At 37.5% G+C, this 72089-nt stretch overlaps 5 protein-coding genes across 7 annotated transcripts; 3 read left to right on the plus strand and 2 right to left on the minus strand.

Moving 5' to 3' along the window:
- The first annotated feature begins 13107 nt into the window (after positions 1–13107).
- On the plus strand, positions 13108–16207 carry LOC107763760 (uncharacterized). Its single transcript, XM_016582257.2, has 4 exons — positions 13108–13955; positions 15452–15541; positions 15646–15713; positions 15909–16207. The coding sequence occupies exons 1-4, from the start codon at positions 13254–13256 to the stop codon at positions 16072–16074; spliced, it is 1026 nt and encodes a 341-aa protein (XP_016437743.2). The 5' UTR covers positions 13108–13253; the 3' UTR covers positions 16075–16207.
- A 146-nt stretch (positions 16208–16353) lies between these two features.
- Positions 16354–22310, minus strand: LOC107763759 (sugar transporter ERD6-like 6). The gene is made up of 18 exons (XM_016582256.2): positions 22051–22310; positions 21815–21877; positions 21130–21219; positions 20796–20855; positions 20631–20696; positions 20476–20541; positions 20300–20375; positions 19854–19918; positions 19682–19774; positions 19469–19549; positions 19259–19343; positions 17753–17799; positions 17616–17678; positions 17473–17532; positions 17285–17344; positions 17120–17179; positions 16581–16695; positions 16354–16497 (listed from the first exon to the last, which is right to left on the minus strand). Exons 1-18 carry the CDS (start codon positions 22240–22242, stop codon positions 16385–16387), a joined length of 1455 nt encoding a protein of 484 aa, XP_016437742.1. The 5' UTR covers positions 22243–22310; the 3' UTR covers positions 16354–16384.
- A 9710-nt stretch (positions 22311–32020) lies between these two features.
- Positions 32021–38782, plus strand: LOC107788381 (alkylbase DNA glycosidase-like protein mag2). Its single transcript, XM_016610063.1, has 2 exons — positions 32021–33301; positions 38467–38782. The coding sequence occupies exons 1-2, from the start codon at positions 32232–32234 to the stop codon at positions 38486–38488; spliced, it is 1092 nt and encodes a 363-aa protein (XP_016465549.1). The 5' UTR covers positions 32021–32231; the 3' UTR covers positions 38489–38782.
- A 14215-nt stretch (positions 38783–52997) lies between these two features.
- On the plus strand, positions 52998–54097 carry LOC107810696 (zinc-finger homeodomain protein 6-like). The gene has a single exon (XM_016635500.2). It carries the CDS (start codon positions 52998–53000, stop codon positions 53931–53933), a length of 936 nt encoding a protein of 311 aa, XP_016490986.1. The 3' UTR covers positions 53934–54097.
- Positions 54098–56975: 2878 nt separating this feature from the next.
- LOC107810697 (uncharacterized) lies at positions 56976–60031 on the minus strand. Of its 3 annotated transcripts, none has more exons than XR_001653710.2 (4): positions 59717–60031; positions 58831–58916; positions 57237–58712; positions 56976–57159 (listed from the first exon to the last, which is right to left on the minus strand). XR_001653710.2 is itself a non-coding variant. In XM_016635501.2 (3 exons), the coding sequence occupies exons 1-3, from the start codon at positions 59929–59931 to the stop codon at positions 57304–57306; spliced, it is 1710 nt and encodes a 569-aa protein (XP_016490987.1). In that variant the 5' UTR covers positions 59932–60031; the 3' UTR covers positions 56976–57303. The 3 variants fall into 3 exon arrangements, 1 of the variants encoding a protein (XP_016490987.1); XR_001653709.2 differs by having other exon boundaries at positions 56976–57164; XM_016635501.2 differs by having other exon boundaries at positions 56976–58712.
- Positions 60032–72089: the final 12058 nt, after the last annotated feature.

The raw sequence follows: 72089 nt of genomic DNA on the forward strand, positions 1-72089 counted from the left end.
ACCAACTCAATCATGTGAGCTTCGTGGTGCGCTGGCAGCGGATTTTGGTTGATGTTAGGAGCCTCTGGTGTCTGGACCTCGATCTTATTGGTGTCAATAAGATCCTGTATGGCATGCCTTAACTTCCAGCACTTCTCGGTGTCGTGCCCGAGCATCCCTGAACAGTATTCACAACTGATTGAACGATCCAAATTCTGAGGCGGGGGATTTGGTTCCCGAGTATGGACGGGACTAACCAAACCCAATTGCCGCAGCTTGTGGAACACAGCGGTGTAGGTTTCTCCCAGTTCGGTGAAGGTTCTTTGCTTCCGCAACCTGTCATTTCTGGCATCTGGATTTCCCCGGAAACCTGCCCCCGAAGGATTTCTATATGCCCTTGGTGGAGGGTAAGTGTTTTGTGGTGGTGCATATATGTTCTGGGGAGCCGGTGCGCGCCATTGTGGGCGAACCGGAGGCTGAGTGTATACCTGGGCTTGGTGTACGGAACAATGTGGTTCTCGAGGTGGATAGAAATTTTGTGGTGGGTTGTATGGGTAGTTTGACCTGTGAGGCCTGGGTTGGTTGTAGTGCGGCCTGCCAGCCCTGGACCAACTGCCTGCCTCGATCGTGGCAACCTCTTCTTTCTTTCTTCTTAGCGCACCTCCCGTGCCGCTTTGAATAGCCTGGGTTGTGGCCTTAAGTGCCGAATAGTTTAAGATCTTGTCCGACCTCAAACCTTCTTCTATCATGACCCCTATTTTGACCACCTCGTTGAAAGATTTTCCAACCGTTGTCACCAAGTGACCAAAGTAGGTTGGATCCAATGTCTGCAAAAAGTAGTCTACCATTTCTCCCTCTCTCATGGGAGGATCGACTCTAGCTGCTTGTTCTCTCCAGCGGAATCCGAACTCGCGAAAACTTTCCCCGGGTTTCTTCCCAGTTCTCAATAACGTGAGACGGTCAGGGACTATCTCTAGATTGTACTGGAAATGACCTGCAAAAGCCTGTGCCAGATCATCCCACGTGTACCACCTGCTGAAATCCTGCCTGGTATACCATTCCAGTGCAGATCCGCTCAGACTTTGGCCGAAGTAAGCTATCAAAAGCTCATCCTTGCCTCCTGCCCCTCTCATTTTGCTACAGAATCCCCGCAAATGTGCCATGGGATCCCCGTGCCCTTCATATAAATCAAACTTGGGCATCTTGAACCCAGCCGGGAGTTGGACATCTGGGAAAGGGCATAGATCTTTGTATGCCACGCTGACTTGATTGCCCAGCCCGTGCAAGTTTCTGAAGGATTGCTCCAGGCTTTTGAACTTTCTTAACACTTCATCCTGTTCAGGGGCCTTAACCGGCTTCTCAACCTCTGCCGGTACTTCCAAATGGGGATTGTAAACCTGTGGTTCCGGTGCGTGGAATGTAGGCTCAGGGGGATAGTATTGTGTATCGTGAGCCTGAAACAATGGCTCACTGGTCGTTCGCTGCAAAGGGGCTGATGCAGGTCCCACAAAAATGGGAATATTGGATGTTGGGAGAGGTTGATGGGGTGGTGGAGCTTGGGAATCATGAGGGCTTCTTTCTTGATGATAGAGGGGGTTTGGGCGGCTTGTGGAAGGGCCAGAGTGAGGGTACTCCGGCACGTGTCCCAGTGTCTCAGGGCTCTTTTGCGTTTTGGCCAGGGCTAGCTGCATTGCATGCATCTCTAGTCCCATCCTTTCAATCTTTTCCATTGCCTCTTTTAGCAACTGGCTCATCGGCCTTTCTTCCTCATTACTATTCTCAGAAGTGGTCATGCTTGTTGCTACCGGTCCTTTGGATCTGGTTTGGTATGAATGTGTTGCCAGAATTCTTTAACAACTAACTGTCTTGTATCAGACAACAACAAACTTTGTTAGTGTTAGAGCTTAACAGATTTGATCATAACACATAGAGGATGCAATGCACCTAGGCAATTAATCGTTTCTACATGCCTTGCCTCAAACAACATACGTCATCCCGGTTTGCTCATTCATCCATTTTTAAAGTACTTTGGGAAACCCTGTGTTTTATTTTGTATTTTTATTTTTATTTATTAAAAGCGGTCGAATCTTATGGGGATTGCCTACGTATCACGTCCCCGCGTGAATCAGACCAGGCGTAGTTCTGCCTTAAAGTAAAGAAACACAAAATTCTTGTGAAATCGTTAAATTCATTCTCAAAATTTTGCTATTACAAATTACTTCAAGCAAGGAATAGCAATAGTACAGACTCCACAGTTCTTAAGCCGTTTTGACTAAAAGAAAAGAAAACAACATATGGAAAAACAACAAAACCAAATAAACAAGACTCAACCAAAGATTAATTTTCCAACTTAGGGACCCGCGAGGCATCATTCGGCCTTTCCGCGGCCCTTGGTGTGAGGTCTCTCTGCAGACCTTTCAACTCATTCATGATTCGGTGGACGCAACCCATGATGGAAACAAGGAGGGTCTTCCGAGGCATTTGCTCGCATGCCAGGCATCTCATGTAGATGTAATGCCCAATCTCGTCGATCCTTCCTCGAATGTTGTCCCTTTCTGCGAACAAATGCCTTATCTGTCGGTTCTTCAACCCCAGTGTTTGCGCATTGTTGGCAAGCTGATCCTGGAATATCTCCATTCGTCTTTCCATTCTGGTCATTGCATCGTAACATCGCCTTCTGTCGGCTTGGGCATCTCGTGCTTGTTTGACGATCCGATCATGTAGAGTGGAGTTCGTCTCCCTCAATATTCCGATGCTCATCTCATAATCCCTTATGACCTGTTGCAAACGCTGCTTCCGGGCCAATGTGTGCCTTGCCCATCTGACCTTCATCCTTGCTATGCATGCTTCTGATTGTTCTAATTCTTCTTGGCTCTGGATGACCTGACTTCTCAAACTTGCTATCAATCTTTCGTCAGAGCGACGCTTCTGTCGGTCAACGTCACTCTTACTGTCTTGGTGAAGGCGGGCCTTCAAGCTTTGGTTTTCTTGGGCTAGCTTGTTTCTTTCAGCCTGCTCCGAAGCGGCTTGCACATTGTTCTCGAATGTAAGTCTTTCGACTTGTTGCTTTAGCTTCCCGATTTCAACCCGGTAACCTTCCTCCCTTTTTAACCATCCCCATTGCTCTTGCGAATCATCTGTGAAGTGTTGGACGTGTGCCCTTTTAGCAGGTCTTTGCCGAATCTGAAACCTTCCTTTGAACCAAGCATCGTACTTTGGGTCTACCTCACCTTTGGCTAGTTCTCGCACCATGGTCTTGGGCTCCAAGAATCTACATTCATGCCACAGTTTTCTAATCTTCCCCTCGGGGAATATGACTCCCGGGCTTAATTCTAAGGCATGCTTGCTCATGTCTTCGTCAGTAGGGACTACTTGAAACCTGCCCAATTGTCGTAATACCCGATGAGGGGCATATGGCTGGATGCTGCGAAGGCCTATTAAGAGAACATGACATTCTTCAGCCGACATGTAGATCACCTCAGTATCAGCCAACCAACCGAATGCCCATTCAATTTGGTCAGCTGTTGTTGACCTTAACCGTGTAAACCATGCTTCGGCGCCTTCAGGAAATCTGGCGCCTGTCATGCGCTTCTTGAATCCGCTGATACAATTCCTCTCGGTCAACCCGTGGTTCATGTATCCTATTCGGTGATGGAGATGTTCCTGCATCCATAGCTGAAGTAACAGGTTGCAACCTTGGAAGAACTTGCCTCCTTCTCGGCATATAGTCAGAGCCCGGTAGATTTCGGACAAAATCAAAGGAACCACAGTACTATTGGTTCTTTTGATTGCCACGTCGGCCATCCCTACCAGACCTATCTCTATCTTTTTATCCTTCCTTGGACAGACCATGACTCCCAAGAATGCTGTGATAAAAGCCAAAGTACGTCTTGCTTCCCATTTGTTTCTGTTCCCTCCGTGAGTTAACCCAAGGTTTGGTTCCTCAAAACCCTGCGGGGTTCCGTACCGCTGATACAAGAAATGGAGATCACAATATCCTCTCGATAAATCGTCATGTTGTACCTTCCGACTAATGCTTAGTAGATCCAGAAACGCATGCGGAGACACTGGCCTTGGCGAAAGCAAATATTGCCCTCTTAACCTCTCATTCAATCCCGCATATCCGGCGACTTCCTCAAGTGTTGGTGAAAGTTCAAAGTCAACAAAACGGAATACATTGCGGGTTGGGTCCCAAAATGGTATTAGAGCTTCAAGAATATCTGTCCTTGGCCTAACGCCCAACAAATTTACAAAACCTCCCAATATTCTTCCTACTACCTCTTTGCCATTGGCTTCCAAATCATTCCACCACATGTGGAGTTGTAGGGGGACCTCGCTGAGGGCCGAGAATGGTTCATTTTTCTCTGTGCTCATCCTGCACATTTATTAAGGTGACCTTTTAGGCCAAAACAGAAACCTTTATTTTGACTCTAAACAAAAATCTTGGAAAACAAAACAAACAGTATATGTATTTATATACATGTGTGTACATATATGCTTTATGGTATATCATTATTGGTAAAATGGAAAGGGGAGTTGGACCCGATGAGGGTTGCCTACGTATCTCACATCCGGTGAGAATCAAACCCGCGTAGTTCGGTCGAATAAACTATTTTTGAGAGGACCCTTTTCCATTTTCTATATTTTTTGTTTTTGTTATTTTTCCCACAACAATCAAATAGACTATTATTTTTCATTCATAACAAACAAACAAATTAACGAAAAACATAAAACATTCCTTCTTTTTTGAGAAGGTGGGGTTGGACCCGATGAGGGTTGCCTACGTATCTCACATCCGGTGAGAATCAAACCCGCGTAGTTCGGTCAAATAAGAATAAGTAGGCAAATAATGATAAGCAGATGAACTAACTTTTTTTTTTATTTTTCGTTTAAAAGAACTACTTTAAAAGCAGCAAGGAAATATTATTTTTTGATTGATTTTCTTTTTAAAAGAAACACTTCTAAGATATATTTTGAATTTTCATTTGGTCTTTTTCTTTATTCTAGAGAAGAAGAAGAAAATATTTTTCGGAATTTTGCTTTTAATAAAAGAAATGCTTCTCAAAATGTTTTTTTTTTGAATTTTGAATTTTCTTTTCAATTTCGAAAAAAGAATCAAAATATTTGTTTTTCTATTTTATCTTTTTGAATTTTGAACTTTCTTTTGAATTTTTTTTTGGATTATATATATACTTATTTTGGAACAAATAATAAAATCACATTCAACGCCGGACTCTTTTTATTTTTATTTCATTTTCATAGACAAACAAAATAAAATAAAATGAAACATTTTTTTTTTTAAAAAAAAACAAACTCTTTTTCATTTTCATTTAATGACAAAACAAACTATTTTCTTTAATCTTTAAAAAAAACAGACAGAACAATGATGATGATTTTTTTTTATTTTCCCTTTGCTTTCAATATAACAAACTAACAAGACATTTTTTCATTTTCAAAATTTCGGCAGAGTTTCGACTCTACTCAGACTTCTATGCTGTTATTTTCTCCTTTTTTTCACGATTTTCTTATATGTGGAAAATGATGACAACATAAAAAAATTTGGATTTTCTTGCTTTGTTTTTATTTGTAATTTTATTTTTTATATTTATTATTTCTTTCAAAAATGTGGCATGGGAGACATAACGATTTCCAAGACTTCTTGGATTCCGCAAATGCTCCCCATGCGCTTTTCCCAACATGTGAAGCGTGGGGGACATATGGGAATTCCAAGACTTCTTGGATTCCACAAATGTTCCCCATGTGTTTTCCCAAAAAGCAAGCGTGGGGGACATAGGGAATTCCAAGGCTTCTTGGATTCCACAAATGTTCCCCATGTGTTTTCCCAAAAAGCAAGCGTGGGGGACATAGGGAATTCCAAGGCTTCTTGGATTCCGCAAATGTTCCTCATGCTTTGATTAAAATAACATCATGCTGGAAATGACCAAATGACCCATTTGCCCTTGACTGAATACAACATGTAGCACATAGGATGTCATAAGATGGTCTATTATTTTCAGGTTGCTTGTCCTAGACGGACCCAACCCCTGTGTTGAGTCCCCTAAGTCAAATGCACATGATGCAAATAAACGTTCCTACTAGGGATCCGGCATGTGGCTTTGTTATACTAGGTTCAGAACCTGGGTGTTTGTTCTAGACCTGGCTTACCCGAGCGGACAGCTCGAGCCGAGGGGGGCAGCGTACCGGGAATACAGAAGCTTCACCGGCTTAGCAACTTATCCGAACCTCGTTCTAAATTGGGATTTGACACTATACAGAAAAGAAGTCGTACGAAGTACGCCCTTCTTCATGATTTAGAAGACTCAGAAAGGATATGGGTTTCGGCACAGTTTATATACAGTTCACATAATATCAAAGCGGTAAAAGCAACATTTAGCACATTAGGCTCAAAACATGTAAAAAATCAGATAAAGCCAAATAATAACAATTATTCTAAGCTCGAATTCTTAACCCTGAACTAGTGGTTCTGGGTCTAAATCCCCAGTGGAGTCGCCAGAGCTGTCACACCTCCTTTTTCCGCACCCGAGGGGCGCGAGGGGAGTTTTTTCCAATTAAAGGACAATCGAAACGGGATTGGTTTATTTATTTCAGAGTCGCCACTTGGGAGATTTAGGGTGTCCCAAGTCACCAATTTTAATCCCGAATCGAGGAAAATAATGACTCTATATTACAGTCTGCGTTCCAGAAATCTAGATAAGGAATTCTGTTAACCCGGGAGAAGGTGTTAGGCATTCCCGAGTTCCGTGGTTCTAACACGGTCGCTCAACTGTTATATTTGGCTTATTTATCTGATTTTAATACAATATGAACTTATGTGCAAATTTATCTTTTAACCGCTTTATTATTATTGTTTTTACAAGAATGTGAACATTGCTTAAAATATATCTTTGGACTGTGTCACATGAAATGCACCCACAATCCGAAACATATTTTATTTGATGTTTTAGGATTTGGATTTGGGTCGCATGAAATGCACACCCGAGCTTAAGAAAGTAAATTATTAAACACGCGCCTAAAGAGACTATCGCGTTGTTATTTTTTTCGGAGGCCGCGAAATTCGCTAAACGACCCTCCTAAATTCTAAGTAATTTTAAACAAGTATTTACTGAGGGCCCCGCAATTTGTATGTTTATTTGGCGAGGCTCATCTCATTCTTATTTTTTAAAGAATTTGCAACGTCATGGAAATGCATCTCGGGCCACGCCACAATCAATGCGCCCGTGACTAGAGACATATTTCGACTTCGTTGAGATTTGAATTTGGGTCACATAAATGTGCACCCGAGCTTAGGGAGATAACATTATTAAAGGCGCGCCTAAAACAACTAGCGCATTATTATTTTGGGGTAGGGCCGTGAAATTTGCTAAACGACCCATCCCGGAATCTAAGCATTTAATACATATACTTTGTGAGGGCCCCGCAATTTGTCCCTTTTATTTGGCGAGGCTCGTCTCATTTTATTTTTATTATTATTATTATTTATTTTTATTTTTATTTTTATTTTATTTTATTTTTATATTTTTTAAAGGGATGCCATTTTTACGCTTTTGACCATACTAAACCTTACAGCTTCTTTACAACTAAAATCTCATAACTTGTTAGAGGTTTAATAAAAGAGTTTTAGCGAATGAGTATTTCGGGATTAGTAATAACATGTACTAATAATAATTTTTTTTTTTGAATGAACTAAGCAAATTAAAGGACGAACAAATTAACGTCAAACTTGTGTCATAGAACGACTAGTCCAACTTAATTAAACGACATCAAATAAACAAGAATAACATAACATAAAAATGAACCAAAATGCAGACAATGAAACATAGGCAGAAAATTTCCAAACCAAATTCTATATTGCATTTTTTGAACATTCCGTAACATTTCCTTGTCTAATGCTTGAAGTTTACTAACCTGAACAAACAGAGACGGATAGAACCAGGGACCAAACCTCTACATTGACTTCAACGGACGGACTCGACGAACAACGACGACCTCAACGGAACCGACGACTCGAACCAAGATTGTCAATGACCTCTACACTCGTCTTCTCTCTTTCGACGACCTTGACGGACTGTGGGTTGTTTGGGCGATGCGACGCAGCAAACGCAGCCACAACTGCTGCTCGAAGGGAGGCGATGAGACTACTGTTTTTTTTCGGGTAATGGCAGTCGAAGGGCAACGACGACGAGGCTGGTGCGCTGGGGGTGGTTCGCGACTGGTTTGGGTAGTATAGATGAAGAAGAACGTGAAGCAGCAGCAATGGAGGAGTGGTCGTGGTCGACGGAGCTGGGCAGCGGTTATGGAGGTGACGGTGTTTGGAAGGCAGCGATGGTGGTGGTGAGGGTGTCGACTGGTTTTTGTTTGGAGGGGTCACGGGGCAGCCGGTGGGTTTTGAAGCTGGGGGGCAGTAGGGTTTTGGTCGACGAAGGTGGTTATGGCGTCGGGTGGTTATGGGTGCTTGGTCGACGAAGGGCTGGAGGTTGACGATGGTGGTTATGGCGTCGATGGAGGGTCTGTTGGAGCAGGTGGGTTTGGACGTCGTTTTGGCAGTGACGGGGTGCTGGTCCGGTGCTGGGGGGAAGTGACGGGGTGGTGGTGTCCGGTAGGGTTTTTCTCTTCTTCTTCTTTGTGAAGAAGAAGATGAACAGTGAGCAAAAAAATTGTTTTCCGTTTTTTTTTCTTTTTTTTTTCTCACCCAAAATCCAAAAGTCCCTGATTCCTTATTTGTCCGTGTATTTGTATAGTCTCTGCCCAGAAAATTGAGCCCCACGCGTGGTGGGGTTCGAGGCATATGTCCCCCACGCGTGGTGGGGTTCCCCACGTGTCCTGGACACGGTTTATTATGGGCTAGGTCCGAAAATTAGGCCTAAAACCGGGTAGTTTAAACCCGAATATTATTCTTTTGCCCGGACCCGAGAAATAGGAACACGTTGCTTAACTAGTCCTATGTAAGCAAAATAACTACCAAAAATAAGACTAGTATTTAAACAAAACTATATATTTTTTTTTTTTAAATATTTTTTAAAGATTTAAAATAGCTACAAAATATTAATGAAACTATTTTTTTTTTGTAATTTTCGTTTTTCTTAAATATTAAGATAAAATATGAAGTAATATTTTTTTGTATTTTTCAAAGTTAAAATGACTATAGAATATTAATAAAAACTATTTTTTGTAATTTTCGTTTTTAATAAAGACAAAATATAAAGTAATATTTTTTGTATTTTTCCAAAATTAAAATGACTACAAATCATTAATAGAATTATATTTTTTTGTAATTTTCGAATTTTATATAAAGTACCAAAATAAAGTACAATTTTTGTATTTTTCAAGTTTATGAGAAATACATAAACTAAAATTTATATATATATTTTGTGATTTTTTTTCTTTTTGCAACAAAATAAGGTAAAATAGTTAAAATAGCTATACTAGACCCAATTTCACATATTCACGCTAAAAATGTGAAAATTCTCGGGGAGGGTTAAAAATCACGTGCTTACAAGCACGACCCGTGCAGAAGAGGAGGGCACATCCGAAGTCACTACAGCGGCGCCCGAGGTCTGGTTCTCTGCCAGAACAAGGCATTGATCGCCAGTAATAGCAGGGACTTTTGGTTGAGCCATGACGGCAGCCGGAGTTTTCGATCATTGACCGTCGGTGCCAACGTCAACAATTTGCTCCGCCTCTATAGGAGACACCGCAACAACACCTTCTCCTAAGCCCGTCGAGGGAGAATCATCCAGGTGAATCACTGTCGGAGGCGCCATCTCAAACTCTACTCTCCGTCTCTTCGACGGCCCTTCCTTCTCTCCAGTTAACTGTGACTCGTTCGTAGGACGGACGGCATTGGTCGGGACCTTGTCCTTAGAAGCGGCCCTCGCTGGAGTAACCAAGGTCGCAGATTCAACCGAAGCAACCCTCGACGAAGGGCGTACAATGGGTACAACGACAAGACGAGCGGATGCGGCCGGCTGGCGAAAGACTAGATGAGGGGCCCTTGCTCTCTGCACCCTCCCTGACAACGACGAATGGTGCATAAGAGGCTGAACAAAAAAAAGGGGGGAAGACAGTAGACGATGACGTCATCTCACCTATAAGGGGCCTACGTCCAAACCTCTCGTGAAAAGTCGACCAGGTGCGAACCACCATTGTATGGGGAAGAATGACCTCCACCCATTCACGAATCCCTTCGACAGGCGGCGGGGGCGATCTCTCAGCTGCAGAAAAATAGAGCGTTTTAATATCCGAGGAAAATGGTCAAACATTCTATTAAATAAAGATGCAAACTTACGGGCAAAGTTCCATCTCTCGGGGAATCCCGTCGGGTCCGCCACAATATGCTCAGTCCGCACATAAAAATAATTTTTATAGAAATGACGATTGGTTCTGTTGTCCATCTTCACCACCAGACCTTTCGATCCCCGAGGACGCGCGTGAATCATCGTACCTAGAATCAGTTGTGGAGCAAAAATGCTCAGCATATGGCCCAAAGTGACCTCACAACCATCAAGTTCCACATACTTGAGCAGCATAAGAAACAACTTGTACAAGTAAGGCGAAAGCTGAGCAGGGCACACCTCGTAGTAACGACAGAAATCTACCACCAACATGGAAAGAGGAAGTGTGTACCCGACAATAAAGGAGTAGGCGTAGAACACACAATATCCGGGGCGATCGAAGTAAACTATGTCATCCCCCTCCGTCGGCCGTATCTCGACGAAACTGGGGATGCCCCATTGTTCCCTCAAATCTACAATTCCCCTTTCTCTCACAACGGAAGTGATGTATTCCGGCTCCGCTCCACTACCGAAGCTGAAGTCAGTCGCGTCCCTCCCGGGGCGAGGTAGAATCTCATCTACCAAGGGAATCTCCTCATTCTCCACCGCATCCATTTCTCCGGTGACCTGAACAGAACCCTCTGATATCGGATTGTCAGCAGGGAGATCATCACGAGAAGAACCACCGGACATTTTTTAACAGAAAACTCTCCAAATAAAAGTAATACAAAGAAAGAATGAAAGGTTTTAGTGAGCAGGAAGGAAGGCAAGAATTCGAGATATCTAAAAAAGCGATATCTGAAGAACTCTCTCAAACGGATGATGAAGCGAATCAATCAAATGACAAATTCCTTTTTTTATAAGAGACATAAAATTCTCCGGGCACGAAACCCAAGAGTCGCCGTTTGAATCTGATAGGGACGAAACGTTTTAGTTTCCCAGGAACGTGTGTCTTAATGGTGGCATACACGAACCAACGCTTCATTTGCCAAACCGGCGTTTCGATTCTGAAACCATCGCAGCGGTCCACGAGTGCCGAAAGAACACCTCCACCCCGCCAAAAATCCACAGAACGCGACTAAGGAACGGAAAGTTGGGGATCAGATTCCTCTCGACCATGCTGCAAACATGATCCGTCCATCGAGCCCGACAAAGGACGACCCCGACGGATGGAGGGACTAACTGTATTGGTCAAAATCTGACCACCACGACCAGATTGCCCACGGCCTCTTTTTTAGAAATCGGGTAGCGGAAGTCAATAGGGTCCATTTCATGTCTCCTCCAAGATATCCGACACATCGAAAAGAGCAATGCCTAGAGTCACGACCAGAATGCATCACCTACCCATGCGCACCAAGTCACAACGGGGATCAAGAGGTTTCGACACTATATATAGCCCAGGAAGGTTTTCAAAGGGGGGAGGGGGGGTTCTCCATCTTTCTGACAGAAAAAAAATAAGAACAAAGTTCCATTCTTGTATCCTACGAGGAAAAACAATTGTAACCCTCCTTCCTCATCCATTGATAAAGAAGGCAGTGTCGAATCTTAATAAAATTGTTGATAGTTCATTCGTCCCATATGTAATCGTTACTACCAAATCTTTCGATCTAGAATCAATTAAGTTTGATTAAGATTTACCCTTCATCTTTGATTGATTTGTTCAAAAAGGTTTTGATATCTTTTGAGTCAAACAATAATGAAAGTGAGAAGGCTCGTCATTGATCGAAATATGATGTCAATATCATATAGTATTTATTTTCTGATTAAACGTGACTTGCAGCCACAGCATTATTTCAACTTGCAAGTAATTCAACGGAATTAAATGCTATCTCATTGTAAGACAGATTTGCAATGTTCTCTGTTGACTTGTTTTCCTTCCTTTGGGTTTGTGGGGCACGATATTGCTGTTGCAAGATTTAACGCAACTTGTTTTGAATTTGTGAACTTTCACCATCTAAACTTTGCATCTTCTCTATATTTCATCTACTTAATAACATTTTAAAATAATTTGAAGATTAGCCATTGGAAATGATCAGAGATTGAAAAAACTTACTCCAGCTAACATGGAGTGTAATTATACTCGTCTATTCTTCTTCTTGACCTCTTCTACTTTCATTAATCATCGTCGTCGTCGTCATTATTATTATTATTATTATTATAATTATTATTATTATTATTATTATTCTCGTATTTAGAAACGAAACAAGCTATCAGATTTGACAGCCTTTATTAGTTTTTGTCAATCTTATGAAGATTAGAGTGGTAAATAACATACTTGACGAGAATTATCAAACCATTTACCCCCCCTCTTCCCCCCACCCCCCACCCCCACCCCCAATTTTTATAGCAGAAGTATCCTAATACATCTAATGCAACATGAACCCTGATAAAACTTGTTTAAAACCATATTTTATTTTTCGAATTATATTTAATTGATGCTTAAAAGGACAACAGAACTTATTGTTTATTTTGTAGCCTCATACAGTAGGAGCCAACTGTGCACAGACGTTAGTAGAGAATAACTTTATATATATCTAGCTGATATGTATGAGTATGACAAAAAAATTCTTCAAATTAAGAAAGGAAACCATGAGATACATACATATATACACATATATACATATATATATATATATATATGTATAGTCATTTATTGTAAGAATATACGAGTACTTCAAACAATTCAATAGTGGAAATAATGAAACTTTGGATGAACTAACAGAGATACACTAGGAATAGAATAATAGAGTAATATCCAGAAGTAGATACAACAGTACCAACTGCCCCTTTCATCACGTTGGTATTGTATAATATAAGCTCCCACATTCAATGACGAACTAGAGATAGCAACCCAACACCTAACCTCACTTCCTTAGTTCCCTTTTCTTGTTTAAAAAACCCATCTCTCTAATCTCTTTTACTTCACCTCTCTCCATCCTCCATAGCCAGAAACGTACAGCAACAAAAAAAAAGCTGAGAAAAATGGTGAACTTGGTAGAAGCACAGAAACCTTTGTTGCATGGTTTAATGAAAATGGCTGGAATCAAACCTCATAGTATAGAGATAGAACCAGGGACTATTATGAACTTTTGGGTTCCTTCTGAAACCATAAAAAACACAAAGAAAAACAAGAAAATCACCACAACTACTCCTTTCTCCAATAACCAATGTGCCACCTCCCCTGAAACCACCACAAAACCTGACCCCACCAAACCCGTTGTTGTACTAGTCCACGGCTTCGCTGGTGAAGGAATTGTCACGTGGCAATTCCAAATTGGCGCATTGACTAAGAAATACTCTGTGTACGTACCGGACCTACTTTTCTTCGGTGGCTCAGTAACTGATAGCGAAGATAGATCACCTGGTTTTCAAGCTGAGTGTTTGGCTAAAGGACTAAGAAAATTGGGAGTGGAAAAGTGCATAGTGGTTGGGTTTAGTTATGGTGGAATGGTGGCGTTTAAGATGGCTGAAATGTATCCTGATTTAGTTGAGGCCTTAGTGATCTCTGGTTCTATTTTGGCCATGACTGATTCTATTAGCTCTTCGACGCTTAATGGTTTGGGATTCTCTTCTTCGTCTGAGCTGCTGCTACCTACTTCTGTTAAGGGTCTTAAGGCGCTTCTTAAAGTAGCTGCTTATAAGAAACTTTGGTTTCCTGATCGCCTTCACAGGGACTTTCTTGAGGTTAGTAATTAAAATTTAATCTTAACTACAAGCTATTACATTGATTATGTCCCTATTTGTTTCATTTTTTCTTACTTATTTACAACTTAATTAATTCGTATATGACTTCTAATTCACTTATACCCTATTATACTTTGTAAACTTGTAAATCGTTTGGTTTATACTAAAACATGTACTCCCTTCGTTCCAATTTATGTGAATCTGTTTTACTGGGCACGAAGTTTAAGAAAAAATGAAGATTTTTGGAATTTGTGGCCTTAAACAAGTCAAAAGGGACCAGAGTATTTGTGTGGTTATAAAAGCTTCTCATTAAGGGTAGAATTGTAAGTTTAAGCTAAATTGTTTCCAAATTTAGAAAGGAGACATTCTTTTTTAAACGGACCAAAAAGAAAATAGGTTCAACTAAACTGCTGGAACGGACGGAGCAATACATTTTTTCACTTTAGATATGGTCATTTATTAGCCGTACGTACGTGTTGAACATTGGTAAACATTTACTAAATGGTGTTTGTTAATCACAAGTTCATTTTCGATTGTGTAAATTATCGTGGCTTTTATATTCTTCACCTGAATCAGCTAAGTTTAAACAAAATGTTATTTATGGAACATGTTTTCCTTTTCTTTATGGACAACAGAAGTTAAAAAGGGAAGAAAAGAAAAATAGAAAAAGAAAGACAAAGAAGATAATAGAGGAGATTGTAAGCCTATAGAGTCATTAATATAAAAAGTTCTTCGATGCATGAATAATTGACTAAATTATTTTGTGGGGTAATCAGCTAACCCTTAATCAAAGATCAGTGGGCCCAATTGTTTAGAGTCCAAATCACGTCCCTTATTATAAATGCAGAAAATCTCGCACCAGCGCATGTTTATATCAAGAGATTGACATACGTGTTATACATCTATTAGTTTTGATATGTGCAGCAATAAGTCTCCAACTTTTTCATTACTTGAAGATATGAAACGTTAATTATATATGTCAGTGCAGATTGGTCCACATTTTCCAGTCCCCACTTATTTAAAAGGAGGCACCACACCACGGTGTTCGCATAGCACCATTTCTGGCTATAATATACATAACATTAATTCTAACACGGCATCCACCCATATGTTTCATTCTTGACATCAGCGCCAGTTCGCTCAACCAACTACACCTAATAACTTTTCACATATGCCAACGACTTGAATAAGCCAAATGACTGAAAACCCATTTTAGAAGAGTAAAGATTCAGATTTTAGACCAGCTAGAGCAAGTCAAATTCCAAGTTTCTTAAAACAAAATCTTGGATGTCTCAAGTTTATTTCGAGAATACCGAAGTAATAAATTCATAATTTGGTGAAATTAGGAATAATAATCTCTAGTCGAGAAGGAATGTTTGTTTTATACAATACTATATAACGCAACACAGTTTTCATGCTTATGTAATTCATATGTAATAAAGTTCAACCCGAGCAAAGGATCTTACCCTACTTGGCAATAATGCTACTGATGTCAGGTAATGTTCACCAACAGAAAAGAAAGAGGAGAACTGCTAGAAGGCTTGGTAGTGAGCAACAAAGATACCAAAATTCCAAAATTTCCACAGGTAATTTGCATTTCATGAGTTCTACTCTGCAATATTTTACGAGGAGAACTTCTACATTAGTAACTTATCTTTCTTCACATGTATTAATGTGCCATATTTTATAGAGAATACATCTCCTCTGGGGTGAGAATGATCAAATTTTCAACTTGGAGCTTGCTCAGAACATGAAAGAGTAAGTTTACAGGCTTGACATGCTCTTATAGACAAACTCAAATATATATACAAAGAAGTTATTAAGTAGTTTCGCGATGCGCCATTTGATGTATGGTCCCCGGATTTACAATAAACTAGTTCATCAATAATTTAGTAGAAATGCCACGGAGAAGTTGACAAAACCTGATGATATTTTTGCATTACATGATGGCAGTCAACTAGGTGACAAGACTACATTTCATGGCATAGAGAAGGCAGGGCATCTGGTTCACCTAGAGCGACCTTGCGTCTACAACAGGTGTCTCAAGCAGTTTCTTACTTCCCTGCATGCAGAAAAATCCCAAATACTGAAGGACACTACCACAAATTCCACTATCTAATACCATGTACTTTTTGTCTTCTTATCAGAAGGAAAAGAACTTCGTATTTCCTCTGTAATATTAGTCATATAATTCGGGGTTCAGAATCAAAATTGATGCTTTAACACAGGATACTATAAACGTATATACATATTGCAAACTGCATTATTTTTGCTCCTCATGCATTAGCAGTCACTTGACACGAGAAACCCTTCTTGGACGTGACAATATATAATGGTACATGGTAAATGTGGAACAAAACAAGTTCTCAGTGAAGCTAGAATTTCATCACTTGTTCCGTTTAACCGTCTTACTGCAAATTTATTTGGCATCATCTGAAGGACTGCTGAATTTCTTCCAGTGTTTTCCCTTTGGTTTCTGGAACCCAAAGCCTCACGAAAATCACCGTAAAAGCTGATATCAGTGCATAAATAGTGAATGTTCCTGCCAAATACAGACGTCTTTAGATTCACTCCTAGCATTGTGCAGAGAGAGAGAGAGAGAGAGAGAGAGAGAGAGGAGAGAACCTCCTTTACTCCAAGTCAGAAGCAAATTTGCTGTCATTGTAACAAGCCATGCTGAAAACCAATTGGCCAGCGTTGCAACACTGCCACCCAGACTTTTGATACTCACTGGCAGAATCTGCACAACCAATAAAAAATCTCGATGTCTCAAAAGAAGGTAAGCAGAATACACTTCCTATAGTCATACAAACGGAGTATCTATTAGAGCAGTTGAGGCTCTTGAATCCTAAAACCTATGCTAGCATCCTTGAAGAATATCTCAAATTCAATAAGAATATTTTCAGGAAGAAAATCTGAATCAAAAGCTTGTAAGGATGGCACAGAAAGCGTGTCAATGATGCTTGATCTTCCTGTAACACTAACATCATCACCTTTAACAGGGGAGATCTTTATTGTTAGCTTTGCTTAAAATTTGTCAACTACAGTCTCCTGAGAATGTTACAGAGTGGAATAGGAATTTTTAATTTAAGCTCTATCTTCAACCGTATTTAGAAAAATATATCTTTTCTGATCTCATGAACCACAAATTAGCTTTATTATACCTCAGACATTATGATCCAAGGGATGGAGCCCAATCCTACACCAAATGCCATCACCAAGACCTGGATAGGTAAATGGTCTCAGGACTGACAGAATGTAACAACAAATAACAGATGAGAGCAGGGGATAGTAGTGTGGGCACAATAGAAGGTGAGGCAGGAACTTACCACAAGGCCCACCAGAGACAATACTGCAAGGAAGGGATGCCAATTTTCAGGCGTAAAACCCTGGGTTAAGTAGAAAAGAATAGTGGAGTGACAATAAAGAGAGTCGATCCCAACACCAATAAAGAAATCTCATTAAATTCAGATAATTGGTTGATCAATTCTTACAAATGTAAATCTAACTAACTGACCTTCAGGTAGAATGCCATTGCCACAAGGAAGCTGCTAAGGGTCATTACGGATGAGGATACCTGAAGAAAGAGTATAGAAAAGTTATAATTTGCTTTCTTTTTCAGCAAATAGAAACTTCTATGTGAAATTCTGGAAGACTCACAATAAGGAGTAGCCTGCGTCCCGCCTTGTCCACCAGTGATGCAGAGATACCAGTCACAATGACCTATAAAAGATGTATATTAAATTGGAATAATATATGCATATAAGCTAACATTAGATCCAAGGAAGGAGACTTACCTGAATAGCCCCGATACCAAATGTCGCAGCTTTATTTGATGAAATTCCTGCACATTTGAAGAGCATTACAGTTAATATCATATATTGAACCAGTTGTAAAATTCTATAACCTCTCTATGATTAGGTGATACTATGCATACAATCTAATTCTCATACACATGGAATTAATTTGGCAAATGAAAGAAAAGGCTCGTGATACTTTCTAAGAGTAGACAACTGCATACCGTGAAGATAAAGATCACAGTTCGTAGTAACTGGTCTATTCTACTTGATTCTACTACAAAAATCCATCCTGGAATGGGCCCTTAATTCTCCAATTCATCATCTCTTTTGGACAGTGTAATGAACAATTATGTTCTAGATGGACATCATGTTACAATGTGGTTGGGTTATGTATATAATCTACCTGGTATTTTGTAAAGTTTTTTGCCAAATACGCACCCAAAGGAACTGTGGTGTATGTGGATCTGGATAGTGACATATTACCTTAGGGAACTGTGGTGTATGTGAATCTGGATAATGGCATATTACCTTAGATTGAGAGATCATTACAGATGACACTTCATACTTTTTAGCTATTAAAAAGAAATAACTGAATGAGGATTGTGGGATGTATCACATAGGAAGCATTTCTCAGGAACCAATAAAGTGAATTGAAAAGTGCACAAGGCATGGCATATTTGAGTAGTTACTCATTAACTAAGAGAGTTCCCATATCGGTTCCATCAACCAGATTTGCCAGGCATACACTTAAGTAAAAAGAAAGATGCGTCTTGCTTTTAAGGTTCCTGATAAAGAGATAAATGGTATTGGATGGAATTTAAAAAAGGACATAAATATTAAAACTCCATTTTCACAAACATACAAAAAAAATTCAACACAACCAAAAAAATAAGCTGCTTATCATGTTATAGTCATCTTATTGCTTGTTTTCTAGAGTACCTAAAAAAGGTGGCTTGATTCTTATGAGTTGATTTAGGATTTCTTTGCAGTTAATAGCTTTAAAATTTCTATTATTAATAAGTTAACAGTTCAAAATTTGTCTTCTGAGATAGATTCTGGTGCTGCAAATTCTCTTCGGCTTCATTTAGCATCACATATGTAAAGTTGGTTATTGGCTCCAATTACAGTTCTCAGTAGCTGTCTAGTTTCCTTATTTCTTCCAGAGAGCTGAAACATGGCTATTAAACAAGAGGGAACAAAAACTACAAGAAAGATACACATATATTTATGTTTCATCCCCTCTCCCACAAAACGGAGTCCTCCTCATCCCATTCTATTGCAAGTGTTATCTAGGACGCAGAGGAATCGATTCATTGGTCTTTTTCTGCAAAACATGGAATTCCTTTTTCCCATTTCTGATGTCCAGATTATTACTTTCTTTCGGATTCTACCAACAGAGTAAAGAACAAAGAGAATGGCACAATAAAGCTTGTATTTGCCAGTATCTAGTCATTTGATGATCCTGGTATGCATTTCTACAGATAATGAAGGAACGGAACTGACCAGCAGATTTGAAAATGTTACTGGAATAGAATAGAACACCATTAACGCCACTGAGTTGCTGGAGTGCGAGTAGTCCAATCCCTACCTGAATAAAATCACCCCATAAAGTGAGCCTTGACAAGAGTAAGGGATTTCAAATCTTTAGCTATTCAAGGATGCCACATATAAATCAGCATATTTAGAAACTTAGAATTCAGCAGAAATGTGTACCAGCAAAGGATAGTAATATCGCCGTCTCTTAAGCTCGGAAAACCGAATGGTAACTTTTTTAGTTGATGATCTCACAGATTTCTAGACAAATGACAGGAGAAACAAATGAGCATTAACACATCGTAGTAGTTTACTTTTCAAGAAGCTTCTACAGTGCAATTTGAGGGTTCAAAATAGTTGAGAAACCAGCATTAAACATGTTCACTATATTACCTTGATCTCATTCACTTCTGAGGATATATCTGTGTCAAATCCTCGTAGAACTTGCAAAGAAGTCTCAAAATCTTCATTCAGCCCGTTTTTAGCCTACATAATACGGTGTTGCAATCAGTACAGCATAACAATGAAAATGTAGTCATGACAAACATAAGTTTGGAACTCATACCAACCAACGAGGAGATTCAGGTATAAAAAATAGACCAGGTATCAAAATCATGCATGGCAACATTCCTGCATAGTGGAATTATAAGTTGAAAAAAGTTAACTAATGTAAAGGTTAATAAATATGTTCGAATCAAGGATACGAGTGACTTCACATTAAGTTCAACAGTCCAAACAGAAGAATGGAGATTCTATTTGATACACAGAAAAGCATCAGCTCATTCAATATTTTTAAGTTGCTTCAATGAACTTGCAGTTGAAGAACAACTTCATATAGTTCTCAAAGGAGTGATTTTAGAATTTAGGAAACTTATTTCAGCAAGATGAATGTCATCAATCTAACTTGATAAACTATTTCCAACTAATTCTACCACCGTAAGAACAGAAAAATTAAATAAGACAACAATCAATTTGTCAACAACCAAATGATTAGGGACACATATTGCTCACCTAAAACTGCAAGAACTCTCCAGCTTACAAATAATCCCAACAGATATACCAGCATTATACCCACTGTTACAGAGAGCTAATTCCAAGAGATCAAATGATTAGCCATGATAAAAAAAACCATAAAACTTAGATGAAAGAATGACCAGGTATAAGTGTAAAGCCAAAACAAAACCAACCTGGTTAATGGATCCAAGAACTCCCCTCATGTTTTTAGGTGAAATCTCTGCTATATATACAGGCACCTGGAGATAGCAAGCAAGAAGATTGCAGCAAGCAGTACTATTCATAGCTTCAACAAGAACAATTACAGGAGCTAAACACTTGAGATTACCACATAGGAAATAATGCCGACACCGAAACCTTCCAACAACCTTCCCATGTATAAGAATGAGACATCCTGTTAAGAGTGAACAAAAGGCACATACTTTCAAGTTAATTACGTATAAAAGATGCAAATGCAACCAGAAGATGCACGATATAACAACGAATCACTTACAGTGGCAAATGAAACGGCGAGCCATCCGATAATATTAGGAATTGATGCAATCATTAGTGTCTGCATTTCAGAAAGAAGACTAGGTAACTGGTAAGTTACTAAAGAACCGGCAAAAGAAAAAGAAACTATTATCATAGTAGCAAACTTGTGAGTTTTAGTGCAAGGGTAGAGTTGCTCTCATGTAGCTAACGGATTCCTTGTGTGTATACAATCTATTTGCAGAAATGCAGGGGAAACTTAGTTCGCGATATACTCGCACATTGCCCTTATCAAACTTTCTTTATTGGCATGAAGAAAACAAGATTGTGTAATTGTAAGTGTTTTAAAACTATACCCCTTTTCTTCCAATGTATTCTGATATTTGACCGCTTGCAATTGCGCCAACCATTGCACCAACATTTGCTAAAGATCCAAAGACCGAAAACTGTCCATGAAAGGAAACAATATGTTTAACAAATCATCAGTAAAACGATAAATAAAACCGGCCACCTATGAACTTTTTTTAAGAAAGGACTATATCGATAGCACACCGATCCATGTACCGTATTGTATTGAATTGTTTTAATGAATACAATGTTTGAAAAGATTGTATCATAATGTCACCCAACAATTGAAGAATAAGCTTATAATATTACAAAGATATAGTATTTGGTAAAGTAATTGTTAAAAAGGTAGGGTAAAGAGTAAAATAGAATTATCGTATAAGGTAACGACCTGACCAAACCAAATAGGTCGTTACATAAAAGGGATATTTTCATCGGCATATTTAAAAATACAATACAAAAAATTTAAATAACAATCAAAATAAACATTGTATTTAAAGTAACAATATAATACAATACAACAGGTAACAACCATCCAAATGTAATTCTAATTCTTTCAGGTTAGAACTTGTAGCTTAGCTAAACGAGAAACCACCTTTTGTTGGTTTTGTACCCCCAAAAAAAACGTGAAAAAAAGTACTAATTAGTAATTAGAAAGAAAGAAAAAAATAGGCGGCAAAGAAAGAAAACCCAAACCTCTGAGATGGTAAGTCCAAGGTCGCTGGTAATTTCGGACTGCGTAGGATTAGAGTAGCCACACTGCAAAATTACAAAAGCAACCACAATAATTAATTATTAAAAGACAGAATGCAAATGCAAGATGGTCAGGGGCGGATTAATGGAAATAATTTTCCGTATATATATATATATATAAATACTTCAAGTCAAAAGCAAATTATTAATCTCGAAAGATGGTGAAGAAATTATCATACGGTAAAGCCAAGTTGAACGGGGCCTAATGCAACGATGAGGACACAGAGATAAATGGAGATGGATTCGCGGAGGATTTGGGCGGAGGAGCCCATCATACTGGATTGCCTGGAGCTCATGCGATACCAGCTTCCAGTGTGCAGTAACGGCTTCCGAAGCCCATCTTCGGCGCTGGTATCATCTCGGAAACTCATCGTTCCACCTTCCTTCTTTTCTCTTTCCCTTTCCCTTTCGGATGAAGGTGTAAGATCAAAGGGGATTCATGAAGTTGGCAATGGCGTATATATCGCAACTGACTCTAAAATAACGGTTAAGCATTCGAGCGGCAATAGAAGCGGGACGGACACCGTTCTTATTTTACTTCCTTTTTGTTTGTGGTTTGAAATCTATTCATTTGGGTGTAATTGGGTGTTACGTATGTTTGCTCACCAAGTAATTACTTTGCCATGCAATTAGGTGTAATTATATTCTATAATTATTAACGGAGAGTTAAGAATTGCGGGTAATTACATGGTGTAATTACCATGTTATTTTTGAATATCTTTTCTTTCTAATTTACTTTTTGGTTTCTATTCTTTTTTCTTTTTAATTTTTTAAAAGTTTTTAAATTCTTTTTTTCAAATATTATTTTTGTATTATTTATTTTTTATTTCCTTATTTCTCATTTCCCAATATTTACTTCACGTGTTTCTATACAATTTCTCATATTTTATTTCTTTCTTAATTACTTTTCTTTATTTTTTTTATTAGATTTAGCTATGTTATTATTCTAATTTTCCTAAAAAGTTATACCCGTAATCTTAGAAAAAATAAGTCGTCCATAAACTTGACTTATAATGAGTGATGTCATTAAAGTTAAACTTTATTATTGGATGAGGTTATATGCAAACTTAACTATGTTAAAATGATATATTACTTTTTAGTATTTAAGTAATATTTTCATTTTTCAACCTTTATTTTTTGTCATTCCATGTAGTTGCTCATACTTTTTCTTCTTCATTTAGCATAATTGTGCTATTATTCTAGTTTTGAAACTCCTCCTAATATTAGAAATAATGAATCATTAATAAACTTAGCATATAATGAGTGATGTTTATTAAAATAGGATCTCATTGTTGAATGAGGTTATAAACTTATGTTTTTCTTTTCTTTTGGATTATATTTACTTAAATTATGTTGAAACTTATTTTATGTTATGTTGTAATTTTACATAAGAGTATTACGTTGAAAAAATTAGATTTTGGATTTTATGTTATATTTTCGCTTTTATTTTATTTGCTTCAGTAGTATTCACTTAGTAATCCAGATCGCATGCCATTCATTTTTCAGTTAAAGTTGATAGATTATTTTTTGTAAAATATTTGAGTAATGTTATGACATTATATTTATAAATATTAATTATTTTATCAAGCATGCAGTACACGATGTTCTTACATTAAAGTAAAATATTATTAATTTAAAATATATCAATTATTTTTACAATATTAGTTACAGATATATGATAAGTAACAAACATATTTTCAAGAAGCAATATCTATTTTAAATGTCAAATTTAATATTATTTATAAATGCATATATTTGTTAAATCTTAACTTTTTATTTTCTGATAATTAATTTTATATTTAAAATTTAATCTACCTGTGTAACTACGCTTGTGCAACCAAACAGTACACTTGTAAACAGTTCACCTTAAGGGATGCCTCACGTTCACTGTTGCGGGCGAAGGCCTTCATAAGGTCCTCGTCTCGCTCCCTTAAATCCTCGACCTTGCACTTCAATTGATCCTCCCTTTGTTTAAGCCCTTCGCGGAACAGTTGGAAGTCAGGGTCCTGGTTGTAGATGTTGGCCATTGCACGATGCTTAGTGCGATATTCTTGATATTTGGAAGACATCTTCCCGTTCCTCTTCCTTTCCCGGCGCTTGCACTCGATTTCCTTGATAAGGGCCTGACACAACAAGAAAAAAGTTAAAATAAAAAGACAGGTCGACAATAACAATGCATACCCAACGATGAAAAGGAAAATAAAGACATCTACCCGCAAGGCCATGCCGACGAGGTTCTAAGACAACTCCATGTCGCTCATCGCTCTAAGCGCCTCGCTCTCGGGGGCAACACATAAAGGGGCAAAAGCAGACGCCACCTGATCATAGTTCGACAACAAGTTGTAGTCCCCTAGGACAACTATATGACGATCAGAACCCTCTACTCTGACCTCCACATGAGTATGGCATTCTAAAAGCTCAAGAACATCCTCCAGGTCGACGTCCGAACCCGAGCCTCCGCCTTCGACAGTAGGCCCCCTCTGACGTTAGATGATGCACCACCTTCAGCGGAGCGAACGGAACCACCTCATGGGTAAACCCCTTCCGTTTAGGGAGACCTCCCCGCCAAAATGGCGTGAGCACGTGATTTTTGCCATATGTGAGAATTACTCCCAAAAATTTAAAATAAAATAATTTTCCTTTGTGCGCAATTTTGAGGATTTTCGTGGCATTTTTGGATAATTATTTCATTGATTAGATTAATAAAAAAACACAAAATATGTCGCATTTGCATTTAGGATTTAATTCTACAATTAGGAGCAATTAAGTTTGTTTTACAAGAACAAAAATCAAAAAAATAATGTACGTCGCATTTTTAGCATTTAATGTCCAAATTGTGTGATTTTATCGTAATTGCTATTTAATTGTGTGTTAATTGTTATTAAGAGTTAATTAGCACTTTTATAAATTAATTTAGTTCTATAGGATAATTTAGGATTTTTAGAATTTAGTTTTAGTTTAAGAAAAAATAAAAGAAGAAAAAAGAAGCAATGGAAATAAGAAGAAAATCGGATTGGGCCACCTTTTAATTTAAATCAACCAGGCCCATACCAAATAACCCCCACCGGGTTGACCCGACCCAGTCCGCCCCATAACCCAAACAAATCCCAACCCCCCATTTTTATTTTTCCAACCCCAAAACCCTAAAAAAGCCACCCGCCCCCCTCTCCTCTTCATCTTCTCCAAACCACCCTCCTTTGCCCCCTCACCTCCATGGCTGCCTTCGTCGAGCTCCAACCAGTTGTTGCTGCTTCATCCATCGTCGTCAAGCTCCAGCCATCGACGACCAACACCCCAGCCAGCCCCATCGCTTCTGAGCAACCACCAAGCCGGCGACAAAACAAAACAAACGTTGCTGCTTCTTCTTCTTCGTCATGGCCGCTGCTTCACCCATCGTCTCCAGCTGACCACCAATAGCCCAACCTCCCATCCTCATCTTCTCCAAGCGACCACCCCCATGGCTGCTTCCTCCATCTTCGTCGGAACAACCAAGCGACGAACGCCATGGCCGCTGCTTCTTCTTCTTCGTGCGTCACCAGCTGCCCCCTCCTTCTTTTCCGTCGAGCAGCAATAGCTCCAAGCCACAGCTGTTTCGCCCCTCGTCCTAAACAACCCCTCCATCTCCATCTCCCATGGCTGCCCTTCTGCATCTTCTTCGTCCCCATCATCAGGGCTGCTACTGCTTCATCCGTCGTCGTCCAGCTGACGACCAACAGCTCACGACCAGTCAGTCGCAACACCAACCAGCACACACGCAAAACAGTTTTAAGCTGAGGTTGGTTTGAGGTCTTCACCGTCCGTCGAGGTTCCGTTCGAATCCGTGTCTGTTAGTCAAGCGTCGAAACAATGTTGCGAACGAAGTTGTGTTTCATCGAAAGTTCAACATTGTTCGACGTCGGATCATTAGCATAAAGGTCAACCATAATTCGTTCACAGATTTTTGTTGCTTTGTCTTTGGTTTCGCTTTAATATGTGGTTTCATTTTTGAACATTTTCGCATGATATTCCCACTGCATATTCGTTGAAATTTTGTGTGTGCGCGTTTTAGACGACTTTCCTACTGTTTTGAGTTCGATTGATGCTCAATTTAGTGATTGAAATCTACTCGCTTGTTCCGTTAAGTTTGTTCGGATATGAATCTGACTCTGTTGATTAATTCATGAACGTTGTCGATTATGAGTTTGTTTGGCGAGTTTGTTTATTCAGAGTTTGATTATTAATTGGAAATTGATTAGATGAATTGGTTATAGCTGCTAAAGTTTGGTTAATTGACTTAGGGGGATTGGATATAGTTGATGGGGTAGAATGGTAATTTCAGTATTTTCAGGGGCATTTTCGGGATTTTAAGTTTTAAAAAAAATGATTAATGAGTGCTCTGTCCACTAAGTACTAAAAAATATTAAAATAATATATTATTTAATACATAGTGGGGGACAAAACGTGATGGTGAGAATTAATACATTATTTAGTGCATAATGGGGGACAAGACGTATGGTAGTGGGCAATAATGCATTGTTTAATATAGTGGGGGACAAGACATATGGTGGTGGGAATTAATGTATTTGTTTAATATAGTGGGAGGCAAAGCATGCAGTAGTGGGGAACAAGGCATGCAAGTGTGGGGAGAATATTTCGAATTAGTTTAAGTCTTTCAAGGCAAGAGTTTTGTTATAAATAGGGTCATTTCAATACCAAAAGGGGGGGGGGGTTTGAGAGAGGATAAGAGGATTTTCTGAAAAATCTGGAGAGGATAGGTTTTACGCAGTACAGGTTTTACACAGAGGGGCTGGTTTTTGGAGGAAGAAAATTGTTTCTCTTCCAATTTTTCTTAGAGTCTAGGCTGGATTTTTAACATTTAAAAGTTCAATAATTTGAGAGTAAAAAAGAGGCTGATTATTTCTGGATTTTCATTGAGGTTTTAAGTGGTTGTTGAGTTTGTTATTTCTGGTCTGCGTTGGTTGGTGTGGGTGCAGTTTCATTGAGTGTGCTGGAATCCTGTTGGTTTTCAAATCTGTCACTAGGTTTCTGTTTACTGGTTGTTGCTGGCTATTACTGTTGTTGACCGCACCTTCATCTTCTTGTATTTCCTTTATCCAGGTACATGTTCTACAACTCTCAAATTTAAAGGAAAGGAAGTAAAGAGTTGTTGGAATGGATTTATGAAAATAACTGTTTCTTTGTGTTTAATTTGATGTATAAGCAGTAGTTCATTTGATATTTCATAGTATGTATTGGAATGATTTTGAAATGCATAAACTGGACTGATTGAATCTATTTCTACAAACATGGAATATCAATTGTAATTAATCTTAGTTGGTGATTACTAGTTATGAAATATACTGTATTTAATTCTTTTGTTCAGTAGTCGTGAAACAGTTTCAAATAGTTTTACGTCACAAAACAAGTTCAAATAGTTTATGGAAATCAGCATGTTAGTTTAATAGGTCTAATTCTGAAATCGCGAATTCACTTGAGTAAATAACATCATTTTAAATAGCAATGTAAATAAGGTTATTAACTAGTGCTAGTTCTCGAATGTTAGTGATTAATGTTAGCTTGATGTCCGTTTTAAACATTGATGCATTTTTCAACAAATCGTAAAAAGAGCTCAAAAATGGCTTTATATTCCACATAGTTGACTCCAATAATCCAATTCATATGATAAAGCTAAAGTTGAACTGGTTCGAAATGGTAGCTGGTTTGTTAATATTTACAACGGCAGGCGGCGGATCTTAAGTTAGGTAGCGGGTTCAAACTAGAAGGTGTTTCCTTTTGGACCCGGACTTGAACTTGAAGCTCGAACTTTTAATGCTAATTAAATAGGATTTTTCTTTATTCTTAGAGACCAATGAATAGAAAATCATAGTTGCTTTAGGATATACTTGAATAAAAAATGAGATGAGCCTCACCGAATAAAAAATACAAAATTGCGGGGCCCTCAATAAATATTTGTTTTAAAATACTTAGACTTAGGGACGGACCGTTTAGCCAATTCCACGGCCTTCCACAAAAGATAACAACGCGCAAGTCACTTCCGGCGCTTTAAATTATTTACTTTCTTAAACTCGGGTACACATTTATGTGACCCAAATCCAAATCTCAATGAAGTCGAAATGTGTCGTTAATCACGGGTACATTGATTGTGACGTGGTTTGAGATGTATTTCCATGACATTGCAAATTCCTTTAAAAAAATAATGAATGAGACGAGCCTCGACAAACAAGAATACACAAACTGCGGGGCCCTCAACGGACAGTTATTTCAAATGCTTAGATTTCGAGACAGGCCGCATAGCAAACTTTATGGCTTTTCTCAAAATAACAACGCGTTAGTATCTTTAGGCGCGTATTTAATAATGTTATCTTCCTAAACTCGGGTGCACATTTATGTGACCCAAATCCAAATCTCAACGAAGTTAGAACGTATCGAAAATTACGGGTACATTTATGTGGCACAATTCGAGATCCATTCTCACGACGTTGCAATTCTTTGAATAAATAATAACAAAAGCGGTAAACAGTTAAATTTGCACGTAGGTTCATAATTGTATAAAATCAGATAATCAAGCCGAATATGACAGTTGAGCGACCGTGCTAGAACCACGGAACTCGGGAATGCCTAACACCTTCTCCCGGATTAACAGAATTCCTTATCCGGATTTCTGGTGCGCAGACTGTTAAACAGAGTCATTCTTTTCCTCGATTCGGGATTCAACCGGTGACTTGGGATACCACAAATCTCCCAAGTGGCGACTCTGAATCTTTAAATAAAATTCCGTTTCGATTGTCCTTTAATTGGAAAAACTCCATTTTACGCCCCTTTGCGGGGTGTAGCTAAAAAAGGAGGTGTGACATATGGCACTGCCATAAACGTAGGCACAGGCGCCGTCTGCGATGCACCCGTCCTACTTTTACCAGTGTCCACGGCCACATCCTTCCCAAGCTCAACCCTACTCCTTTTCCTCAGTAACGACTCATCCCCATTAGAGAATTCGTCCACAAGGTGACGGGTCGGTACGAAAGAGGTCTCTTCCCTCACGACCGTATCGCGAGAAGGATTTCCCATATGTATCGGTTGAGCATGACCCTTCCGGACGGATTCACTCAAGGTAAATTGCATTCCTGCAGCAGCAACAACATGTCAAAATGCAGGGATCAGGGCCCTCCGCCTAGAAGCTTCTCGACCTGTCATCGTAAAGAGTCGTATCAATAAGACAATGGTATATAGTCAAGGAGCAACACAAGAGAAGACACTTACCAGATGAAACTCTCGGTCCAAAGCATTTCATGAAAGCGACCTAATCTCGAGTCTCCGTGGTATGGGGCATTAGACGAGCTACCTAATCCCTTATACCTATAATAGGGTGGGTGGATGCCCCATAACTGCAAACGAAAAGCGAACAAACACTATAAGGAATGAAGAAGAAAATAAAGAGTAAAATAAGTGGCGACACTTATGATTCTCGTTACACCACTCCGGGAACCTAGCAGGGTCAGACACGATGTGTTCAATTCTGACGAAGAAGTACTTATGCCAAAATTTGCGACTTGCTCGGTCGTCAGTCCCAACCACCAGCCCTTTTGTCCCATGGTGCCTCAAATGCACCATAATGCCCCTATGAAAACTGGGTGAAAACAATTGCAGAAGGTGGTGAACGGTAACCTCGCACCCCGCCAACTCTGCGTACTTTGTCAACAACAGGAGTATTTTAAGCGTGTATGGGAAAAGTTGCACCGGGAAAACCTGATAAAATCGATAGAACTCTTCCGCTAACAGGAGAAGGGGGAAGAAATGACCGATCACGAAGGGGTACTCATAAAAAGCACAATACCCAGGTCTATGAACTTCCACAAAGTCCCTTCCTGCTGGAACCATATCAACATGAGCGTGGATGCTATATTTTGTACGAAGAGCATCAATATGAACTTGTTCCGTTTCAGAGAGCACGGGGATATGAGTAGGAGGAGGATCCTTGAGAAAGTTGCTTCGAGACATGGGGTGTCTCGGCAGCAACTCCTCCACGGTGGGAAAGATGTCCCTCTCTTCCATCGTCATGTCCTCACCGCCAAAGGGGAGTGCCACGGACAACGGGGTGGCGTCAGAAACCCCCGCACGAGATCGATGTGTTCTAGGCATCTCTTCGGCAGAAAAAATGTTAAAATAACAGAGAAAGCTATGAACGAAGAATGGGAGAAGAAGAAGTAGAAAAATTGTTGGAGCAAACACGGGAGGGATGAGAAAGGATAACCAGAAATGAAATGGCCAAGAGTTTTTGTAAAAACAAACCCTCCACCTATTTATAGGATTGGGTGGCGCCAGAATCGTAGCGGAAGGCTGCAGAATGGCACCGAAATCAAAGCGACAAGCCCTCAACCACTGTCTCGAAAACACGCATAATGATGACGCACGTGGAAATGACGTCATTTACCGATAAGACACACTATCTGGTGTCTTGTTGAGCACGCTAACCTCCCATTGTTGGCTGAGCCATAACGCTTCGTAAAACCAAATTCCTCCACAAGAGTGGGTGGTGTCCGCTTATCAAGGATACACCAAGTTGCAACCTCGACAAGCAGAGGGACTAACTGTATGGATCCAAATTTGGATGACCACGACCATTGACGAATAGGACAAATGACGAGATCTTTGTAGCTCGACGTCCTGTGGAGGACGACAGACATCGAACAGAGGATGCACGACTTTTACAGTAGTGTAGGCCCAACAAGGGGCATTAGAAATATTCTTTCGAATATTCCCTATGATATGTCTTTTAGGGTTCAGAAGGGGTTTGTCCCTTATATATAGCAGGAAAACAACTTTGTAGGGGGTGCTTTTTTACCTTTTTAGTGAAGAATACTGACTGTAATACTTTTCTACAAAAAAGATTGGCATTCTTAAAGTTCGGTCACTCATTCTCGCAAGATTAAGAAATATAATTTATTGTGTTAATCTTTTATACCTTTTGTTCTAGAGTTTTATTATACTAAGCTAAGATTTACCGCTTCATTCACTTTGATTGATTTACTCAAAAAGGTTCCAATATCTTTTGAGTCAAACACCATTTTTACTCGTTACAGAGTAATAACTTTCTATAAAAGTAGTACATTTTTAAAAGAAATATGTGTTATAGCATTTCCGTGCTTTAACTTAGACAATGAAATCGTGTAGTGAATTAGTTTTGATCAATACGCTTATGTAAAAGTCACTCGAAATAATCAAAATATAAGGGTGTTTGACTTATGACTAAAAAGTCAATATTTGATTTAATATTTAATAAACTTGAGATATAAAATTTATTTAAATTTTGTATTTCTTCATTTCTTAGAAAAATTCTTAGTGAATATGTAATTATTTTGTGTTATTTTGTCTATTTTTGATACTAAGCAATAATATGTTTGGCATGATAGAAACAGAGTTGTAACTATCTTCCACATTTGAAATAATGGATTTGGAAAAATTTAATACCATATTAGGCATCAAGATTAAAATATATAGTGGGGATTATGTATTCATCAATCTTTGCTAAATAAATTAGAACTTAAACATAAAAGAAGTCGATGCTTTGCTTGACCGAAGTATCAAAGTAACTAAGAATAATCGAGGATTTGCGGCTAAATTAGATTGTGAATGCAAGCGCTATACGAAAGTCATTAGGTGAGTTCTTTATTTTTATCAAGAAAACTAAAGATTTGAATCTGCAATACTCAAAATTTCTTATATAACTCGGTATATACGTGCAACGCACGTATCGAGATACTAATATCCTTAAAATTGTATACAAATTTAATTGCTATCCGTTTTAAGGGTAAACAAGGCGAAATTTTTCTTCCACTTACAAAACTTTAAGTTTTTTTTTCAAATAAAATGCATATCGAAGCACAACTTCAACTTCCAAAAATTATTTCTCAACACAAATTCAAAAATTCTTTTTTCAAATTTCAACAAAATTTATGTCCAAACGCTAGTTTTATACTATGGTTCAAGTTGTCATTTCTTAATCACTAATCTTATATTAGGAATAAAATGTTTTGTATTGAATTCAAAGTTTTATGAAAATTGAAGTGCTTCTAAGTTCTATCATGCAATTGGCATGTTAGAAAATAGGAGTAAGTAAAATAAGAACGATTGTGCCAAATGTAAATTTGGGGGACCATTTTAATTTTAAATGACATAAGAGGCGAAGCGAAGTACCGTAAAACGATCTTAAGGAAGCCAATCGGAACCCCTTTTACTTTTTGCTCTTAAAAAACACTATTCACTGCATTGACTTCTACTTTACACCGCCGCCGTGTCCTCTCTCAATCACCACCGATTCCTCCTCCTCCGCCATCATTGGGAAAATAACACTAGCAATTGTCTGATGGGCGAGCAAACCCAAACACAAACAATAACCGAACCCCAAACTCCATCCCTATCTCAACCCAATTCTGATTCCACCACTTTATCAACAAACCCTCCCGTCGATATTCCCCCAAATCCCTCAAACCCTTCTAAAATCCCCATTCGCCCCCAGAAAATCCGTAAACTCTCTTCCACTACCTCCCCTCAATCTACCAATCCAAAACCCGCGGATTCCTCGCAATCCGTAGTCACATCAAACGGCAAAGTGACAATCACCAAAAATCGTCGGAGGAGTGCATCGCAATTAACAAGGGTTTTGCCTCAAGTAATCAAACCATTATCTGCTAATGGAGAAATCGAAAATGCCCTTCGCCATCTGCGCTTAGCGGACCCACTTCTTTGCTCCTTAATAGATACCCTTCCTTTACCTGCATTTGATTCACACCAACTTCCATTTCTAGCGCTTTGCAAGAGTATTCTCTATCAACAGTTAGCTTATAAAGCGGGCACTTCCATTTACACGCGTTTTGTCTCCCTTTGTGGCAGCGAGGATGCCGTTTGCCCTGACGTGGTTCTCTCACTATCTGCTCAGCAGCTTAAGCAGATTGGTATCTCGGGGAGAAAAGCGAGTTACCTTTATGACCTTGCGAATAAGTATAAAACCGGGATTTTAGCGGACGATACTGTTGTAAAGATGGATGACAGGTCTTTGTTTACAATGCTTTCGATGGTGAAAGGGATTGGTTCTTGGTCAGTGCATATGTTCATGATATTTTCCCTGCACAGGCCGGACGTGTTGCCTGTTAGCGACTTGGGGGTTAGGAAAGGAGTACAAATGCTGTATGGGTTGGAGGAATTGCCTAGGCCTTCGCAAATGGAGCAATTGTGTGAGAAATGGAGGCCATATCGGTCCATTGGGGCATGGTATATGTGGCGGTTTATTGAGGGAAAGGGGACCCCAGCTACTGCAGCAGCAGCTATGGAGGGTGGTAGTGTGCAGCCTTTGCAGCAAATTGAGCCTCAACAGCAGCCAGAACAACAACATCAATTGCAACTTCTGGAGCCTATTGATGGCATTGGCAGCCTCGGGTATGTTTACCAATTTTGCTTCCGAACGTTTATATGATATTCTGTGCATATGATCAGTTTGTTATTCATGGCACATTGCACAAGTAATATCTTTTTTCTTATATATATATATATATATATGCACCGGGTGTCCTAGTCTCTAAGAGCCCCCGACTAATCCCGGGGGTGCACAGGCCCCCGGCAAGGAGTTTCCCGCAAGTGCACCACGGTTAATTCAGGTTTTACCCAGTCCGATGGCCCTCAGAAATTGTTTGCACCCAGTGGGTTTCGAACTTGAGACCTTGAAAGGGAGCAAACCCCAAGGCTCAAGTCAATTGCCACCAGGCCAACCCCCGAGGGTTATATATATATATGCATGAATATTATATATTTGGTGTGATTCAAGACGACAAACTGCACTTAGAATCTTTGTAAGAGCAAAGAATTAAAGCTTTCCTTTGGTGATTTTGGCTTAAAGAGTTGTGTGCGTCTGTGTTTCTTTTTTATGGAGTAAGTAGTTTCATATATGGCATCAAGAAGATGCAGAGAGTACAAAAGAGAGTTTGTTAGGTCCATTACATGAAGTTCTATGCTAAATCTAAGGAACTAACAAAGTCCAAACTGTTTAACAGGGTATTTACAGGAGATAGATTGCACCACTAAATAGACATAAAAGACATCTTGGCTTAAGGGAGTGGTTTGGAGTTGATATTCCATAGGAACGTCTATTACTCCATTATGTCCAAACACTCCAAAAACTGCTAGCAGACATCATTTTCCAGATTTTCCTGATAGATCAACCAACTTTCCAAGAATTCTTGCATTCATAGGCATCCTTAATATTCTCTGGAATGACCCAACTGAGTCCAAACACTGAGAGGAACATGCTCTAGCTGTACGGTGTAAGAGGTGTCTATTGGTTTCTGTAATTTGGTGACATATATAACATCTATCGACAGTTTATATGGCACTTTTGCTTAGTTGTCCTGGGTCACATGCTTCATAAAGCTCTGTCAAACCAAGAAAAATTACCGTTAATGGTGACTTTGTTTTCCAGATTAGTTTCCAGGGCCGAGTGTCAACCATCTCATTTTGAGCACACAGGTGTGAGTAGCCTGCTTTAATAGAGTATGTACCATCAGTCTTATTGCCCCACCTTAGGTATCAGCCGTCTGCTCATTTACTGTGCAAATCTCCCGTCTTGCAAGTAGGTCCTCAAGCTCCCAATCATGTCCATATCTTCTGAAGTGTAGGTTTCAGGTGCTGCCTTCTCTATTATGTGAAATGGTAGAATATGAGGCACAGGAAACTGGAAAAGGTTTGGAAAGTCATTCTTTAGAGTTGAGTTATCCAGCCATTTGTCTTTCCAAATATTGATGTTTAATTGCCTACAAAGAGAAATGTTCTGAAAGAGCTCGTCCCAAAGATTTTGTATACACTTCCAGAGACCAACACCATGAGGGGCCCTTGATAGCATGGTGCACCGTTGACTTTGAACTCCATGCTTTGCAGTCACTACCTTTTTCCAAAGGTTAGGTTCCTCCTGGCCATACCTCCGTAGCCATTTCATTAACATACCTTTGCTTTGAGCAGCAAGATCTCTAATACCCAAACCACCTTGAGAGTTAGGCTGTGACTTTTGACCACTTTACCAAGTGGCACTTGTGCTCCTTGCTGTTTACCTTCTGCAGGAAGGTTCTTCTTATCTTGTCCAGTTGCTTTTGCACCTTACTTGGGATGGAAAAGAGTGACATGTAGTAGGTAAGAATGCTATCCAACATGTGTCGATAAGTGTAAGTCTGCCTCCCACTGAAAGATATAACATCTGCAAGTAGCAAGGCTTTTTTGGAACTTCTTAATTACACCATTCCTGATTTCTGTTGATCTGAATTTAGTACCAAGTTTTTGTCCTACATAAGTTGTTAGGAAAGAATCAGCGCTGCAGTATAAGTTTTCTGCCAATACTTCCAGATTAGGAACATCATTGACTGGGTAGATAGTATTTTTGAGCACAAAGCATAAAAAAATGAGGAGGGTAAGATTAAGATACAACAACTTACACACTTGGTTGGGACTCCTTTGCTCCACAAAAATCTGCGGGGAAAAGTCAATAATCATCTTCAAGATGTTGCGGTGCCTTCTGTTATATGTTGTGAAGGGGATCGATGGGCAATGTCCCTTAATAGCGAAAAAAGAAGAGACTTAATAGGGGATAAAAGAATTTGTTAAAGACAATAACCTGGAGGAGGGAGATGCTCTTGTATTTGAACTTCTTAAAAGTTCAAATAAGAGTGTCATGTTCTAGGTTCAAATTCTTAGAGGTGACTTCCCCGAGGAATTATTGAAGCAAAATGAAGAAGGTACCTTAGTCAATACTGTTGAGATTGATTAGATATCTGTGTGTAGTAATTTTCCTTTTTGTTCATGGTCAATGTCTTTTATAAATCAAAGGATCCCTTGGGGGGGGGGGGCACTATCTTTTATTAATTTCTTACGTATCCGTGTTTTTCCAGTTATGTCATTGTTGATTCTAGAATTACTTTGCAAAGACTTGGGTTTTGATGTCGGATTACTTTGCCTAATCTCACGAAGCAAAAATAAACTATGTTGCACGGACTCTCTAAAATGATGCCGCACCCATGTCGGATCCTCCAAATTACACTACTTTTGGAGGATCCGACAAGCACCCGACGACATTTTTCGGAAAGTCCGAGTAACATAGCAAGTAAATATGCATTAAATGAAAACTAAATATGATATTTATCCCGTGTTTAGAGATGAAGTGATAAATATTAAATGAAAATAAGCTCCAATAATGGCCATTGCAACTACTAAATAAGGATCCGATTAGGCATCACAATCTTATAAGAAGTAGATATGAAATTCATGATTAGATGTAGCCGTTTTTATAAATAATTTAGATGTAACATGTGGTGCATATGAGCTTATTTGAAACAAAATTTAAATGTTTTGGAGTTATGTATTTACTTTTAAAGGTGTAGCTGTTGAACTTTAACACATTCATCCATGGGGATTAATTTTCGAGTGTTGTTAAATGTCTACTATACATTTTTGAATCAACGTCTGTTTAAAACCACCCCTTTCAATTCATTCATAACTTTTCACCATCGCTTGCCATTAGCTGTCACTTCAAATAAATTATCACCCTTACACCTTTTTTTCCTCTCTATAAAACGTACCGCACCTCTCACCATCCCCTTAATGTTGTCAAAGGCTCATTTAAGGCAAGCTTAAGCCCTGAAGCTTTCGCTTTGAAAAAGCTTCAGGGAGTGCGCTTCGCCTCGTTTAAATTGCGCTTCAGCGTAGGCAAGACACTAAGGCCAGTGGCGAAGCCACATGGTGATAAGGGTGGTCAACTAACCACCCTTCGTCGAAAAATTGCACTATGTACATAGGTAAAATATTACGTTTTAGAAGTACAACAACATACTCAGTATAATTCCACAGGTGGGATCTGGGGAGGGTAGTGAGTACGCAGACCCCTACCTGGAGAGGTAGAGAGGCTGTTTCCGAAAGACCCTCGGCTCAAGAAAAGGTGGAACGTTTTAGAAGTATATAACACATATTAAACACCCTTTGTCGGAAATGTTCTCCACTTCTTTTGAATTTGAACACCCTTGGGGAAATTCCTAGCTTTGCCACTTGACTAAGGCGTGCACACTCATTGCCCGTGAGTTCTTTTTGAATCAAGCATTAACAACAAATATAATCGGCAAATAAGTGTATTAGTTGTTGAGGAAAACATTATGAATAAATTTTTACTCTTTTCTTAATTTGTACACACACACACACACACATATATATATATATATATATATAAATAGGAAAAGAGTAAAAATTTATAGCGCCTCTTTTAACTAAAGCTCACACTTAAATTGCGCTTTGTGCTTAAAGCCCCAATAGATCTGGAGCGCTTTTTAGAGCTTTTCACCTTTGGCAACAATGCTTATATTCACCGATTTCATATACTAAATTCCCTTCCAAAAAGAAAAATAAATGCCACCAAGAAGTGATATTAACGCCTCCTTTTATGGGCCAGGCCCAACAACTCCACACTATTCGGCTAATGGTAGATGAAACCATGGACCATATTCCTGAACAGTAAAACAAGAAGGATCAAGAGTTGCAATGTCATCCTCAGCATCATCAATTTTGAAACAATAAAGCTTAATATGGGACAGACATTTAATACATGGACATTTAACCATTACCAAGGACCAATTTACATATTCATAATTACAAAAAGGGACACACGACGAAAGCTAAACATAAACCCCCCCCCCCCCCCCCCCCAAAAAAAAAAAAAAAGAAAAAAGAAACAAAAGCTTAATAACATCAAGCAACCCTAATATTAGAAGCCTAAACATCTGCTTAATGGCTTGTGGGATCCAAGTGGAGTTGTGTACTCCTTCGCCTTGCATAGATGGAGAAGGATTTGACATAGCATCCTCTTGATACTTGTGCTACGAGTACCATGTACATTTTGGTAGGGATTGAGCTCTCCTTCCACCTAACATAGTGAGGAAAGACGTATATTTTTCATTGTTTTTTTGGGGAATAATCTAGAAATCTCCAAGGGCAAGTGATGTATTGTTCGAAATTCTGACAGATAATGGGCTCCCTGCCGTCCTTATCCGCGTAAATACCAGTTTTTTTCTGTAGCATTTCAAACCTGTAACGTGCACTTAATCCACACGTCATGCGTTGCACTCTTACTTCTAGAACGAAGTCCAGCAGGTTTATATTTGTCATTGTTATATTCCTACTAACTGCACCACTCAAAATGGACGCAGGCAGGAATTTATATTATTTGTTCAAAGAAGAGGAGTTTTATCCTCTCAAGGCATGAATATTATTAGCTCTGATCCTTGAATTATAGATAAATTATTTCTCTTCTTGTGGAGTTAGCCCGCCCGACTGGTCTGATGATGTGTTGCTGTTCTCTATTTTATCCGTATGGAGAAGTTATTTCTTTTAGTCTGAAAGTATGATTACCCTTCCTCCGGCATTAGAAGGAATTCTGATCTAAGGAGTGAAGTTTTGTTCCTTTCACTTTTATTTTGTTTAACTATGGCAGGTTGTTATGTTTGATTTCTGTCCATGTTTTAGTTATTTGGGGGACATACCAGGATACTGATGTTGTGTCATTAACATTTTGGTATTAGGGCTTGCATTTGGGGCCAATGATTGAAGGGCTGAGTCGGGAAACAAAGCGAGTAGAGAAGAGGTTTCTGTGGTATCTGGGTGCCAATAGTCTCTTATGTTAGTATTGAGCTTTTATGATAGAGATTCTGAAGTTACGTTGACAAGCAATTGTGCTTCAGTTTTTCAAGTTTGTCAGTAGAGTTGCAGGAAAGTAGTTACTGTAAAGGATTTGTAAATAGCAGACCCTCATGATATTTGGAGGTAACTGCATTATCACGGTAAAAAGGGTAATATAATGCTTAATATTGTTATTTTTAAAATTTTGGTTTGCTCTTATTTCTTTTGGCCAATGCAATTTAGAAGGCAGTGGAATGAATTGCTTTTAGCTGAATTGTCAGGAATTATCATCCTTACCTGTTGCAGTGAATTGTGTCTTCGTAATTTTTAGCAGTGTGAGTGATATAGCTCGTCTTCGTTTTTTCCCTTCTTAGTCTTGCTATTTGGGTATGAGACACATGTTGGTATGGGTTTTTGTGGCATGCCAATTTTGGGTTGTGTTTTAGTTGCTGCTGTATTTAAAAGGTTTCAAATTAAGCAATCAAGGGGTGTGGTCTAGTAGTCAATTAGGTGGGATGAAAAGTATAGGTTAGTTTCAGTTCCCAGCTCCGGTTGAGACAAAAGATTTTGACAATTTTTTCCCTATTCGCCTGAATTTTGATGGGCAGAGTAATTCGTTGGCTATGTTAGTAGGAGACAGCAAGTATTCAATAGAATAATCAAGAGATTAGCATCAACTCATATTTTCTTAAACTGGCTTTATTGGCATACGAGCTATTGAGGATTATCCATTTGGGTAATGTATTTTCGTAGCAAATTTGTGTAAGCAGGGTTTTCTTGCATCAACCTGAATTTTTTTACTATGAGCGATGGGAAGCTAAAACTAAAGACTAAATAAGATAATGGGGATGGGGTTGTGTCAGTGTCAGTGTCATCTCATCTTCAAAAGCTGCTAAGCTATCGGTGATAACCCTTATCTTGCAGAGGAACTTATTCCGTTGCTTTTGGCGGAGATACAGAAATCCAAACCTGATTTCATTCCTTTTAACTTTGCAATGCCCATGGAAAATTACCCACCATCCAGAAAAAGTGTTAGCAATCTTATTCCTTAAGACTACTTCAATAATTGCAATTATTGAGGATAGATTTAATGATAGAATGATAATGATCTCTGAATGACCATTCTCACGTCATGTTCTGGATTTTGGTATTACAAATGAGTCACAATCTTTGGTTGAAAGAGCTTAAGGGCCCAAGAATGTGTTGATTAAGTGGGAAAAGATCTGCATGTGATATATAAACACCAACTTTAGTTCTGTAGGGAGAATTAATTCATCCTACCCTCGAGCTATTTGGCAAAAGGTGAAAAGGGAAGCGTAGGACCTTTATGATATCATATGTGCATATATAATGTGATTGACAGTACTAAGTACGGGAGTGATGGCTTATACTTTTATTATTACCATAGTAAACGACAAAACTCTCTTCATTCTCTTACCATCTTTTACGCGAACCAAACGTCGGATATTTCAGCTTTAATAATGTCAAAGGTGACTAAAATTTTCAGCCCGGTATGAGCTTTTCCAGTATGGACCTTTGTATATATCCGGAGAATATATTATAGTACGTTATACATAAAAAAGAAAATGAAACGATTGATAGCGGCCTTCATTCAAGTGTGCCAAATTGGCTCAACAGTAATTTTTTTTTAGAGCAGTTATGATAGTAGTGTATGGGTCAAAATCAGATCTGAAAAATTTGACATGCGGAGACAATTAGCCGAGGTCAAGCAGTGATCAATAAGGTCGAGGTCGGACAGTGATCTATAAGGCCGAGGTCGAGCAGTGATCAATAAGGCCGAGGTCGAGCAGTGAAGATAGATGTAACAACTAGTTTGCTTTGGAATCCTCAAAGGGAATATTCTACTGGATATTCCCTCTAATTGTACTTTTTTAGAGTTTTCTAGTATACCCTTTATAAATAGGAAGAAAGGATTTCCCAAGGGGGCAAACTCTTTCTTTAGAAAATAGATAAACACATCTCTCTAAAGAGATTAGAGGATCTGTGATCTCATACCCTTCATCAGATCCAAAAAGGGTCCTAAGGTTCTTGTATTTGTCTATCATTCATCTTTATCAAATGAAAGAGGATCCGCTTCACTCAAGATTGGGTGAATCTTTTCCTTCATTTACATTTTATTGCCATTTAATGTTACTTAATGCACCTTTCTTCACGCTATTGAATCTGGCCATAATTACTGCCAGCATTTATACTCAGCTATGTTTTCTATTCATATTATTCATCACAGATCTAGAATTAATCATCCTTAACTAGGATTTACCCTCTATCTTCTTATTTAATTAGTTTAACAAAAAAGATCTCATACTTTTTTGGTCAAACAATTTGGTACTGTCTGTGGGGACTTTATAGTTAAAATTCTAGTTTTCTCTAGATTTCTAAAAAATATGAGGATAAGATATTCAATTCAGATGAGTGATATCTTCGGCATAATCATTCATATTTTTCAGTTCTCCTTCCTTTAATCCATGTTTGTTACTGTAAATGGAGAGAATGGAAACGTACTCATATTACAGTATTCAAATACTAGCACGACTTCTTATAACCAACCATTTCTTTCAAGTATAATATTACATTATTAAATATTATTCTCTATAAACGAGATAAAGCAAGAATCTGCTCCTGATTTTGATAGTAATATCTCGCCTTTTCCCTGTTGACTTGACTTGTCTTTTTGCTTATTTGATTTGACTTTTCTGAAATAATAAAAGTTCTTATAGCCCGTTTGGCCAAGCTGCAAAAATCAGCTTATTTTGAGAAGTGCTTTTTTCAAAAATGTTTTTCTCAAAAGTACTTTTGGTAAGAAGTAGTTTGTGTTTTGGCTAATTAGTTTGAAAAGCACTTTTGAGCAACAATTAGTGTTTGGTCAAGTTTTAAAAAACTGCTTCTAAGTGTATTTTTCTCAAAAGTGCTTTTGGAAAGAAGCTACTTATTTCTGCTTCTCCAAAACTGTTTCTGCTTCTCCTCAAAAATACTTTTTTTTTCCTTCCAAAAGCTTGGCCAAACACCTCAATTTTCGGCCAAAAGTGCTTTTGACAAAAAAAAAAAACACTTCTCGCCAAAAAGAAGCTTGGCCAAACAGGCTATTAGTTGAGGTGCCTGTCTACCTCTACAAAGTTAAGGTGTCTAACAGACACTCCGCGCCAAGTTTGAAGGGCCATTATATTTGGCCTTGAGTTTACTAAGCACATGAATAGTACACAAATGAGTTTTATATAGATTGCTAATATATCAAGTTCTCTTATGGCTCATTTAGAGTTGCATACAAGACCAACCAACCAAACAGTGACACTTTACTCAGGTAAAAGTTTATTAAAAAAGCACCAAGATTGGAGGCTTTCTCATCGGATTGTGTTGCGTTTGGTCCTGCGGCCACTCTACAACTTCGAAACAATTAAACATGGATATATTTGAGAGTGTTCGTTGTCAATCAAGTCACAGGGACTTTCCAAATCAAGGAACAAATACTGCAAGAATACCACGTGGAGATCTGCAAGCTGTTACCCGAATTCGACGAATGCCAGCTCGACCAAATCTCTTGAGCATAGAATATCGAAGCAGACAACCTTGCCAAATTGGTAGCGACCACTAAAAGCGTAACCAGAGAAGGGAACGTGGTCACTCCCCTCCATTCGTCGACCGATTAAATTCGTTACTGATTTCATTTGGTTTTAATTGACTGTTCTTCTAAGTGGAATAGAATCAGGAGCATTCTCCCAGACTGGGACTGGGACTGGACTGCCAACAAGAAAAACATGTAAATCTCTCCGATATATGTAGGCAAAGCATGAGTGCATGAAGCTCACCCGCATTTTCGCCAAAGCGACGCCGCATCAATTAAAGAGGTTATATTCAACCTCGCCCGAATCAACATTCGGCCTCCTCGCCCGAATTCACATTCTGTCTCTGCGCCCGAATTCACATTCGGTCTCCGCGCCCGAATTAATATTCGGCCTCCTCGCCCGAATCAACATTCGGCCTCCTTGCCCGAATCAACATTCGGCCTCCTCGCCCGAATCAACATTCGGCCTCCTCGCCCGAATTAACTAATATTCTATATCGCTCGAATTAACTCTCATTCGATCTCACTCGAATTAACATTCGGCCTCCTCGCCCGAACTAACATTCGACTTTACTCGAATTCAACTCTCATTCGACCTAGCTCAAACTTGATTGACACCTAGACCTCGTTCGAGTCGAATAGGGCAACGTTTGACTTCGCTCGTACCAATCAAAGACACTCGATGACGTTCGAATTAACACCTACCAACGATTCCTTTGAAACCATCAATCGAGGAAAATGTTCAAGAAAAGAAAAATAGAATCAGGAATGAGCAGCAAAAGTAGCATTCCAAATCAAAAGAAGTATCAGAAGAAGCATGTTACAAGGGCCGAATCGCCCGTCCAGATTTGAGGACGCGAATGACCTCCTCCGATGCCGCCGTCCTTGCCAAAGCCACCATCTCGGCCTCGTCGTCCTTCTCCAACTCTACCGTCTTCTCGATTAACTCATCACTCGAGTCATTGGCCCTGATCGAACTTTGCTCAAATTCAGCCCGCGGGGATACCACTTTGACTCGAAGATCGGCACCCTCAGTTGCGATCCACACTAGTCGACCTCCCCATCCGAATTTCTCGAACTACGATTAATGAAGTCCGCTCACGGAGCACGACTAAAAGACGACCTCGATAAGCGAAGGGACTAACTGTATGGGTCAAAATCAGATAAGAGAAATTCGACATGCGGAGACAACTGGCCGAGGTCGAGCAGTGATCAATAAGGTCGAGGTCGGGCAGTGATCTATAAGGCCGAGGTCGAGCAGTGATCTATAAGGCCGAGGTCGAGCAGTGATCTATAAGGCCGAGGTCGGGCAGTGATCTATAAGGCCGAGGTCGGGTAGTGATCAATAAGGCCGAGGTCGAGTAGTGATCAATAAGGTCGAGGTCAAGCAGTAAAGATATATGTAACAGCTAGTTTGCTTTGGAATCCTCAAAGGGAATATTCTACTGGATATTCCCTCTAATTGTACTTTTTAGGGTTTCTAGGGATACCCCTTATAAATAGGAAGAGAGGACTTCCCAAGGGGGGTAGACTCTCTCTTTAGAAAATAAATAAACACATCTCTATAAAGGGATTAGAGGATCTGTGATCTCATATCCTCCATCAGATCCAAAGAGGGTTCTAAGGTTCTTGTATTTGTCTATCATTCATCTTTATCGAATGAAAGAGGATCCGCCTCACTCAAGATTGGGTGAATCTTTTCCTTTATTTACATTTTATTGCCATTTAATACTCAGTTATGTTTTTCTATTCATATTATTTATCTCAAATCTAGAATTAATTATCCTTAACTAGGATTTACCCTCTATCTTCTTCTTTTTTGGTCAAACAAGTAGTCCTTTAGCACAGAAAAGGGGTTGCTGTCTTTAGATTGATTTTTCCGAGTGTTGATATCACAGTGACATATATATGCGTATTTTAGGTAAAAAGAAACAATATTACTTTGACCATAACAATATCTGTCGTCTTTAACATTTAAATAATACCAAATTAGTTTTGTTACTATCTTTCTCTAACATGAAAAATACTACTAGTAACAATCTTGAGTATTCTAACATATCTTTAACAAAACAATTCCGCAGACAAACATCAACATTACCTTATGAAACTTCCCTTTGGTTTTGTTAGCACAGTAGTTGCACCATTCCTTTTTCTTTCTTTCTTTCTTTCTTTTTCAAATCTATTTCCCCTCCTCCCCTTTATTTATAGAGAACATGGGGTTAATCGTAAATGTGATTAACAGCATACGAGGTCTGCCAAACCTCCTACGTGAGATGTTGTTGTGGAGAGTAAATAGCACATTTTCAGTTCTCTGTGTGTGTGTTTGGTTGGAACCCAGTTCTGTTCACCATAATGCAGACTCCACTAATCTCTGCTACTCATAAGTCTTTTTGCTTTTTGGGAGTAGCAGGCGTGCAGCTAGTGATGTGACTTGACCATAATCTCCATTAGATTTTGCCTGACCTCCTTTAATTTGTTTTGCCCCTCCTGGACTAGGCCTTTTTACCCTTTTTAAGATATCATCGCTTGTACTCCTTCCGTTTCATGTAATAGTACTACTATTTCCTGAGTAGTATGTTAAAAAGAGAACAATATATTTATATATTTGAGAACAACTAATTTTAATTTTTTTTTAAAGTCTTTTTATAGTCGCACAAAATTATGACATATTTAAGATAAAAAAATTCAAATTGTTTTGTAGCTATACAAATATTATGGTGTATTATAGACCACAAGTTTCACAATTTTTTTTATCTTAACTACGTATCAAGATAAACCATATCGCAAAAATGGTAAGAGATGGAGTATATAGTAGTTCACCCAAAGCGAAAGAGCTTTAAGAAATACATGTATATATACATATATGTACATATATATGTATGTATGTATCTCTCTAGCTTTTTCTGTGTTGCATTGGAGCATTAACTAGAAACTCCTCTGTTTTATCCAAAAAAATTGAACTGAGGATCTTTTTTCCTCCCATGACAACTTGATCAAATGATTGTAAGTCTTATGATGATATATACTAGTATTAATTTATCGTATTTGACAACCGAAAAGAAGACTCACAAATATGGAATCAAAGTTTTTCGTGGTAAAAATATCTGCAATTTTTCGTTTCGTCAATGTCAAACTATTCTTCATATATAGTTTTAACCCAAAACTAATTTAAGTTAGCAAAGTGCTCCAATTGATATCTAGTCTAACTGATCTGTTCTTGAAAAAAATATAACTAACTTACCCATTGTCTTAAGCTAGATCCAAATCAATATATGGACGACAATTTCTTTAGTTTATTTTGAATAGGGGTGTACATGGACCGGGTTGGTTCGGTTTTTATCAAAACCAAATCAAACCAACTATATCGATTTGGATTGGTTCGGTTTTTTTCGGGTTTTTTTTGTTACATGAATATTACTTCAATCTTACTTTGTTAAAATTATAGATAAAACTTTGATAAGTGAATATACGTTTAGTAAATATGGAAAAAATTGACAAACATATGATCTATTAAAATATTCTAATAGCAGAATTTTTTTAGTAACACATGATAGTTATTTTCTTAGTCGTCTAACAATAATTTTTCGTTAATTTATGCTTTCAGGGTTAATACATGAGAGGATCCCAAATATTTCTACATGTTCTAAAGAAAAATCACTATAAACTCTTAAACATATAAACAGAATTTATATATTTATATGTCCGTTTGGTTCGGTTTTTTTTATTCAATACCAAACCAAGTCAAACCAAACCTAGTCGGGTTTTTTAATCGGTTTGGTGCGGTTTTCCGGTTCGGTTTGAACACCCCTAATTTTGAATGTATTGGTTCTTTCTTAAAAGTTTGATACGATGGGTGTGTTTGGTACGAAAGAAAATATTCTTCAATTTTGTCATGTTTGGTTGGCTTAAATGTTTTGGAAAATATTTTTCCTCATGAACTCATTTTCCTCCAATTAGATAAAAAATATTTTCCCTATCAAGAGAAGGGAAAATATTTTCCAAAACTCTTATTCAGGCCCCACCCTATTTCCCATTCCCCCAACCCCCACACCTATCCCGCCCACCCCACTCCTACCCCACCCATGCTGCCCCAACGCTAAAAAGAAATATTATTATGAATACTTTCTTTTCATATTGTAGGTAGAGTACTTCCTATTTTTATTTTAACAAAATGAGTTTTTTTCATGATATAAAAAAAGTATTTTGTTTCATTTCAACATGTAGAAAATGTATTTTCTTTTCATGATGTAGAAAATGTATTTTCTTTCATTTCAACAAAATGATGTAGTATATATAGTAAAAAATATCTCTTTTATTTCAACAAAAAAATACTTTATGTTCATGATGTAGAAAAATATTTTCTTTCATTTCAACAAAATCAAGTAGTAAAAAGTATCTTCTATCATTTCAACAAAAAAGTACTTTTTTTAGTTATGTAGCACAAATTACAATAGTTTTTTATTGAAAAAGTAAAACAGCACATTAGTCCTTTTTGGGTTTCTGTAATTTTTTAAAAGAATAATTAAATTCTTAAAGAAAATAGAGTCCTGATAACGTTGAGTGGATGTGTGTGTGTGTGTGGGGGGGGGGGGGGTGTAAGAGGATAATGAACAAGAAACATGGAGATTTGGGGGAAGGGGGGGAGGGGTAAAGAAAGTAGCATAAAAAATTATTTTTCTAAAAAATATTTTCTACTCTCTAAAGTCTAAACACATGCTAGAAAATATTTTTCGAATTTTTTTTTTCACTCACCAACCAAATATGAAAAAATAAATGATAAAACCAGTCATTTTCCAAGAAAACATTTTTTAGAAAAACATTTTCCTTCCTACCAAACGCACTCAAAATGTCACTTCAATTTGATATGGTACGGTTGGATATCCCACATCGATACTGTAATCCTTTGGTCTATGATTTTAGGCGATGCAATCTTCTTCTTGAATTAGCATTTGTAATTGAATTAGAATTAAGATCCGTCATATTATGGGATCAGAAATAAACTCATTTCAATTCTTGATTTACCCAATATTGTACCCCATATTATGTTTTCAATCCATTTTTCTTGTTAGTACCTATGGCATTCCTTTCTCGAGTTGCTATCCAGTTTCCTCTAGTACCTGTCACGAAAGTGAAGCATTTACCTAATTAATTACAGTTTCCTCATAGGTAGTGATCCCATTTTTGTTTACACTTCGAGAGTTCGTATATTATTCTCTAGTTGCTATCTATTTTCGGACAGCTGCTTCCAACTTTTCATCAACCTAGTATCACAGAATTTGTTCGCCAACAGAACCTAAGGCTGTGCATAATTTGGTAAATATCAAATTACCGTACCGAAATAAATTTTTTTGATATTTGGTATACGGTATTTTGATATTTGATATGGTATTTAGTTTAAATAAAAATTTGGTATTAGGTATAATATTTGATATTTTAAAATAAAATACCGAAATATCGATACCGTACCGAAATATATATATTTTATTACACAAAACATATATTATCAATTATAACATAAATATAAAAATCTAAAATTTTACTTTTTTTTATTCTCTAAGTTCATCAATTAACTCTATACAAGTAACAAGACATTTCTAATGATCAAATATTCTTTTATGTACAATTTTCTCTATTTGGGTCGATTTTGCTAGTTTTGGACAAATTTTTTGTCAACAAACATTTTCAGTTTTGTATTTTTGAGTACTTTAATTAAGAATATTAGAGTCTATAGCTCTATGCACTAATTAGTATTCAAACCGAATAAACCGAAGTTACCGAATCGAATAAATCGAAACCGAAAAGAGAAAAACCGAACCATACCGAATTTAATTTGGTACGATAATGGTATAGGATTTTAACAAACCGAATACCGAAAATATCGAATCGAAATTTTTAAATACCGTACCGTACCGACCGATGAACACCCCTGACAAAACCGATACAAGTCAACCAAACACACAAACCACTACTGTACATACTATACGATATAGTATATGAAGTAAACTTCCTTAATTTGCTGTATAATGTCTTAGGAAGTGTCATTACCAACATTACATGCACCCACTCTACTTTTTTAGCTTTTCAACTTTAAGTATTATACCGGTAATACTCGGGGCGTAGGCATCTGCTTGAAGCGGTATCACCGCTTTGTCGATTTTTACCTTTTGTAATATATGTATAAATAATAAATAAAATAAAAATATTAGATATAAATATAAAAAGAGACATCACTTGTCCTTGTAAAAATTTATTTATTTGTTCACTTCTTTAAATATTAATATCACTTACCAAAAATTTTAGGTATATATAAAAATACTATAGCTCAACTCCCATTTTGAGATAAAAGAGAAAATATTCCACTCAATTAGACTAAACGATCACCATTCAAGTTTGCTTCTAATTAATTCTTTGACAGAATTTTTTTTAATGAAGAAGCTGTTGCCCCCACTTCAATACATTACAAAGAAGACATTTATACATTTGCAATAAAGGCATTTGGATTTATTTAGTTACTTTATTATAATGATCCATTATATATTTATGGGTTGGAAGGAAAGAAAACTTGATGTAATAAATTAATAGAAGAGCTTTTTCATCAAATTAAGTACTCCCTCCATTTCATATTATATGAGGTACTTTCCTTTTTAGTCTGTTCCAAAATAAATGACACATTTCTAAATTTAGAAATAATTCAACTTTAAACTTTCATATTACCCTTAATGAGAAGCTTTTATAGCCATACAAATATTATGACCCCACAAACTTTTTACCCCTTAAGCTTTTAAGACCACAAATTTTAAAAAACTTCTTTTTTTTTCTAAAATTTCGTGCCAAGTCAAATTATCTCATATAATATGAAACGAGGAGTAATTAACACAGTGCAATGTTAAAGACGGCCACAGACACCGCCACATTGACCAATCACAGGAGAACACGTTGACATGTCCTGTTGACTCTTACTCCTGAACAGGCATAAAGATCCATTTCTCATTTCGGCCAAACTTGACAGAATAATATTGAGAAACAACGGGAATACAGTATTACGAATTTATATTTAGGTGGCGTTTACTTTTCCTTTTTTTTTTTTCCTTCCTAGATTTCGTCTAGAAATTCAAAACCCGTAGTAAGTACTAGTTTTAGTTAATTTTTTGCATATTTTCCCCAAAATCTATGAATAAGTAGTTTTAGAGTGTTTTTAAAATTAAAGCTCTTAGTTTGTTAAAATAGCGATTCAAAAATCTCCATAAAAAAATTACAATTAACCAAGCAAAATTTCTACGTATTTGCATAAACTTTTTTTTTATTTTAAAAAAATACCTTTTTTCCTGAAATTGGCAGTGGGGCTAATTCCAACACAATTATGATAGAGCTTTCTCAATTTTATTAACTACCTTTTAAGTCCACAAAATTAAAAATAAAAGAAGTTAGCACCCCTTTAATTATTGTACTAGTACAAATTTACTCTTCTACTTCCGGTCTAGGAGACACGGTTGAGAAGTATCATGCAAGGAATTGAAAATTTGTCGTAAAATATCGTAGAAAAGTCGTGATAAAATGGCTAGGGTTTTGCCACGTTTATCCATAGGAACCTACTAGTTGTACTAATTAAATTAATTAATGACTAAGATCCTTATCTTAGTTTAATAATTGTAACCCTAATCCGACATTAGTTAAACAAGGAACCAGTTGGAACTTGTTCCAGCAATCAAGAGAAGAGGTGTCTTCAGAGCAATTAAACTAATCGTTTTTCTTTTCGTTTTTAGGAACAAAAGCTCCAATCATCAATGATTAAACTGGATGGACTAAAGATTACTTATTTAATTGGTTAAAACAAGAAAAAGGTACAAACAGTAATCCTGGACGCTTTATTGTTAGTATACTACTTTCAGTAAGTCTAATAATATAATCTTCCCTAAAGTTTCAATTGGACGGTGATGCAGTGATGCCAGTACAAGAGAAACCGATAAACTGCACCAACTCGATAATCCGAGTCAAATAAAAAAAAAACCTGACTACAGTTTGATTTGATTTGGTTTGATGTTGGAAAAAAAATCCGACCATAACTGATTTGGTTTGATTTTAATTAAAGAAAGTCAAATCGAAACCAAACCAACCCGACATTACATATATAGAAATTTTAGATATATTTAATATATAAATATACTTATTGTGATGTAATTTATAAATATTTCTTTAAATTTTTCATAATTTTATCTTTTAAGGTATTATTTCAAGGTTGGACTTAGAACTTTTAAATGTTCCAATAAGTTTTATAGCCATTAACATTAATAAATTAAATAATACTAACAAAAGCTCAAATCAAATCAAATCAAATCAATACTAATGCTAACAGAAGACATTCAATTCAATACTACAAACGAGAATGTATTGAATATCTATTTTTTGATTTGCAATAATTTAGATAAAAATGCATAACCTATTTTTATTTTTTCTTTAATGTTTAGTCATGTAATTAATATTCCCTTATTGGTCTACTTATTTTAGCATGACTTAGTACTTTTAGATATGTTTATTTTTATTATGACTTTTTAATTAGCAATATTTATATTACATAATTTTATTGTCTTTATTGTTGAATATTTTAGGATAATGCCATGACACATCTCACATTTTGTATTACTTTCTTGGAAAATACTTTATATAGTTGTATCTTACTAGGATTAAAGAAATATTTTGAGCACAATTTATATGTTCTGTTCTACGAAGATTTTGTCGGAAAAAACCCGAAAAACCCGAGAGTGAAAAATCCGAGTTTTATTGGTTTGGTTTGGTCTTTAGATTTAATAACCCGACACAATTGGTTTGGTTTGATAATTGTAAAATCCGATCCAACTCGACCTATGTATACCCCTACCGTGCTACAGATAATCAAAAGCAACAATTACAGAAATTATATTTTATTCTCTCTCTCCCATTTCCAGCTTCTAACTAACTATCAGCTAGGTTGAGTGTTTTATCTCTACAATGCCAGAAAATATATTGTCGCCAAATGACCAGTTGAACATTCTACAAATTCGTTTGAGGTCCAATAGAGGAAATTTTAAATGTACAGTTACCTTTTTTATTTTTTTTTTTATTTTTATCCTGAATGATAATTTTATTACCTTCTTCGATTTAGATAAGCTAGTTTGACTCAACACAAAATTTAAGAAAAAAAAGAAGACTTTTAAAACTTATAATTTTAAAAGCTTATAGGGGTAGAAGCTTTGTTGGGATATGACATTTGCGTCGTTATAAAAACTTCTCATTAATGTTAAAATGGGTAAAATGAAAACTTTAAAGTTGAATTATTTCCAATTGTAAAAAGTTTCATTCTTGCAACGGACTAATGGGGAAAATATATTATCTAAATTGAAACTGAGGGAGCATTATGTTTGCTAAAATATATGCATTAGCCGTGTTCACTAATTTTTGCTTCAGATTATCACAGTCGGACAATATTAGAAAACAAATATACTCCAGATGTTTTCTTCTCCCTCATTTTTCTTCCTTTACTAATGTTCTCACTTGGAATACCAAAACAGATGCCGCTGTGCTTGTGGAAACAGTAACATTACTATCATTCAGAAAACTAAAGGCAAATCTCTAACAGATTCTCTTGATAACAAGGTTTGGAGAGAGATTTTTTTTTTTTTTTTTGTGTGTGTGTGTAACATCTGACACACACACTAACGGGAACAAATTGCTGCTTTGCTTTACCGTGGACCATATATAATATCCCCACTTTATTTTTCCACACTTACGTACAGTACCAAAAAGACCCCAATACTATTCTCTTTTTTAACCAGCATATAATCAATGAATTGGCCGCCTAATTGTTTTGATTAACCATTTTGTCTTATCTTGTTTACGGGTGTAAGCCTCATCTAGTTTCTAGATTCTTGAAATTAAATCACGTTTTGAAAAGAATTTATACCGATCACAGGACGATTTCCAGGGACCATAGTTAAGTCACATCACCATTGTATTCATCTAGCTCTCCTCTATATTCCACGTTTTCCGGTTTTTTAAATTCTGACATACTGAAAAAAAGCTAAGCCAATAATGACATTGTTGGACCAGTGTGCAGGCTGCAGAAGAGGACGAACATGACTTTGTCGGTTGTTTAGTGGAGTAAGTCTTACTTTCATCACTATCTTATGGCAAGTCGTCACTCATTACTCTTTCTTTAGCTACAAAACTATTTCCACTGCCTCCTTCTCAAGTGTGGTTTCTTGGTTGATGCCTCTAAGGAGACAGCAAGACCATCTTTCCTCGTTAATTATTCTTTTGGCTTCCAACCCTCGTGCTTTCCCCTCTTTGATAACTTTAAGATTGCATCTTTTCTTCAAATATATGTTGCTAATCCATCTAAGCAGATAAAGAATACTGCTAATTAGTCTAGTATTTATTGATTATTCTAAATCATGTCCCTTTAATCAATTAATCTCTGATGTTTACTGTCAGTGACTTCAAAATCTAGTTTTACTACTTGTTGACCGGCTGTTTAATTTAGAAAGGGGTCCCTCTCAATTTTCTAGAAATTACCCCATCTCTGAATAGTACTCCGTACTACCTAGCTAACCAAGTCATTGGGTCAATCTTTTCTCCATTTCTCAGCGTCTTAAATTAGCTTACGTATAGGGAATTAGTGAGAACTGAGGAGTTAGCACTAAAAATGTCCACTTTATAGGGTGAAATGACAAGTCTTAGATCACTCAAGTGATTAGTTCTTCAATTATGATATATTACTGAGTTTTTTTCTAAAAGAGTTGAGAAGATATTTCTTCTAAGTTAGGACAGATTACCAGAAGGTGAAGTCTAAGATCAGAGTCATTTCAGATACTAGGATTTATGGAACACACAGGTCAAGACAAGGATATGGGCATGCCCAATTGTATCGGTTTTAATTCATCTCACCTCAACCAGCAAGAATCAACACCCTTTGCTGCAGCCAAACTCCCCACTGCTCCTATAGTTTCAAGTCTACCAGATAGAACAAGAAATGAACAAATTAGCCATGGAAATACCATATTCAGTCCTAACCAAACCCTAGATCATCAGCATAATCTTACTCCAAATTCAGATCCAGATCCGACTATTATTGCAGCACAGCTTCGACAACAATCGACAACCTCAGCAAGCGACAGGAACAGCTCCATCCGATACAAAGAATGTCTCAAGAATCATGCGGCAAGCTTGGGAGGACATGTCCTCGATGGTTGCGGAGAATTCATGCCAAGTGGAGAAGAAGGAACCCCAGAATACCTGAAATGTGCAGCTTGTGATTGCCACCGCAATTTCCATCGGAAAGAGACTGAGGACGAATTACAAACAGCTGGTGTGTATAGAAATAATAGCAACAGCCACCGTGTACACATCCAGACTCCGCCTTCTCTTCCAGTTCCGCCGCAGCAGCAACACCATCATAAGTACTCTCACAACTATTCTAGAGGTCCGATGCCACCAGTGATGATGAACTTCGGAGGGAACACCGGAGTTCCGGCTGAATCATCGAGTGAAGATCTGAACATGTTTCACTCGAACGCCGGAGGACAAGGGGTGATTCAACCTTGTGCTTTTTCGGTGTCAAAGAAGAGATTTCGAACGAAATTCACTCAACAGCAGAAGGAGAAAATGCAAGAATTTGCTGAGAAGCTGGAATGGAGGATTCAGAAACAAGATGAGCAAGAAGTGCAGCAGTTCTGTAACGAAGTGGGCGTGAAGAGACAAGTGTTTAAGGTATTTATGCACAACTGCAAACAAGCTATCAAGAGGAAACAAACTTAAGGCAAGACTGCAAACCCCGTATTTGATTAAATTAGACTCATTAGAGACTTATTTCTTTGTGCATAAATCTGATTAGGAAGAGTTTAGGCAAATAATTAATTCTTTGATCGCACAATTTCTAAACTCTAATTAGCAGCTTCAAAGGCCGGACTGTTCAGTGTTTATTAGTCTTTGTCTTTCCCCGTTCAAGCATACAATGAAGGAATTTAGTAAATTTATCTACCTTATGTTGTTAGTAGTTATGTTGCGCGGACTCTCCAAAGCATTATTGCACCCGTGTCGAATCATCCTCCAAAAATGCACTATTTTTGGAGAATCCGACACACACCCAGTAACATTTTCGGAAAATCCGAGCGCATAGGTTAGTAGTATCAGCTAATCCTAGTAATTTAGAATCTAACTAGAAATTGATCCAAGGTTTACTCCTTTTTATAAGTTAGATCCAAAAGTCTCAAAATAATTCCCCTTTCTGTGCATTAAATTGGGGTTGCTAGTTGGCTTTCTAATCAGTCCCGCTTTTTATGTTTTGTTTTTTCTGTTATTGTGTTGTCCACATATCAATCAGCTCCTATCACGGAAATAAGAAGACAAATCAAACAAACATACAATTGCCAGGACTAGGAGTGTATTACCCCTCTCATTTAGGTTACTTGCGGTATTCTTAATTTGAAGGAGAATATCGTTGTTTCTTCATCGACCAGTTTCAATTAGTATAAGTGAGACGAGAATGAGAAAAAAGAAAGGATCTAATTTGCAGTCTCTTATACTGAAAAAAAGACAATTCTATGACTTTCGGACTGGGGATTTTATGCGGTAATAGCTGTTGCAATGAAAATTACAATATAGTAAAGCTTGCAAACTATGCCTTCGTAGGTAATTATTGGAAGTTCAATACATGATTAAAAACTACTATCATAGTGCTTGAGCCTTGTACTTATAATAGATAATTTGGTGCATTAATTCATCAACCCACAATGAACTGGTATATAAGACCCTATATCCCAGAATCCTTACGTCAAAAAAAGGAACCAAACCATGCCAGTAAATGGCTGGTGAACATAAGACCAAAGCCATGGTGACATTATTATGATACAACAGTAAAACTTATTAGTCTCTACTACTTCCGCATATTAAGTATCCATATCTCTATAGATAGATCATAGATATAATATATCACTCGGACGACAAAAGAAACTGCTTATACATGAAATAGTCACAGAACAGCAGGTATTAATGAAACCTACTAACTCTTTCAGCAAAAAGAGGATATATGTACGTACTGTTATTCTCAAGAACATTAATTAGTTTTCAGTTCCATAAGCAATCCATTGAATGAACTCGATGATTTATTTCACCTACTCCCAAATTGTTTCTTAGACTTTTAAGTTTGGGTGTTTCAAAGTATTTGTTCACAAACTAGGGGTGCTATACACTAGTATCTTGACATTAGGGGTGACAAAATGGTTAAAAGAAAACAGTTAACTACCCGTATTATCCATTAAAAAATGGGTTGGATAATGAATTTTTTAAAAACGAGTCAACTATGGATAAGAACCATATTATCCATTAAGAAAATGGATAACTAATGGTTAACCAATGGATAACCAATGAGTCTAACTTTTACATTTATCAAGCCTCAAATTGGGGGTTCCTCAAGTTAGGGAGACTAAGAATTCTCTAAAAAATGATCATATGCAAGAAGTCATGGATTATATGGTTACCCATATTATCCGTCGGTTAACCCGTTTTTTATTCGTATTAAATATGGGTTGGATCGGATAATTTACCCGTTTTTTCATTACCCATTTTCGACCCGAACCATATCCTACCCGACCCGCCCGTTTGCCTCTCCTACTTTGACACTGCTTTTTCCATTATAGTAATGTAGTTTACAATGAAAACATTCTATGTTTTCATCTCCTCTCTACATGTAAAATGCAATTAGTAGTCAAACGGAGTATGAGTAATTCAATTTGAATAGTCACACACTGAACCGACTGTTGTTAATATTAACACTACACATGAACAGGTACACAATAAAAGAGAAAAAATAACTTAAATTAGATCAAGCCATCATCCGGCAAAACTCGTAGTTATACAAGATTATAACAGATGTTATAGATGAATAATAATATATATAGTGATTGACTGATTGTTATGTAGGAATGACACTAAAATCAAGACATTACTTCCCTAATTAGTAAAGTATTTTTATTAAATGAACCTTAAATTGAAGTTAGAAAGAATTATCATAAATTTTGTCTTTTACTTCTGTCAAGATCTTTAAGAGCTTCTATCAGACATTTTACTTCAGTCGAGACATTTTTTTATTTACATAAACGCATCATATGATACATCTGTCATTTTAAGAGCTTCTATCAGAAGTTTTTTCTTTTCTTCTTTCTTCTATTTGCTAATTATCCAAGCATTTCTAGTACATACACAACTTTTTATTTTAGACAATCTTCGTATAAGATATAAAACATGAATTCTCGAAAAGAAAATTGCATTGATAACGTGGAGTTTTCCAGCTCGGAGAGCCACTGAAAATTTTATTTTGTGTCTCATACAACTGATACCAGTTGTATGAGGCAACCTTTTTGTCTCACAGTTTTGTGGACCCAAAAGTGTAAGATTGGGGTCCACAAATTTGTGAGACAAAAAGGAGCCTCATACAACTAGTGTAAGTTGCATGAGACACAAAATAAAACTTCCCGAGAGCCACAGGAAGTGTAATAGAAATTTTACTACTCAATTAAGTGTGAAATTTGAATTCATTATCTATAGGCGTCAAGAAAATAAGCGCTTATTAAAGCCCTTAGCATCTACGGGTTATTGAAAGTTCCTTTTAAAAAGGTCAAATATGAGTGGAGATATCGTAGGAGGCTCCCTTTTAGAAGGTCTTTCATTCCTATCCGAAACGTGACTGTGGAACAGTTCCTGGGTCATCCTACAATGACACGTCTGATCAATATCTACGCATAGGTCTTATCATTCAGTATGTCTTAATTTGAAATGATAGAATTGTCGCACAGTACTACAGAAATTCAACGATAGTAACAGCATTTTCAACACAGTACTAAGATTTTACATTTGGTACAAAAAAAATTTCAGCTTTGTTAGCATGCGTGCAGCGTGTTCACTTTTGCAATGACATATTCTCTTTATTAACTAAGTAATAACCTAAGCGATGACCATGCGGAATTGAGTTGGTCAAGAATTTCATCTGTCCTACAAATTAAAAAGAATAGGTAACCAAAAAATAAAAAAGAAGAAAACAATAGTGAAATCTAAGCCACTCACCTAATAGGAACCTCTTTGCATGTGAGATTTCCTTTAATTTCAGGGGCTGTTAATTGTACTAAATTGCTCATAATTCTTTACCGCCACTTCTCATCTTTGCTCCAACTTTGCCTGTAGCTTCCGAAGCCTTCTCTTTTGCAGTTTCATACTTATCCTTGACTTGTTCATTCATGTTATGCTTAGCAGACCTATAAGTTTCATAAGCCTTTGATTTCGCACCCTCATATCCATCAAATGCTTTCTCTTTCGCATCGTTGGCTCTATCAGTAGCCATTCGTATGGTTTTATCCGCTTTACCGGAGGCAAAATCATATGATGCATCGGATGCTTTGGCTTTCATAGTGTCTTTTGAATTACCAGCAATGTTAGAAGCCCCGTCCCTTGCTTGGTCCATCTTGTCATATGCATATCCATAAGCATCATAAGCTTTGTCTTTACCAATTTCTTTGGCATCACCGGCCATGTCTGAAGCCTTTTCCATTGCTTGACCTGCTTTGTTATTTGCAAAACCATAGGCATTATAAGCTTTATCCTTAACCTTCTCTTTAGCTGAACTACCCATTTCGGAAGCTGCATTTACTGCATCGTGCGCCTTCTCAGAGGCAAAATCACTGGCCTCATAAGCCTTATGTTTGGCTCTTTCTTTGGCGTCAGCGGCAATATCTGAAGCAATGTTTGTGGCTCGACCTGCCTTATCCGATGCGGTAGCATAAGCATCGTGAACTTTCTCTTTGGCAAAATCATTGGCATCATAAGCTTTATCTTTGGCTCTTTCTTTGGCGCTAGCGGCCATATCTGAAGCAACGTCTGTGGCTCGACCTGCCTTATCCAATGCCGAGGCAAAAGCATCATGAGCCTTCTCTTTGGCAAAATCTTTGGCATCATAAGCTTTATCTTTGGCGTTAGCGGCCATCTCTGAAGCAATGTTTGTGGCTCGACCTGCCTTATCCGATGTGGAGGCATAAGCATCATGAGCTTTCTCTTTGGCAAAATCATGGGCATCATAAGCCTTATCTTTAATTCTTTCTTTGGCGTCAGCAGCCATATCTGAAGCAATGTTAGTGGCTCGACCTGCCTTATCAGATGCCGAGGCATAAACATCATGAGCCTTCTCTTTGGCAAAATCATTGGCATCAAAAGCTTTATGTTTGGCTCTTTCTTTGGCGTCAGCAGCCATATCAGAAGCAACGTTAGTGGCTCGACCTGCCTTAGCAGATGCGGAGGCATAAGCATCATGAGCTTTATCTTTGGCGAAATCGGTAGCCATGTTTGTGGCTTTACCAGTTTTCTCCGATGCATAGGCATAAGCGTCATATGCATTTTCTTTTCCTCTTTCACTGGCGTGACGAGTGGTATCTGCAGCTGCATCCATAGCTTGATTGGCCTTCTCGGAAGCAAGATTTTTAGCATCACCATATTTGTCGGATGCCATGTCAGCCATTTCACTGGCCTTTTGAGAACCATACTTTTGGGTTCCTGCATAGAAAAACGCTGAGTATTAGTAGTAATTCTTTCAACGTACTACAAGGTAAGGAAGTAGCTGAGCTCATTCCCTCGGCTTCACTAAAGCTTTGAATTCAAGAGGAAAAATTACCATGTGCTGCAGTATTTATGGAATCTCTTGCATTTGATGCGGTATCCTTAGCCTTATCCATTAATCCTTGGGCCTCGTCTTGACACCTGAAAATAAGGGTGAATAAATCCCGCAAATCTTTTAGAGCAGTCTCTTGCGAACAACAATTTAGCAATGGTTGATTCATCGAATGCAATGCACCTAGTTACGTATGTGTTGTTTCAAAATATTGAAAAAACATATAGGTCATTCGACCTGAAGGAACCTACGTTTACTTTGTAACAGTGAGTACCTAACGATAAATCGCATAGCCCATTTAATTTTATAAACCTTCTCTCAGATTATTGGCATATTTGAGTTAGTTCTTTCATTTTTCAAATTTTTTTAACACTCTTAAGACTTTTCCGATTAATAAATGAAATGAAAATTGAAATAAGTTGATCTCTGCTGACCCCTTGTTTCGATATTTTCCGATCTATTTTAAAAAGATGAAATAAATGTTAGTCTCCCCCCCCCCCCCCCAAAGCAATTTGTTTGATAAATTTTTTTATCAAAAGTTCTAATTTTTATAAGAGGCCAGGTCGTCATTTGCCCTTGCAATTTAGTTTAACCCTTCTAAAAGGTTGACAATTGATTCATTATGTCTCTCACTCTTACGTAAGTTATTACGGGTCATCTCGAGAAGTTGAAAAGCAGTTCTATATCGAATGCTTTGAGACTCCAGGAAGTACAGTGTATAATTACAGGAATTAATTTTTTAAAAGATAATTAATGTCTAATTAAAATCTAAATGGTCCGTCTATAAGCCTAGACAATGTCACAGCAGATATAAAGTAACCAACATTTGTACGGAACCACTTCCTCAAAGAAGAATGACAAAGAGTAAGTTGGAAATAATTTTACTTACTGTGAGAATTTGCCAGCGACCCAATCAGCCCAAGAGCCAGTCTTCTCTTTAGCATCGTCCATTGCTTCAGAAGCACTTTGCTTAACCTGTTGACCTTTGTTATTCATCTCTCCCGCCGCCATATTTGCTTTCTCCGCCGCCTCCTCTCCCCAACACCAGCTCACGGCCAACATCCCCACCACCGACACTACAAATAATGCTGTCCTCTTCCCCATTTTTTATACTTACTGATTATTGTATTATTATTAAGACTACTTTCCAGTTTCTTATTCGTAATTTTCAGTTTTTTCGAATTACAGAAGGGTGAGAGTAAAACATGAAGATATATATAAGAGAGCGTTTAAACTTTGGAAGTTGACAGAGCGGTTCTTTAGAGAGGACAAATAGCGACGTGGATGTATGTGAAGAGAGGTCTTCTGTTTTACTGCCACGTAATAAAAATGGCTAAGACCAGGTCTCTGCCGTTGAATATTTTTAGTGGGTAATTTTCTTACAGCTTTGAGGATTTCACTCTCAACCGGCGAAGAAATTTCCGAATTTATCTGTCAAAGTTCTTTCATTTTATTTTCTTCACTCTTTCTTTTGTTTTTTTCAACCACTACTATCCGTGCGCGTCGCGCGAAGAATCTTAAATATAATTTTTCATACAAAAATATTACTTTAAAAATACGATAAACAAAAGAAGCATATAAATAATATTATTGTATGAACATGTAAATGCATTATCAGTATACATATAAAATAATAAATTGCATCACAAAGCCTTATAACAACACAAATGAGTCTCTACAATTTACTGTTTTGACATAAGTCTCTCAAATGGTGTTTGAGTATGCAATATGAGCCCATGACAAGTCACTCCACTGTCATAATGTACTTTAATATTGTTTTCTCAAAAAATTCGTCTTCTTTATTCAATTGCTCAATTGCTCTCTGAATCATCTGTAAAAAAAAGTGAGAGTATTAATGGTAGTTGTTAAACTTTGTATGGAATTTTTCAACACAGTTGCAGGGAAGAAGCTTTACGTGTACATATATATATATGTATGTGTGTGTATACGTGTGTACCCCTTTAACCCTTAGATTTTAGCTCTCCTTAAACCTTAGAAATATATACTATCTTGAATTTTTAATTATCTCCTTCAATGGCGATCGTCCTAGAGCCCTTCCCTCAAAAAACTTGTGATAAAAACAGTGAAGATTCTGATAATTTGTTAGTAATAATACCTTTATTTTTGTGGTCTTCTTGGTTGGTCTGATGGTTGGTTTTATTTGGACATTCGAATACCATAAAGCTTATTTTGAATATCCACTTGATGAACATCAACCATCAAATTACAGTTCTAACGCAACCCCTATACTTTATATAATATTTTTGTATCCTCTCACAATTAATAAGGACACAAAAAATTCTTCTGAATAAATTAAATTAAACAATTATCTGAGCGTGGCGAACGACACGATTTAGTTCTTCTTTCCTGAATCGTCGCAATCTCAAAAATTCAATTGTTAATAACTAATTGAACTTCTCCAATACTATGAAGCTTAAGCTAGTGAAGTAAATTATAGTAGTTAAAGTGGATGGTCCCACCAATCGAGTTTTCAGTTGAGAGAAGAGCTTTGTTTCAATACAATATTTCAAGTGCCTGAGAAATGAAAAGTAATAATGTAAAGGTATGACAAATAGCAAAGCTTCTTCAGGAACAATTCAACTGCCTAAGAAATAAGAAGTAATATCAATGTAATTTGCACTCGCACAAAGTGACGTACACCTATAACTATGGAGGAATAGGAGGAGAATGTACCACAAAAATAGAAGCAAGCTTTGCCGAATGATGGAGGAGATCAAGTCGGTCTTCTGCCATCATATGTAATGGTCAAAATAGCACGGAGACTGTTTCTGACTGTTTTCATGGACCGGCCCAACAAAACATAAACAAATGCTCAAACGCAATCAAGTTATAGCTACAAAGTAATAATATTTTAATTTATTAGTTATCTATAATAAAACATATATATCACAAGCTATTAAGTCTTTAAATTGTATGTTGATAGTTAATTTTAATTTCACTAACATATTCCTTCAATTAGTTAACAGTCTATGAACTTATAGCCACATTGTTATTTCTCCATCAACTAACAATTCCATCAATCAAGCAAGTAAAACTACAAAGGTCAGCACCAACCATTAATTATTGCAATAATATTTTCAAAAGTTAATAAAAATAATTTTATTAAAAATTATATTTCCACATTGTTGCATTAATCTTTTTATGTCAAGATCAACAACAAAAACTTACTTCATAAGGTCTGAAAATACGTTACAATCTTAGTACAAAACCAACAATACCAAAATAGTTAATCTGAAGTTAATAAAAATTAGTCAATAGATATGAACCTCATCGCGACTTGTATCGATGATTTCTTTCACCTGTGAAACCTCTGAAAATGAAAAATGTTAGTATTCACAAATTACTTGACTTCATGGGAATGATCTTCACTTTGGGGCTAACAGGCATAACTATCTCATCATGAGTAGAAGATTTGAATGCAAGAACCTTCATGTTAGTGGCCTTACTGAACAAAATTTCGAGAACATTAAATGTCTCCTTTGTTTATCATTCTTAAAGGTGAAGCAAAGACTCAAGGGATTACTTCATTATAGGAAAACCACCAATCACTGGAGAATTGACTTTCAGTTGAATAAATTTGGCATTAGATAAGTTTTATCATCCGCAATTCCATGATATGGATATGGAATCTCCTGATATTTCAAGTGCACCATGGTAGCTTGATAGTAAACTCAAGTTGTAACTCTATAGAAGTGCGAGTGAAAAAAATGAAAACGTTAATTGAATCGTCTTTGCTGGGTTTAATTAGTGACTCTCACTATATCTACAAACAGCAAAACTTAAGCATAAATCTGCGTTCAAGTACATACTGAATAAGTAGAGCAATTCCTAATACAATAAATTTACAAATGACCAGATTATTTTACCAAAAGCAAAATGCAAAAGTTTAACCATAGATGATGTTAATCTTGCTTATATACTTTACATGACAAAACTAATATTTGTAGAGTCAATAGTAGGATGTTGACAAAAAGTTCGAGCTTAAAGCTAAATGCTGCATTTTGTGTTAATAATCAACCTCAAGGGGAAAGCGAGACTCCAAAGATATGTAGGCATCAAAATTTTAAAAACCAGAAACATACTAATAGTACTGAGATACACGCCGCTGTGGTTGTACACAACTCATTTGAGTGGGGACGTTGTTCCGAAAGTATAATAGACACTGATTAGATCAAATTCAGCTTTTTGGCTACTTTATTATAAAATTGAAACAGAGTACTGCCAAAAGATGTTCATATTTGTGAATGTCATTAGGAGACAATGTCAAGAGTATAGAAGGAAAGGAATATCAGATTCAAAGATTACCACAAGAATTTGTGGTTTAATTGTTTGTCTTTTGATAGAAGACTGATTGCTCGTTCAGTAATTTGGAGCAAATGCTGATTATCAAATATGATTACGACTTCTAAATGTTTTAGTAAGCCAGCTATCATCAACGAATCAAAACCTTTTTTTAATGTACAAATAACTGATGAACGAATGTGCAGCACGAAAGACACGATTTATTGATATTACCACTTCCAAGGACTTCTACCGAATTTTCAGCGGACTCCAAATTGGTAAGATACAAAATGTCATTCGCTTCATTTATTTTTATAAAATTTTATTGCATTTTAACTGCATATTTCAATGGTTTGAACATTAATGATGTCTACAATTTTGCAAATTTGTTGTGCATACATTATGTTTGTCTCTGGTTATAAATTAACCTGATTAATACATCAACAACTATCAGCTTGACTGTCATGGTTTATGCAGAATCCCTGCAGTTTACTACCTCTGTACCATTTTCTGATCAGTTGGACTGTCATGGTTTGTGCACACATTATGTTTGTCTCTGGTTATAAATTAACCTGATTAATACATCAACACTATCAGCTGGACTGTCATGGTTTATGCAGAATCTCTGCAATTTAACTACCTCTATCCCTTTTTGTTAGATCTATATCCTACTTTAGTCTATTACAATGTTAAGTGTTGGATATAATTTATTGGACATCATTTTCTTTAAATTTTACACCAATTCCACAATGCATTGCCACTCTAGTGAAAACAATTATGTTAATGTACAAATAACTGCTCAAGCATTTGGTTAAACTATAATACCAACCATTAAATACATAGAGTTCCAATTACCATAGTTGTTGTCAAATCAACCATGAAAACTAAAAGAAAAATGCAGCAAAAATCTGCAAAAAAAAAATAGTCCGAAAGGTTACCTGAACCCCTAAAAAATGCAGCTCTAAAGCCACCATAATTGCTGCAAACCAACCATGATTCACCTCTAAACCTCCATTAAAACCACCCTTAAACTCCATCGACCCACCACGACAACAAATAAAGAATAGCCATACAAATAATTACTTGAAACCACATAAAAGCAGTTCACAAGGGACCAAAAACTTATTTGTTAAATCCAAAAAAAATCAACCTATAAATTTGCTTCTTAGAAACTATAACACTTAGCTGTTTAACATAATATGCAGCAACTTTTTAAAGTTTTTGTCAAATCAACCATGAAAACCAAAAGATAACCGTAGCAAAAATTTGCACAAAAAAATAGTCCGAAAGGTCTCCTAAACCCATTAAAAATGCAGCTCTTAAGCCTCCATGAATCACCTCTAAACCTTCATTAAAGTCACCCTTAAACTCCATCGACCTACCACAACAACAAATAAAGAATAACTATGTAAATAATCACTTGAAACTGCATAAAAATAGTTCATAAGGCACCAAACACTCATCTGTTAAATCCAAAAAAGCAACCTATACATTTGCTTCTTAGCAAGTGCAACACTTAGCTTTTTAACAGAATATGCAGCAACTTTCTAAAGTTTCACGGATAGTTCCTCTTATGATTATTGTAAGAAACATCCATTAGAGCAAACCGGGGATGCAAAAATTTATTGACAATGTAAGTTAATCTAAAAGTGCTGATTTGAAAGAACATTATTAATATAACGATCCGGCCGGTCGTTTTGAGAGTTATAGCCTCGTTCCCCCATTTTCTGCTTCTTTTGTGTTGTACAATTGTATTATGACTTACCAGGTTAGTTGGTTTGGGTCGGGAGTAATTTCGGAGTGAATTGAGACACTTAGTCTCTTAATTGGAAGTTTAAGTTGGAAGAGTCGACCAGATGTCGATTTATGTGCAAACGACCTCATATTTGAATGTTGATGGTTCCGTTAGCTCCATTAGGTGATTTTGGATGTAGGAGCACGTCCGAATTGTGTTTTGAAGGTCAGTAGAACTAGGCTTGAAATGCCGAAAGTTGGAATTTTAAAAAATCTGATCGGGAGTGGACTTTTTGATATCGGGGTTGGATTGGATTTTTGGGAATTGGATTATGTTCGTGGTGTTATTTATGACTTGTGTGCAAAATTTGAGGTCAATCGGACGTGATTTGATATGTTTTGACGTCGTTTGTAGAATTTGAAAATTTCGAAGTTCATTAGGCTTGAATCCGTGGGTATTTCGTGTTTTTAATGTTGTTTGAGGTGATTTAGGATTCGACTAAGTTCGTATGTTATTTTGGAACTTGTTGGTATGTTTGGTTGAGGTCCCGAGGCCCTCGGGTGAGTTTCAGGTGGTTAACGGATCAATTTTGGACTTTGGTTGATGGCTGATATCTGCTGGTGTGATTCTTCTGGTTTCCTTATTCTGTCAAAAATTGAGGTCATGATCGAGGCCATGATCAAGGGCAGAATCGAGAGGGCAGAATCGAGGGTAGAATCGAGGGTAGCGACCGAGGGTGTCACGACCCAAACAGATGGGCCATGACGAGTGCCCGAGTCCTACCCGTCGAACACCCTTAAGCATGCGTCTAAGATATAAACATGAATAACAACTGCTGAACTACGAGAATAAAATGTGTGAGGAAAAAATATCCAAAAGATGTATATACATACACGTGCAAAATACGTAGGGCGAGCCGACAAGGCTATTATAGACAACTATATATCCAAAACCGGAAGCCGACAAGGCCACATATTACCCAACTATACATGACTATCTACAAACCTTTAACAGAATATACAACTGTACAAGGACGAGACCGGGCCCCGTCATACCCATATATGTATATAAACATATCATACCAAAATCCAAAGAAGCTCCGGATCAAATGGAGCACACTAACTCTCGCTGATCAAGGATCCTAAGAAGGGGGACCGTCAACTTGTCTACCTGCACCTGCGGGCATAAAACGTAGGCCCCAAAAAATAGGACGTCAGTACAAATAATGTACTGAGTATGTAAGGCATGAAAATCAGTACATAAAAGACATAGATGAAACATGAATTAAAGAATTCTGCATGTAAATCTAAATACCTTTGAAAATCCTGAAACATTTATAATGTCATGCACGTGCATATAAATATCGTGTCATGCATAAGTATAGGTGTACATAATATCATCAAGCCTCTGAGGGCATCCCATCATATCGTCTCGGCTACTGTGGGCAAAATCATCAACATATACTAGCTGATCAGGTGGTGGTACGTATATAACGCCGTAACCTTTTTCCATATCCCATATACACAGAATATACGAGTATATAACGACATCTGGTCATGGGTCAATGTACATGTATAAATGAATGGAATGCATAAGAAATACATTAATAAGATTTTCTTGAAATGTTATAAGATTATTATACCTTTCGGATAACTTTATCAACTACGGATTTTTCTGAGACCCATGAACAAAAAATATAATAATAATTCACATGGAAAATCAAGAACGTAGGCATCCTTAGTAATTTTATGAATAGAGTCGTTTATGAAAGTTGTGCATTTTCTCGTTTCGTTTGTATCGTATAGATCATGCCAAAAAGAAAGAAGGGGTAGCCTTAACATACCTGACCCGGTTCTCTAGACAATTCTTCTAATACACGAAAATTGCAACAAAACTCATGACAGCAAGATCGGAGTAGGGAAAAATTCATATGATATTCTTGAGAAAGATTATACCGGGCTTCTTTAGAATTGCAAAAAAAGTCACGTTGCTACGATGCTTAAGAAATTTTTGCTTGAAATCTTGAATTCTTGCTGAAGCTAAATGTCACGTTATTAAGGATGCTAATATGCAAATTCTTGTTTTGAATTTGCTGAAGTGAATTAGAGATGTTAAAGAGATATCCACGTATCTTTAACTGAATTAGAGAATAGATTTTAATGTCTAGATGGTGTAGGCCCCACCTTTCAAGACTTGTGTCACATTTCTTCCTTAAAATGTGCCACCTTTCACTCTTTATTAAGAGTCATTAGATGGGAAGGGGAGTTGCCACATTTGGGATTCATTAATTATCTAAAGATTTTAATTAATCTCCCACAAAAAATCATTAATTACCCATTTATCCATATAATATTATCTCAAATTACTTAAAATACTACTCACTTTTAACACACTTTATGTACCCTATTATCATGGTTATAGGGTACCTTCTATAGCACTAGTCCATAAATATCGGATATTATAGCTCGGACCGTATTCTATCCCATGTTGACAAACTTCGACAAAACTCACTTTTTTTGATTCATTTACCTTTTAACCTTCACGGCATTTTCTTATCGCTTGTTATAAATAGCATAAATACTTATAACCTCAATATAATCTCATCTCCGAGTCTACGTCGATTAGCTGAAGACAGAACTTTAACGTATGAAAACGCGAGATGTAACATCCTCCCCCCCATAGAAACATTCGTCCTCGAATGTTTAACTTCTTGGGATCCATATAAATTTTGGTAAAGTCCTCTTTGTAACATTACTACTATCAATCCTTCATGTAGAGATCTCAATAATTCAACACCACATATTGCCACAATTATCACTCATGATAATAGCCTCACATGACCAATGATAATAACTAATACAAGAATCCATACACGTACCTTAAGGCTATGATGTCTCAGTCAGATCCTTCTTTGGAAGAGGAAATAAGTGAGGATACCTAGACTTCATGTCTTCTTCGGCTTCCCAAGTCATTTCTTCCACATTATTGTTTCTCCAAAGTACCTTCACCGAAGCTACGTCTTTAGTCCTCAATATCCGAACCTATCTATCTAGTATAACAATGGGAGTTTTCTCAAATGATAGTTGTTCTGTGACCCGAACATCGTCAATTGACACAACTCTAGAAGGATATCCGATACATTTACGAAACATAGACACATGAAGGACTGGATATACAGATTCCAATTCAGAAGGCAAGTCTAACTCATATACTACCTGGCCTACCTTGCGTATGATATTATATGGTCCAATGTAGCGAGGGTTAAGTTTTTCTTTCTTATCGAACCTCATAATGCCTTTCATCGGTGATACCTTTAGGAATAACCAATCGTTAACTTGAAACTCCAAGTCTCGTCATCGATTATCCGCATAAGACTTCTGACGGCTTTGAGATGCTAATAGCCTTTCCTGTATAAGCTTAATCTTCTCGATTGCCTGTTGTACCAATTCTGGTCCTACTAACTTGGTTTCCCCAACATTGAACTATTCTATAGGCGACCTACACTTCCGTCCATAAAGAGCTTCGTATGGAGCCATCTGAATACTGGAATGATAACTATTATTATACGCGAACTCAATAAGTGGCAAATGATCATCCCAGCTGCCCTTGAAGTCTAACACACAAGCCCGTAACATATCCTCAAGTGTCTGAATAATATGCTCAACTTGTCCGTCTGTATGGGGATGAAATGTTGTACTAAGACTTACTTGAGTCCCCAATCCTTTTAGGAAGGACCTCCAGAAATTAGCTATAAACTAAACTCCTCTATCCGAGATAATAGATATAGGGATACCATGAATTTGTACTATATCCTTAATGGAAAGCCTTGCATAATCCTCTGCGGATATGTAGTCCTAACAGGCAAAAAATGGGCTGATTTTGTAAGTCTATCAACAATCACCCATATAGAATCGAACTTACACTGGGTACGAGGTAAGCCTACGATGATATCCATGTTGATTACTTCCCACTTCCAAGTCAGAATCTCTATAGCCTACAATAATCCACCGGTTTTTTGATGCTCAATCTTTACCTCCCGACAGTAAGGGCACTAAGCAACAAACTCCACGATATCCTTTTTCATTCTGTCCCACCAATATACTTCCTTGATATCATGATACATCTTTTTTTTCTCCTGGATGAATGGAATAACGAGAATAATAAGTTTCTCCCATAACCTGCCGGTGCAGCCCTGCAACATTAAGGACACATAATCGTCTTCGATACTTGAGGACCCCATCTCCTGAGATTTCAAATGGTGTCTTCTTCTTTAGTGGGGCTGTATCTCTATAATGAGCTAACAGTGGATCCGCGTATTGGCATTCCTTCACTTCAGTTACTAAAGAGGATGTTGCCGTGTCCTGAATAGTAATTTCGGTATCACCTGAATATAATAAACGAATTCCAAGACTAGCTAACTGATGAATCTCATGGGCTATTACCCTCTTCTCTGGATGTAAATATTACAGGCTACCCATAGATCTATGATTGAGGGCATCGGCTACTACGTTCGCCTTCCTCGGATGGTATAAGATATCAACGTCATAGTCTTTAAGTTGCTCCAACCATCTCCTTTGGCATAAATTAAATTCCTTTTGTTTGAAGATACATTGAAGGCTCTTATGATCCGTATAGATATCAACATGAATGCCATACAAGTAGTGCCTCCACATCTTTAGTGCATGAATCACTGCGGCTAACTCTAAATCGTGGGTCAGGTAATTCTTCTCGTGCTTTCTTAGTTGTCTAGAAGCATAAGCTACAAACTTACCATGCTGCATTAGTACACAACCCAATCCAACGCCCAAAGCGTCACAATAGATAGCATAACCATCGGTTCCCTATGAGAGTATTAGAACCGGTACTAAAGTTAATCTGTCCTTCAATGCCTGGAAACTCCATTCGCAAGCATCAGTCCACTGAAACTTAGCTCTGTTCTGGGTTAACTTTGTAAATGGTGCCGAAAGAGAAGAAAATCCCTCTACAAATCTCCGGTAATAACCTATCAAACCGAGAAAACTACAAACCTCCGTCGGTGTTGTGGGTCTAGGCCATGTCTTTACCACCTTAATCTTTTGTGTATAACCTCATATACCTTCAGTTAAAATTACATGCCCAAGGAAAGCTACAAAGTTCAACCAGAATACACATTTAGAAAATTTTGTATAAAACTTTCCTTTTTTATAACTTTTAGCACAATACGCAAATGATCTACATGCTCAGTCTCAGAACGAGAATATAACAATATATCATCAATAAATACAATTACGAACAGATCTAGAAAGGGCTTGAATACATGGTTCATCAAATCAATGAATACTGTTAGGGCATTAGTCAAACCGAATGACATAACATGAAACTCAAAGTGCCCGTATCTGGTCCTAAATGCTGTTTTTGGAATATCCTTCTCCTTAAGCCTTACCTGATGGTACCAGACCTCAAGTCTATTTTTGAGAAACACTTGGCACCTTGCAACTGATTAAATAAATCATCAATTCTTGGGAGCGGGTACTTATTCTTGATCGTCACCTTATTCAACTGTTTTTAATCAATGCACATCCGCAAGGAACCATCTTTCTTCCTCACAAATAACACAGGTGCTCCCCACAGTGATGTACTAGGTTTGATAAAGCCTTTTTCAGGCAGGTCCGTTAGTTGTTCCTTCAACTCTTTCATCTTTGTGGGGCCATTCTATAAGGAAGAATAGATATTGGTTGAGTATATGGTAGTAGGTCAATAGCAAACTCAATTTCTCGCTCTGGCGGAAGACCTGGAAGTTCATCAGGAAAAAATCGGGAAACTCATTAACCACAGGATAGACTGAATGTTTGTTGACTCCTCTTTCTCATCCTGAACCCGAACCAAGTGATAAATATATCCCTTTCTGATCATCTTCATTGCCTTGAGATAGGAAATAAATCTACCTCTCGGCGACGCCTTATTACCTTTCCCCTCCAAAATGGGCTCCCCTAGAAATTGGAATCGGACCATCTTTGATCTACAATCAACGTTGGCATGACAAGAAGCCAACCAATCCATACCTATTATAACAACAAATTCTACCATATCTAAATAGATTAGGTCTTCTACTGTAGATCTACTATGAACTACTATTATACAACCTCTATATACCCACCTAGCTATCACTGGATCCCCAACAAGTATGGATACCTCAGAAGGCTTAACCAACTCAGGTTATATTCCAAACTTACTAGCAACCAACGGAGTACCATATGATAAGGTGGAATCTGGGTCAATCAGTGCATATACATCATATGAGGAGACTGATAATATAACTGTAACAACATCGGTGATGATTCTTGATCCTGTCGTCCTGCTAACGTATAAATACGGTTATGAGGACCACTCGAGCTAGATGCTCCACCCTTACCTCTACCACGACCGATTGGTGCTTTTGAACCTTGCCCAATATGGCGTACTGATGATGACGAACCAACTACAGATCCCGCTTGATGAACTATGTTTACATCACCTCTTATCAGACAATCCCTTATAATGTGGCCTAGATAACCACAAGTATAACAAACACCCAACCCCCTACGGCATTGCCCGACATACTGCTTAGCCAACAAGTCAAACTGAAGATTGTACTCCCGAACACTCATGTTACCCTATTGAAGGGTCATATCAACTCTATCCCTTCTAAGCTCTAGTGGCAGATAATAATGAAGAAAAGCTTATGTAAACTCCTGCCATACTGCTGGAGGGGAATCCTCACCTCTGGACAATTCCCAAGACTCGTACCAATGAACTGCAACATCTTGGAGTCTATAGGAAGCTTGCTCAACTGACTCAGTCACAGTGGCCTTCATTACCCTCAAAGTCCTCTACATTTTATCAATAAATACCCGAGGGTCCTCGTTTGCATCTGCTTTAGTAAATACCGGAGGGTCCAAATTAATGAAATCACAAACCCTCGCACTGACGGACCTATCTGCATGACCAATACCTACCTCTTAACGGATGCATCTGGATGAGGAGTTGGAAGATGCTATTTAGCTATTAACTCGATTAGTAGCCGCACAGGCTCGCCGACAGGAGGTAGGTATTGGTAATACAGATAGGTCCATCAGTGCGAGGGTTCGTGATTTCATTAATTTGGACCCTCCGATATTCACTGGAGCAGATCCAAATGAGGAGCTGGACATATAGGGGCGGGTGCTGGAGCTGGTGCCCCTCAAAGCTCTTCTAGAGAGGGAGGGGT

This window comes from Nicotiana tabacum, chromosome 3 (assembly GCF_000715075.1).
Source record: "Nicotiana tabacum cultivar K326 chromosome 3, ASM71507v2, whole genome shotgun sequence".
Lineage (NCBI taxonomy): Eukaryota > Viridiplantae > Streptophyta > Magnoliopsida > Solanales > Solanaceae > Nicotiana > Nicotiana tabacum.

What these genes read in the sequence shown, in the direction of transcription:
- LOC107763760 (XM_016582257.2), top strand. Translation starts at nt 13,254, where the DNA reads ATGGTGAACTTGGTAGAAGCACAGAAACCTTTGTTGCATGGTTTAATG. An exon ending in TTCACAGGGACTTTCTTGAG is followed by an intron (nt 13,956 to 15,451) that starts GTTAGTAATTAA and finishes TACTGATGTCAG; the next exon opens with GTAATGTTCACCAACAGAAA. An exon ending in CTTGCTCAGAACATGAAAGA is followed by an intron (nt 15,714 to 15,908) that starts GTAAGTTTACAG and finishes ACATGATGGCAG; the next exon opens with TCAACTAGGTGACAAGACTA.
- LOC107763759 (XM_016582256.2), bottom strand. Translation starts at nt 22,242, where the DNA reads ATGAGTTTCCGAGATGATACCAGCGCCGAAGATGGGCTTCGGAAGCCG. An exon ending in GAGAGTTCTTGCAGTTTTAG is followed by an intron (nt 19,919 to 20,299) that starts GTGAGCAATATG and finishes TCCACTATGCAG; the next exon opens with GAATGTTGCCATGCATGATT. An exon ending in GATATTACTATCCTTTGCTG is followed by an intron (nt 19,344 to 19,468) that starts GTACACATTTCT and finishes GATTTTATTCAG; the next exon opens with GTAGGGATTGGACTACTCGC.
- LOC107788381 (XM_016610063.1), top strand. Translation starts at nt 32,232, where the DNA reads ATGGGCGAGCAAACCCAAACACAAACAATAACCGAACCCCAAACTCCA. An exon ending in GATGGCATTGGCAGCCTCGG is followed by an intron (nt 33,302 to 38,466) that starts GTATGTTTACCA and finishes TTTTGGTATTAG; the next exon opens with GGCTTGCATTTGGGGCCAAT.
- LOC107810696 (XM_016635500.2), top strand. Translation starts at nt 52,998, where the DNA reads ATGGAACACACAGGTCAAGACAAGGATATGGGCATGCCCAATTGTATC.
- LOC107810697 (XM_016635501.2), bottom strand. Translation starts at nt 59,931, where the DNA reads ATGGGGAAGAGGACAGCATTATTTGTAGTGTCGGTGGTGGGGATGTTG. An exon ending in GTCGCTGGCAAATTCTCACA is followed by an intron (nt 58,917 to 59,716) that starts GTAAGTAAAATT and finishes CCTTATTTTCAG; the next exon opens with GTGTCAAGACGAGGCCCAAG. An exon ending in CATAAATACTGCAGCACATG is followed by an intron (nt 58,713 to 58,830) that starts GTAATTTTTCCT and finishes TTTTCTATGCAG; the next exon opens with GAACCCAAAAGTATGGTTCT.